Genomic DNA, 72,089 nt, shown 5'->3' with positions numbered 1-72,089 from the left:
AGATCTCTCTTGCTTACCTTAGTGTCGGAGGTGCCCTCGTGGAGTTCGATCAGCTTCTCCCAAAGTTCTTTTGCGCTGGAGAATGGTCCAACTCTGTTGAGTTCCTCCTTGGTCAGTCCGCACTGGAGGGTGCAGGTTGCTCTGGCATCAGCTTCCACCTTCTTGATTAGGGTTGGTTCCCATTTTTCGCAGGGTGTCGGCTTGTCGTCTTCGTCGGATGCCAGTTGTAGTCCGGTCTTGATGATCATCCACGTGTCGAACTATGTCTTGAGGAAGGTCTCCATTCGCCCCTTCCAATATCCAAAGTCTTCTCCAGAGAAAAGTGAGGGGCGAACGGTGCTGAAACCTTCTTGTTGGGTCATTTGTGATATGCAACAACAAAAAATAAAAATATTCCAAGACTAGGTCTTGGATTAGTAGTGCGGGAAATAAAGTTAAGAATTTGTGAACTCGAGTGGTGTTGCACCAGTCTCGAGCAAAATCCGATTTGAAAAATTAATTAGAATATAGCTATTAAGCTAATTCTAATTGACTCCATAAAAACTGAAAATACCACGAAAAAAATTGTGTGATTGGTGGTTGCACCAGATCAACGCGTCCCCGCTCTGATACCAATTGTTGGATCGAAAGCGCTAGAGGGGGTGAATAATGCTCGTGGCTTTCACTCTTTTTGAATTCGTAAAACTATCGAGTTATAAAGCAGCAGAAATAAATAAAGGAAACAATCAACACACAGAAGCACACCAAGATTTACTTGGTTCGGAGCCTAGGGCGACTCCTACTCCAAGGCTCATGCTCGTTGAGCGTTTACGTTGGGCAACAACTATAATCACGAAAGAGTATTACAAACTAGGTACAATTATGAACTGAAATAAACTTTATACCGACAACAACTAGATTGAAACTGAAGCTCCGGGTTGTCAGGATGTCGTTGCAACACTTCGGGATCGTCTCGTAGGCAGCTTGCAGCGTAAGGATTGCTTAGAATTCGTTGTATCAAGCAGCTGGTCGAAGTCCCCTTTTAAACAGTGTTGGAGGCGCCTCCAAGCCTGTCCGAGGCGCCTCTAGGCCGCCGAGTCGCACGCGTGGATCAGCTCTAATCTGGTCGCACCTTATCCCACTGAGGGCACCTTCAAGCTAATCCAAGGAGCCTCCAATGCCTAGTCCAAGGAGCCTCCAGTGACCTCCGAGGCGCCTCCAGCGTCTCGGGACAGTTGGCTTTGGCTAGTACCCGGGGCGCCTCTAAGCCCCATGGAGGCGCCTCGGACACTGTTCATCCGAGGTTAAAGATGCTCCTTTGTTCCTGCAAATTGTGTTAGTCCCAAACACAAACCCTGCAAAAAAAAGTTAGCACATGGATAATATGATAAATATATTTGACAGTCGTCGGACTGTCCGGGTCTGACTTTGGATTTCCAACCGAAAATCCTAGGTCGACCCGACGCTTACTGTTCCCTTTACGGAGAACGGGCCCTCACCTACTCCACTCAGGAGATTACCTGATGCCAGTGCGATCCTCCAGATCGACTGGACTTTTGCTCAGCGTTTGAAGCTTCCGGACTTTCTGCTGGACTTCCGCTTCCCGGCTGGTCCAGTCTTTCACCTGGTTCGTGACACCAGGACTTTCCACCTTGGGTTACCCCCCCTCCTAGGACTTTTGCCTGAAGCTATCGACCCGCCAAGACTTTCTGCATAAGGTTACCACCCCCTATGACCTAGGGTTACCACCCCTTAGGGTTTTCCACCTGCCTAACCGTAGCTAGGACTTTCCTGAAACACTCAATCAAGTTCATTAGATCACAAAACAACTTAACTTTGAATTCCTTTGCCATTATCAAAACAATGGTCGATCGTCGGATGCTTCCCGCGCCAACATTCATATCCTCAAAATGATGGCCTATCTGAATGAAATACAAGTTCTTGGAGGAGAAATCGATGGGGAAACCCAGGTCGATATAATTCTCCAAACGCTACCTAGAAGTTTTGAGCAGTTCCGCCTGAACTATAACATGAACAAAAGAGAGTATACGTTGGCAGAACTTCTGACAGAACTACAGGCAACAGAAGATATATTTCGTCAAAGTTCTCAGATTCACTATACTGAAAATGGTTCTACTTCTAAGCTGAAAGGCAAGAAGAAGAAGAAACAGGTCTTTTCAGCAAAGAGAGTGAATAAACCTCAGGGACAAAAAGCTAGAATGAAGAAGCCGAAGGGCAAGTGCTTCATCTGCAAGCAGTCTGAACATTGGAAGGCGGACTATCCTCGTAGGAATCAGAACAATAAAGGTATATCTCATGCTCTAGTAGTTGAAACATGTTTAGCGGTGTTATCTACCAGCACCTGGTGTATAGATACGGGAGCCACTGATCATCTCTGTAATTCTTTGTAGGGGTTTTAGGAAACCCGACAACTATTTGATGGAGAGATAACTGTCTACATGGGCAATGCTACTAAGGTGGCGGCTATTGCAGTGGGAGACGTCTACTTATCTTTTGATAGGAATATGCACCCAGTTTTAGAAAGAATTTAATTTCAGTTTCTAAACTGTATTTGGATGGATATTCTATTTCCTTTAATAACAATGTCGTTATAAAGAGAAATAAGGTGATTATCTGTTCTGGTGCATTAGTTGGCAATTTATATACTTTAAATCCAATTTCTCCCACAAAGTAAAATATGGAAATTAATAACACATCTTCTAACTCTAATAAGAGAAAAGAACCTTTAGAGATGAACCAAACGTATCTTTGGCATCTAAGGCTTGGTCATATTAACTTAAGTAGGATTCAAAGACTCATAGCTGATGGACTCTTGGGTCCATTGGAGTTGGAAAATTTTCCAACCTGTGAATCTTGCATGAAAGGTAAGATGACCAAGAGACCTTTTAAGGCCAAGGGGTATAGAGCCAAAGAAGCGTTAGAACTGGTTCATTCTGATCTGTGTGGTCCTATGTCTATCCAAGCAAGAGGTGATTTTGAAAATTTTGTCTCTTTTATAGACGATTATTCAAGATACGGATACATTTACCTGATGCGCCGCAAGTCTGAGTGCTTTGATAAATTCAAAGAGTACAAGGTTGATGTGGATAAACGTCTTGGTAAAAGTATCAAGACTCTACGGTCTGATCGTGGTGGCGAATACCTATTAGGAGAGTTTAGGAATTACTTATCAGAGGCCGGGATTCAATCCCAGTTATCCGCACCTGGTACACCCCAACAAAATGGTGTGGCAGAACGAAGGAATATGACTCTTATGGAGATGGTTAGATCGATGATGAGTTATTCAGAATTACCAAATTCGTTTTGAGGATATACTCTGGAAACGGCAGCGCACATTCTGAACTTAGTACCTTCTAAATCAGTATCCTCTACTCCCACAGAATTGTGGAATGGGCGTAAGCTTAGTCTGAGATATGTGCTAAATCCGAATGCTGATAAGTTAGAATCTCGTACAGAAGTGTGCGTGTTTGTGGGTTATCCCAGAGGAACGAAAGGTGGTTTATTTTATAGTCCTAAAGATCAGAAGGTCATTGTTAGCACCAATGCCCAGTTTTTAGAAAAAGACTATATAATAGACCACAAGCCCAGTAGCAAAATTGTTCTAGAAGAACTTAGAGATGGCACGTCTACTTTAGTACTAACAGCACAAGATGAAGTACCACAAGAGACTGCAACACGTGTCACACATGATACACAACCACCGACAGTGCCTCGTCATAGTGGGAGGGTTGTAAGGCAAGCTGAGAGATTCATGTTTTTGGGAGAGTCTTCAGACTTGATCCCGGGCAAACATGAACCTGATCCCCAGACATATGACGAAGCACTCCAAGATATAGATGCAGTATCTTGGCAAAAGGCAATGAATTCTGAAATAGAATCTATGTATTCTAATAAGGTCTGGGAGCTTGTAGAACCACTTGATGGTGTTAAAGCCGTTGGATGCAAGTGGATCTACAAAAGGAAAAGAGGGACAGACGGGAAGGTAGAAACCTTCAAAGCAAGGCTTGTTGTGAAAGGGTACACTCAGAAAGAAGGAATCGATTATGAGGAGATTTTTTCGCCGGTAGCCATGCTTAAGTCTATCCGGATACTCTTATCCATTGTCACTCATATGGATTATGAGATCTGGCAAATGGATGTCAAGACAGCTTTCCTTAATGGAAGTCTTGAAGAAAACATCCATATGAAGCAACCAGAAGGGTTCATTGAAAAGGGTAAAGAGCATCTAGTGTGCAAGCTCAATCGGTCCATTCATGGACTGAAGCAAGCTTCAAGATCTTGGAACATCCGATTTAACGAAGTAATCCAGTCATATGGATTTATTCAGTGTCTGGATGAGTCTTGCGTATACAAGAAGTGTAACGGAAACGTGGTGGTATTTCTTGTACTATACGTAGATGATATTTTATTAATTGGCAACAATGTCAAGGGATTATCGGACGTAAGGGTATTGTTGTCCAAATAATTTGATATGAAGGACTTAGGAGAATGTGCACACATTCTTGGGATCAAAGTCATAAGGGATGGCAAGAAAAGAATGTTGTGTCTATCTCAAGCTTCATATATAGCTACGATCCTTGCTCGTTTTAGCATGCAGAACTCCAAGAAAGGTTTCTTATCTTTTAGGCATGGAGTAGCCTTATCTAAAGAGATGTCTCCGAAGACATCAAAGGAGAAGGAGGATATGAAGGCAGTTCCTTATGCTTCGGCTGTAGGAAGCCTTATGTATGCACTGTTGTGTACGAGACTTGATATCTGTTTTACCGTGGGCATGGTTAGCAGATATCAGAGTAACCCTGGACAAGGACATTGGACTGCTGTAAATCATATATTAAAGTACCTGAGAAGGACTAGAGATTATATGCTAGTCTACCAAGCAGACGATTTGCTCCCTGTGGGTTACACGGATTCAGACTTCCAATCAGATAGGGACAACAGTAAGTCTACGTCAGGCTATGTGTTTACTATAGGAGGTGGAGTCATTGCATGGAGGAGTGTTAAGCAGAAATGCGTCTTGGACTCAACCATGGAAGCTGAGTATGTGGCAGCCTTTGAGGCAGCCAAAGAAGCTGTATGGCTCAGGAACTTTCTAATGGACTTAGATGTGATTCTTGGTTTTCCCAAAATCATCACAATTTATTGTGATAATAGCAATGCAGTTGCAAACTCGAAGGAACCATGAGCCCATAAGGCAAGTAAACATATAGAGTGCAAGTACCACCTGATACGAGACATCGTCAAGTGAGGAGAAGTTGTCGTCGCCAAGATTGCATCAGCAGATAACCTGGCAGATCCTTTCTCTAAGGCCCTTCCGGCGAAAGCTTTTAATCGACATGTGGAGGAATGGGAATAAGATGTATGACAACAGGTATGACAACAGATATGGCAGCTTAGTCTTTTAGTATAAGTGGGAGATTGTTAGAGTGTATACTAAAAGCCTAGCTTTTGTAAACATTTATTTTTGAAATAAAAGAATCACATTGGTCAATATCTACATTTATTTGTTAAATGTAATTATTCAATTAATTTATATAGTAGACAACATGGTGTGTGGTGTCACACACAGAAGATCATGTTGTCAATTCTTTATAAACTATAAACAGTTGCTCACGACTAAGATGGAAAGGAACAAATCATCGGAATAGTTGTAGTGTAATTAAGTATTAGTTTATCTTGATTAATAAATTACACTGGTACACTCCAAGTGTATTGAGTAGGACCATTTAGGTAAGTTCTTTTTGTACTGACTTAGTAAAAGAACTAGACCTTAGTTATTATGGAAGTGTGTGCTCTTAATCCTAATATAATAACAAGCACATATATTTAATATTTATTTCTTTGACTTATCAAAGGGTGAGGTTTAGCTCGATAAATCAATATGCCCGATAAGTTGGGAAATGATATTACTTATAGTGTGTGTTGTTGATTATAGAAGGAATCTGTGTCCTAGTTATCTAGGTTGAGAATGTCCCCAAGAGGAGCTCATAAGGATTGTCATGTTAAACCCTGCAAGTGGACTTAGTCCGATATGACAATAAAGTTGAGTGGTACTACTTTTGGAGCTAGATATTAATTAAGTGAGTTGTCAATAACTTACTTAATTAGTGGACATTCGTAATCTTAAACACAGGGAGACAAATACACTCATGATAAGAAGGAGCCCATAATGTAATTTGGGATTGGTGCGGTAGTGCGATAATAACTCTTTAGTGGAATGAGTTATTATCGATGAACTTGAGTTGTTTGTTCGGGACGAACACGGGATACTCAAGCTCATCGGAAGGCCAAAACCAATTTCTCCTCTAGGTCCCTGTCGTAGCCTCATTAAAGCCTCAAGTCCATCCAAATATAAGCCCATCTTGGTGTCCAAGAAGGGGGCCGGTCCAATGCTTGGTGACCAAGCAAGGGCCGACCACATCCTCTTCCAATAGGGGCCGACCCTATTGTTTGATGAACAATTTATTAGGGGTCGGCCACATTATTCAAATAAGGAGGGGTGTTTTGAATTTTTAAAATCTTCTCTTTGTAGAAAACTATAAGTTTTAAAAGAGATATTTTAATTTCAAAAACTTTCCTTATTTGAATTAGGCCATATGTTTTCAAAGAAATTTTAAAAGATTTTAAAACTTTCCTTTTTTAACCATCCTCATGGTTTAAGAAAAAAAAGGAAGATAAGTTTTAAAATTTAAATTTTCTATCACCATGTTAAAAAAAGAAATTTTATAAGAGAAGTTTTAAATTTTAAAATATTGTTTTAATTTTTAGAACTTTCCTTTTTTAACTCCTACTTTAGGAAAAAGAGCTTGTAAAATTTTATAAGAGTTTTTCTTCGTGTAAAATTTTATAAAAAAAAATATTTCCTTCCTCTTATAGGGGCCGGCCACCCTTGCTTGGTGCCCAAGCAATGTGGCCAGCCAAAACAATTAAAATAAAATCATCATCCAACTAATTTGGAGATTGATTCAATCAAGAGAAAAGAAAAGGAAAAATAAAAGGGAAAAGGAAAAACTCTTGGAAGATTTTAATTTTTGTAAAAATTCTTCCCTTATTTGCCTTGGGCAAGTATTATAAAAGAAGGGGTGAGAAGGCTTCATGAGACAACTCTTATTCTCTTGCTTGGAGATCTCTTGGTGGCCGACCCTCTCTCTTCACCCTTTCCCTTTGCTCTCTTCTCCTTGGTGGTGGTGGCGGCCGGATTTTAGAGGAAGAGGAAGGAAGCTTTTGGGTGGTGTTCATCTTGGAGGATCGTCTCCCACACGACATCCAAGGCGAGGCGAGGAATACGGCAGAAGATCTCGAGGTTATTAGTTTACAAAGAGAAGGTATAATTAGCAATTATTTTCCGCATCATGCTAGTTATTTCTTTTTGTAAGAATTCCAAACATAAGAGGCATTAGATCTAGTTTTTGAAATTAGTTTTTCGAGTTTGTGTTTTCTTCTTTTTCGAATTTGTGATTCAAAATTTCTTTTTGGTTAACCTAGAGTTATTTAAGGAAATTAAATATTAGCTTTCCTTAAAAGGCTTTGTCTAGGCGGTGGTGGTTGCTCCCATATCCAAGAAGGCCATGTTCCTCGCCATGCAGTCCTAGAATCCAATTTTGGAAATTAATATTTAATGGAATTAATAACATAGGTGGATTTGAATCAATAGTGTTAAGTTCCGCTTGCGATTCAAATCCAAACCATTAAGAACAAATAAGTTAAATTTGGAATCAATGATGTTAAGTTCCATCTGCGATTCCTAATTTAACTTCTAAAGAACACAATAGGTTATTTAAGGAAAGGTTCGACACTTGTATAAAAAATTTTGTACAGTGAAACCGGTACGTTTTCCTAGGACTAACCAATAGGAATGTATACTAAAAGCTTAGCTTTTTGTATAAATATTTATTTAGAATTAAGAATCACATTGGTCAAATGTCTACATTTATGCTAAGTGTAGTTGTCCATTTAATTTATATTGTAGATAACATTGTGTGAGGAGACACACAATGGATCATATTATCAGTTCCTTATAAATTATAAATAGTAGCCCACAACCAAGATGGAATGGGACAAACCATTGGAGTGGTTATAGTGTAATTTGGTATTACTTTATCTTAACTATAAAATTACCACTACAACAAAAACCCTCATAGACATCAGTGGAACAACAACGGTTTTAAGCAAAAACTGATGTCTTTGAGTATTTTACACCGATTTTTCCAAAAATCGGTGTCTATGAGCGCAGATTTTCGCTCATAGACATCGATTTTTTTAGCCGATGTCTATGAGCGCCTTTTTTTCATTAATAGACACCGATTTTAACCGCGGTTTTTAAAACCCGGTGTCTATGAACCAAAATTCTGGCGGACATTCTTAGCGCACTTTCTTTTGGGCTTCTGCTCGCCCACCATAAATCGAAACCCTAATCCTCCGTATCCTCCTTTTAGGAGTTACCATTTGAAAGACGAGCAATGGATCTCTCGACGGCGATGTGGACGGCGGCAGTCATCGGCGTTGTCACGGTCTACTAGTTCGTGTGGGTGATGGGCTCGGTGGAAATGAAAGGCAAGCGGACAGTGAACCTTAAGATGGGATCGATCATGCGGGATAAGGTGCAGGACAAGTACAAGCAGTACTGGTCCTTCTTTCTCCGCTCCAAGGAGGGCATTGCCCCCCGCCACGTCTGATGACGATAACGTCCCTACCTTCATCGATGTAACACCCACGAAATGCTAAGCTATGTCTAGGAGTATTTTTTTTAAAAATAAAAGAGAAGGAAAAATAGAAACCAAAATAGAATAAGAAGAGGTGATGCCAAGGATTGAACCTTGAACCTCCCACAAGTAATAGAGTTAAAGTAGTGGATGGAACCACTAGAGTAATGAATGATAAGTGAATAAAAGAGAATGGAAATGGTAGTTAAAGGAGAGAAGATGATTAAGTAAAAAGAGCAAGAGAAAACCAAGTTGCTTACCTTCTCTTCCTCTTGGTTAAGAGAAGAAGCAAGCAAAAGATAAATTGCCTACTTCCCTCCCTCTCTCTATTTTCGTGGGATTAAAGGAATGAGGGAAAAGAGGAGTTGAGGGAATGAATGAAGACATGCTTCATTTACATAGGAATAAATAGGATTGGGAGAAGAAAAGCAAGGGATTAAATTCTTCTTCTTCCTCCTTCTTTCTCCTTCTTCATTCTCCACCGAAACCAAGAGCCCTCCCTCTCCTCATTCCAAAAGCTAAGCTAAGGTTCCTCTCCAATAAAACTAATTTACAAGAAGAAGCCTTCAAGATCTACCCCTTCCAAGCAAGAGAAACAAAAAGGAAGTGCAAGAAGAAGAAGCTCTCTCCTTCCTTTGCACCTAGGGTACCTTTTTCCTTAAGAAAAACCACAAGCGAAAGGAGGTAAGTTTCCCTCACCTGTGGTACAATAGCTTGTGTATTTTCTATGAGATTTGGTTGCCTAAAAACCTAGGATACCTTCATGGAATTTTCGGCCAAGACAAGAAGGACCTAGGAAATGTAAAGACCCAAATTTGACATGCTCAATATGTTTCTTGTAACATGTATCTTATGGTAGAGGATTTATCTAATATTCACATGCTAGAATGTTTGGTTAGAACTTAGAGTCATGTCCCTAGACTCTCGGCCAAGCATGAATAAAGGAAATAGGTAAGTTAAGACTCAAACCAAGCATGCCATGATTTTTACCTAAGATAAGATAAGGAGTTAACATGATATGCTCATGCTTGTATGTTGATTTGAACTTTATTTCATGCTCATGAACATTCGGCCATGGTAGGTTTTAGGGTCTAGAAGAACTTTAAACCTAAACTAAGCATGCCATGATGTTCCTTAAGACAAGATATGTAGTTAACATGATATGCTCATGCTTGTATATTGATTAGAATTTTATTCCATGCTCATGAACATTCGGCCATGCTAGGTTTTAGGGTCTAGAAGAACTTTAAACCTAAACTAAGCATGCCATGATGTTCCTTAAGACAAGATATGTAGTTAACATGATATGCTCATGTTTGTATGTTGATTAGAATTTTATTCCATGCTCATGAATATTCGGCCATGGTAGGTTTTAGGGCCTAGGAGAACTTTAATCCTAAACTAAGCATGCCATGATGTGACGTTCCTTAAGACAAGATATGTAGTTAACATGATATGCTCATACTTGTATGTTGATTAGAATTTTATTCCATGCTCATGAATATTCGGCCATGGTAGGTTTTAGGGCCTAGGAGAACTTTAAACCTAAACTAAGCATGCCATGATGTTCCTTAAGACAAAAAATATGAAGTTAACATGACATGCTCATGCTTGTAGGTTTGTTTAGAACTTTTCATGCTTTATGAACTTTCGGCCACAACTAGTTTAAAGGCCTAGGAAACTAAGAACCCAACCTAACTATGCTTATGATGTTCCTTGTAATAAATGCTATGAAATTGGTTTAGGGTTTTTCATGCTTTTATGCCACATGAAACCTAGTCCCATGATTAACAAGTTTCGGCCATGGTAGGTTTATAAGCTTAGGAAACCTAGAACCTAAACTAAACATGCTTATGAGGTTCCTTATGACATATGATATGATATTGGGTTAGGGTTCATATGCTTGTATGTTGATTTTTAACCAAATGTGATGCTTGACGGTATTCGGCCATGACAAGTTTATAAGCTTAGGAAACCTAGAACCTAAACTAAACATTCTTATGATGTTCCTCACGATTTATGATATGATATTCGTTTAGGGTTCACATGCTTGTATGTTGATTTTTACCCAATGTAATGCTTGATAAGATTCGGCCATGACAAGATTTCTAAGCTTAGGAAACCTAGAACCTAAACTAAGCATGCTCATGATGTTCCTTGTGATACATGATACGATATTGGTTTAGGGTTCACATGCTTGTATGTTGATTTTTAACCTAAGTCACAACTATATGTTTCGGCCACTATATGATATTAGGGTTAGAGACCTAAATATGATTCCCATGTGTCTCACATGCAATGTTTTCATGATATGATAAGAGCTTGCTATGCTTCTATGTTTAATTATGTATGCTCATGATCTATGCATGTTGATAACCCTTATGATGTGTTGTGTGCCCAAATATGCATGCTATTTATGATGAGCTGTGTGCCAAATTATGTATTCTTTTATGATGAGTTGTGTGCCCAAACTATGCATGTATTTATGATGTGCTGTGTGCCCAAATTATGCATGCTATTATGATGAGCTGTGTGCCCAAATTTTGTATGATATGATACGTTAAGAAATATGATGTGCATGAAATAATAAGAACCATGATATGTATGACATGCTACTTTACTTTATATGGCTTGTACCAAGGGTGGACTCCATAAGCGCCCCGGGGTCGATGGACTAAGAAACAGACCTCGTTAGGGATTGGCTCCTAAGTGCCCCTAGGTCTATGGACTAAGAAACGGGCCTAGTATGTATGCCTTGTAGGGTTCGAGACTTGCTACCTTGGACCTACATAGGACGCGCACATTTATGTATGTGGTACAAGTCGGGACCCTAATCATGTTGAGATTATGTTTAAGTATGTATGTAATAAGTTTTCAAAAGACATGTTGCATATATTTTTCATGATACATGTTTTTGAAAGTCATTTCGCATAATACTTATGACTATGTTATGATATGCCAGGATGCACTTTATGATTATGGTATGATATGCCATGATACTTATGATTATGTTATGTTATGCTAGGATGCACTTTATGATTATGTTATGATATGCCATGATACTTATGATTATGTTATGTTATGCTAGGATGCACCTTATGATTATGTTATGATATGCCATGATACTTATGATTATGTTATGTTATGCTAGGATGCACTTTATGATATGCCATGATACCTTACGATTATGTTACGATATGATGCTTCTATACATGATATATATGATGAGTTGTCTTTATGCATTATGCCTTATGAATATGCTATGATTTACGGTTTTTGTGAGTAGGAAGGATCTTACTGAGCCTTGTGTGCTCATAGCTTACTTTCCTTGTACCACAGATAAAGGCAAGGAATGGATGTACTAAGGGAGGAGCAGGAGAGGCAAGAAGGATGTGTGTAGTAGTGGCTCGGCTAAAAGAGAAAGACCTGCTTTTATCTAATACGAATTATGCTTATGTCGTTCTTTCATGACTCCATGACATTTCATCATGCTTATTAGTATTATGGCTTAAATTTATGTTAAGCATGCTATGTGACTTTATATGATAGGTAGTTAGTGATGATGATTTGAAAAGTAAAAGAAAAGTTTTAAAAAGAAAAAAAAAATATACTATAAACAAGACTTCCGCTGTTTTAAGTAGAAAAGATTATTAACAAGTAAGTAAGTAAGATAAGATAAGAAGAAAAGGATAAGTAACCCCCGTCAGCTTGAGCAGGAAGGGGCGGGGCGTTACAGTCGACACCTTCTACAACCTCGTCACAGACATCTACGAGTGGGGATGGGGGCAGTCCTTTCACTTCTCGCCCTCACTTCCTGGCCGCTCCCACCGGGAAGCCACACGCATTCACGAGGAGCCCACCGCTGATCTGAGAGATGGGGATCTCATCTTTCAGATCGTCCAGAGTCAGCAATGGCAGCACCTGGTCATCCACTTCATGTATCTCAAAAATAGGGGCATACCTACTCAGTCCCAGTTCCTTGAGCCATGACCACACTCCGCCATCCTCTTCAGAACGGCAAAACCCGTTCGGGTCAATCCATTCTACCCCATCCATATCTGAAGGGGCTTCCCCTTCCGCAACAAGACCAGTGCCCCTACTATCCGAAACCCTAACCCTTCCCCTGGTCCTCCTGCGAGACAGGCTATCAGACCCTTCCGTAAACCCATCATTTGCAGCATCCTCTCCGCCACCAGTTTTGAAATCTGTGTCTTCCATGCCTTCATCCGCCTTCAAGACCCAGTTTGATCGAACCCGCCTTGCACCCCGCCACGGCTTCGGATCACGCCGGACCTTAATTACTCCCGGCACGAGCGAGTCGAGGCTATCGTCGACAGAGAGGAGAACTCCGTTGTCGGGCAGAGTCGGAAGCAAAGGAGGGAGGGTGCCCGACCCGTTGTCACCGCGAGAGTCAAGTTTGGCAGCAATCTGACGAGTCTTAGAAGGCAGTCTATGGTGGAAATCACGGGGCTTGGCGTGATATCCGGGAGCTGAAAGCTTCCACTGTTTAGGCCACTGCATTAGGGGATCCGAGGGAATGGCAGTGGGCTGGTCGCCAATCTCCCCAAGGCGCACGCTAGGGCGACGCTGCCGCTTGGTACCGGGTAAAGGCGCGACCAGTACATCAATCAGCTCGACCGCGCCGCCATTGGACGGTGGCTCCGGTAGTTGGAGATCCTCCATCGAATCGAACGCCGGGCACTCCGCCGCTGTCCGTTCGTCCTTCTCCATCCCAAGCTCTTCGCTCAAGTTCTGACCTTTTTCTTTAGCACTCCCATCATCCCTGATTCGCTTCATGCCGTTCTTTGCCACAGATTGTAGATGCCCATCTGGAGTTGGAGTTGTTCGTGGGAATGGATATGGATGCTTCAATCCATGACCAGGCCCGGGCTCGGATAGAGAAGCTCTTGGCCGTGGATTCGCGCGGCAGCAAGTTGAAAGCTTACACTCATGTCAGAAACTTTAAGTACATCAAGTCGGTGCTTAGCGGCGTCGATGAGAACCTGCTTGACATTGGGGTGAACGACATCTTGATGGACCTTGGAATCTCATCCATGCAGGTTATTGTTCAGTTGCACTTCTCATGTTTGATGAATTGCCGAAAAGAACTTACTTTGAATCTAATAAGTTGGTAAGCTATTTAACAGGTGGATGACTCTAAAGGGGATTTAGTGTGCAAGGTGATGGACCTTTGGATATGCGCATGAATCCTCAGTTTAGAGTTCTTAGATGAACTATTTTACTTAGATTATTGAATTAGGATATAAGGCGGTGTGAGTTTTTCACCCCTGTAGTAAAGTAGAATGAATGTGATTTATTCAGTAGGTTGCTTGCCTAATTACTACTTGCCTGTAGGAAACTAAATCAGTGATTAAAGGTGATTAATCATCTCTAGTTTAAGCCATTTTGTTCTCCAAAGAAAGTATCTTTCTTCTAGTGCTCTGTCAAGCAAATGAAACATTTAATAAGAGTGTTGATGCAGGCAAGTTTGACAGCTAAAGAGATATTGAATTCTTGGCCTGCTGCGGAAGTGGGAAAGGTACTACGTGAATATGGAGAAGAAAGCAATTGGCAATTTATTCAGAATCAAATTGTTGAAGCTCGTGCACAAGGGGGATTGCATACTACAGATGAACTTGTGCATCTTGTGAGAAGAGCATCATCCAAGTCAGGAGGTATGGTTTTCCACTGACCGAACACACTTGTTTTCTCGCTCACTCAGCACTGCAACCTCTTTGGTATCAACTAATGAGAAGAACCATCTTTATTAAAGATAGCAGAGTGTTGTTTCTTGGGAGATTTGTTTAGCATGTTTGTTTAGAGTTTGGCTAGGCCATGACTCAATACTAATCTTAATTTGATTGTTTAAATGTTGGCTCCTGTTTCATAGCAAAAGGTTCATTTTGTGACTCGAAACTAAGTTTTTTTTTATTGTTTAAGTGTATTTTCTGAATTTTGAGAACCAATTTTTTTTGTACATCTACCATCAAGTATGACCCTACTTTATTAGATGCTATCATGTTTCTTTTTTTGCTTCAATTGACAATATGGTGGTTCGCAGAATCTGGAGTGTGGACAATCTGTTAAGGTTGTCTTTAATCAAATTTTGATTGTGCTGCTAGAGATTCATAAATGAATATTTGTCAATCTAATCAGCTGGTTTGGCTTAAGAATAAGATCAGTAATAGCCAACCAAATTCTAGTAAACATGCCCTCAAAAGTAACTAGAGTGGCCAAAAAGAGGGAATTAGAATTGGAGAAAGAGATGGAGATTATTAAGGATATCAATGTATATATTAGTCTCTTTCTCTCTTTCCTAACAACTTAGCTTTTAGGATAAATAGTCAGCCAATCAAATTTGAGAGAAAAAGAGAGGAGAACCTTCACTAGTGCAATTGGCGACCATGCACCACTCTTGTTGTCCGCTGTGCTGTAAGGCAGAGTTGACGGATGTAAGTGAGATATGTTAGGATCTTTATGTTCTTGAATTTGGGATCGTTTCCAAGGTTTTTCTGAAGTAAAATTGCTGCTTAGGATCTCAGCGTCCTATCATAATCGATGTTTCTGAGTTTTGTGACCTAGTGCCCTATGATTACAATAATTGGCTAGTTTGCATCAAGAAAATTCCCTGCTCTTGATAAGAAAGAAGACCATTAAATAGCTTCCTGATTATGAATACTTCATTACTTGTAAATTAACCAGATATACACTTTTCAGTTGATCTGTTACAGTAAAAGCCAGTAATAGAACTACTTAACCATCCAAATCTCCTGTACAGAGATTTAGACCCCCATCTTCATGCACATGGCTAACTGTACTGATGATGCAACATAGAAACAGGTAATTTGCTGCAGTTCCACTTAATTAACACTTTCACTGCATATCAACCCACCTTGTGTTTGCCTTCTTCATTGATTGCGTGGTGATGGTGAATTTTATAGCTTTTGCTCCTTATTGTATTATGTCTATTAGCCATGTGTATACAAAAGGCACAGTTGCATTCTTGCTTATGAGATTTGGAAGATGGCATCAGAGGTAGTACAATAAATAGTATATCTCTTCATTTGCTTGTTAACTATGAACATTTTCTTTGTTCTTCTATGCTTCCTTCACTAGATTTCTTGTGTAGTCATATTTCTGTGTTCAACCATTATCATGCCTAGTAATTTGTTGTATGATGCTGTCGGTTCTTATCAATCTCTACACTTTAATTAGAAGGAGCAAATTATCTATGGTATATTCAAAGCAGCATATACTAAGTGTCATATATGAAAGTTTTAGATTTTACATTGATTTTTTTGTGCTAAATTGCATATGTATATGTGTATCGGTGTGTATGCGGATGCGCGCAATTATCCTTCAATGAATTAAGCATTATGAACAATAGTCTTCCATAGTAGCCTTTAAAAACTCAGTATTCTATTTTATTTGATATATGTACACATTTGTTTTAGTTATTTGACATATGGTGGATTATTGGGTCCTGATCATGAATTAACTTTGTATAAAGTATTATAGATTATCTTTGTTGCAAGTATCAATTAGAAAGGGACTTTCTTTGGTTTAGATATTTTGTATTCCAAATTTAGTTTATTGGTAGTTCTCATTGCAAAATCAGACTGAAAACTTTCAAAATGCCTGATTTGAAGTGTTAGAAGGATAGAGATCAGAAAAACTAGACTGGCCTCGTTAGTGCTAGAGCAGATATTCGGAAAAAAATAAATAAATCAAAATTACATCTTTTGTAAAATACCGGAAAATAGGCGAATATTAATAAGGGAATTTTCTGGAATTTTTGGAAATTTTTATGGAATTTTTCGGAGCTCGTACTGACGAGTTGACGGGGATAAAAACGGGAATCCGGAAAAGTCTGTTTAGGCTACCCTATTTAAGTGAGGAAATGTTTATATATCCTTTTCCTTTTATTTTCTTTATTTCTTTTTATTTGCTCGTTGTCGCCGTTTCTTCCTTGCCGAGCCAACCCCATCCCTCTTCTCTTCTTCTCCCCGACGCCACCCGATTCTCCTCCATGCCCTAACCGCCGGTCACGACGGTTTTCCCCCTCTTCATCTCCTCCTCTTCTCGGTGAAGCCGAGCCCTAGTTTTTCGATCGTCTCTGCCCTAGTCGAGCACACTGTCGACCGAAGCCTTCTCTGTCGTTCCTCTCGCACGACGACAAGCCAAGGAGACTCAGCCCTTTGCTTGTCACCCTCGCTGTGGGGATCCCAATCGCCGGTGACCTAGTCTCAGCCCGCGACACCCATCTCCACGACGCCACCCCGTGCCCTAGCTCCGGCCAATCTTTTCTCTGCCCTAGCTGCGATCTTGGAGAGCATTTCGTTGCTATGTGGTGATCTTGAAGGTGAGTGTTGATCTCAGTTATGATTTGGGCTTAGATATTCCTCTATGCTCACTGTGCTACACTTGTGCCCTAGATTTCTACCTTCGACTCTGATCAAATTCCAGCAGCCAAGCAACCTCTCACCCGCAGTCACTGGGATTGCAAATTGAGGTAAGGTTTAGGGTTTTTATTTTTCGTTATAGATGTTGGCTAGAATGGTTACAGGAGTTAGTGATACGAATTGAACCAGGAGATCAGTGAAAGGTAAGGTTTTTGGGTTTAACGTTTGTGGATTTAGGTCTTTATGTGGATAAATTAAGTGATGATCAGTTAAGGTTGATCAATAATTAGGCTTTTCCTAATTGAGTGAGTAGTTTGATTTAGTTATTTGATACATGTTGAGTAACTAGATTATATGTGTTAAATTAGGTAGGTTGATGATTATGACTTAGGGTTTTGCCCTAAATTGTGTTGAGAACTTTATTTAGCAATTCATTTGAATTTTAGCTAAATAAAATATCTGTGTATTGGTATTTCAGGACTTTAACGCGAGACGAGTATCTCGGAGTCATATTGGACCTTTCTATTTTCGGAGGCGGGTACTTTGACTTATGTCTTTTGATATGCATAATAAAGTGTTTAACATATAGCAAGAATTGTGTTTTCCATTTTATTCGGTTGGTCACTACATGATCTGTTACATGATGTTTGTTTATTTATTATACACTGCATGTTGTTATTTATCTGACCATACATGCTTCCGGTAGTGACCCAACCATGTGATACATCATGTTCAGGACCTAGGGTTTTATATGATACCCTATCTGTTTGTGTACCTTCCATTTGATACATTGACTTGTGGTACACCTTGTATTTATGTATGGATCTTGCTATGCTATTCATGAGATTGCCATGCTTAGTGTCATGCATCATGTTTGCATGCTGTGCGATTGTTGGCTCCGCTATGGTTGAGCCCATCGCCAGTTACATGTACTGCACACACCACCACCACCCATGGGTTAGTGGTATATCAGACAGGTGTGTGGCGGTTCTGCTATTTGGCTCCGTTGGTCTGAGGACTCAGCGTGGTAGCCGGCAGTCAGTTCTGCTCTGTTTGGCTCCGCTGGCATTTAGTGTAGCAGCGTAGTAGCCGGCAGATGGTGGACTTTGTTTGGCTCCGTTGGTCAGGTGACTCAGCGTGGTAGCCGGCAGAGATTTCCTCCTCGTCATCGTGTACCGGGAGTTGAGAGCATTGAGCTCCCCCATTTATGATTTGGGGTCAGAGGACAGGAGTACTCCGACAGCATCCCGTCCACTCAGTCACTATCAGGAGCAATGATGTCCGAGTGCACGGTCACCATATGCATTTATTGCATTTTATTGTTTGTGATTGTTGCACTTATATGATGCATTTGTATGGATGCATTTGATTGACATGCATACAGGATTATGATTTTCTTCGGTCTGACGACCTGTTACCTTTGTACCTTGATTCCGGATAGTACAGTTATCTCCTGATTTCATTACAGTTGCATTTATTCCTTCTCGTATTCAGGAGACTGTACGCATGATTAGTGTTATCTGTTATTTGTTTTATTATGCATATCAGTTGTACCTGTTGATATTTTTTTCAGGTTGAGGCTATCCGGAGCAGTTCCAGTCGCTGGCCCCCCATCTGCACGTAGAGCCAGTTCTCTACTAGTTCGTTATTTGTTTTTATTTGGCCTTTTTTCTATATCAGACTTTGTTTTAGTAGTCTTTGGATTTTTCCTATGGATATTGTATGGAGTGATACCTTTTGATGGATTTTTGATATGATATTGGATTTCATTCTACTACGGCAGAAGAGGTGAGTTCGTTGGATTTGAGCTTTACGAGTGTAGTGGAGTAGGGTGGATTTGAGTCGAGTCCTATTGTTATTGATTACTATTATTAACTGCGTGGTTGTGTTTTAATATTCTATTATAAACTGCGTGGTGTTTGTTTTTATTTATTGTTATCATTCCAGCCGCCTGTGGCTGATGTATATGTGATATGTAGAAAGTTTCATATTGTCCGCCGTACAGGGGAGATGTTGCCGAAATTTCTTCGGACAGAGACTCCTCTGGGGCGTGACATCTTTACCATTTCCAGCTTTCAAAATTGCATCTTTACTAATATATTATTTATGTGTTTTTACAGTTTACAAATCTCAAGTACTCCAGAGTTGAAATTGATGAAGTGGGGTTCGAGTGGGCTGAATGCATGCTAGATTACATTTGAAGTGCAGTTCTACCTTGATGTGTTGTTAAAAGAATGTTCTACCTTGATTCTGATATCTATTAGCTTTTGATGTAAAAAGAATGTTTGGGTATTTTATGGATACTGTTGTAAGAAGATTATTTATGTAATTTGTGAATATTTGTGTATTTTATGGATACTGTTGAATGAAGAATATTTGTGTAATTTGTGAATATTTGTGTATTTTTTTTGTTACTGTCGATTTTTCATTGTTTCGGAAATAAAATTTGTGTTGTTAAAAAATACCCATATTACATCGATTTTCCACCGCTGTAAAACCGGTGTTATTAACTAATATTACATCGGTCGTATACCGCTGCCAAAACTGGTGTTATTAACATATAATATTACATCGGTTTTACACCGTTGATGAAACGGTGTCGTTAACTGATACTACACCGGTTAATAACCGATTCGAACACCGGTGTCGTTAAGTGATACTACACCGGTTAATAACTGATTCGAACACCGGTGTTGTTAAGTGATACTACACCGGTTTTAACCCGATGTCTAAAATGGCAGACCTTTTACATCGACTTCATAGACATCGGTCAAAAATGTAATAGACACCGGTGGAAAATCGATGTCTATGAGGGTTTTTGTTGTAGTGTACACTATTATACTATGAGTGTATTGAGTAGGACCATTTGAACTAGTTTCTTTTTATACTGACTATATAAAAGAACAAACCTTTGTTATTATGGAAGTACGTACTCTTAATCATGATATAATAACAAGCACATATATTTAATATTTATTTCTTTAATTTATCAATGAGTGTGATTTAGTTCGTTAAATCAATAGACCCGATATGTTGGGAAATGATATTATTTATATGGTGTGTTGTTGATTATAGAATGAAATCGTGTCCTAGTAATCTAGGTTGATGATGTCCCCTTGAGGAGCTCATAAGGATTGTCATGTAAACCCTGCAGGTGGGCCTAGTCCGACATGACAATGAAGTTGAGTGGTACTACTCTTGGAGCTAGATATTATTTGAGTTGTCAGTAACTCATTTAATATCTTAAACATAGGGAGATTAATGCACTCATAATAAGGAGTCCATAATGTAATTTGGGATTGGTGCGTGTTACGATTCCGCAAGTGCACGGATTCGTCGTCAGTAATAAAAATATTGATCCCACAGGGACTGGTTATAAGCACTAGCAATTGTTCACTAAAGGTTATCTAGACTACCAATGGGCGTGAATAATATAGGGGAGAAAGGTTGGGGAGAAGAGTCAAGAGCAGGTGAGTCGAAGTGTTCTCTTGGTTGTGAGGAGCTCTAGGAAGTCGGTTTCATTGTGGTAGTATTGATGTGTCACGCTTTATCCTACACTCGTTGTACTTTAACATGCAATTGCTGAAAGCTAAACGGCTATTCTTACGTACCAGAGTAAAGAAGGATCCTAAGAAGTCCTTTCACAGTCTACCCCTATCACTAGGGCATCTTGGTAAATCTTGAGAACACGACTCTAACTGGTAAGTTAAAAATAGTAGTTAAGGATTAGGTTTGGTCTCTCACTTCCTTGAAGAGAATTTGCCTCTCCTTTCAAGGAAGTATCCTAGACGTTCGTGAACGGGTTACCCCTGTCACTAGAGCCCCTCGGGTGTACGATCTAGGAATAATCCCTTTACAAGGATAACAAGTTCTACGCAATCAAGCAACATGCAATTGAGACAAGGCATAAAAGAACATCCAACGAGTGTAAGTATAATACGAGTTTTACATCAAACCGAACCACAACTACTCTCTAATCCTAGAGCAGAGGTTCTACTCCATAAGTGTCGGAGAAATACCCAAAGACATAACATATATATGTTGGGTTTTTCGGGCTGCGAAAACCACTTTTTCGCGTCGCGGAAACCCCGAAACCCCGCCACCGGATCCGTACGAAGAATAAAACTTTCGAAAAACCTATGAGTACGAGTTTACAAACTCTAGATCTACATTAGAGTACGAGTTTTACCCTTGATGCGTGCCTTTCTCGAATCCCGCTCGTCCAAGGTGTCGGATCTCAAGATTGTCAAAGTAGACAACCCTCTAGAAGTATCCACACGAACAACTCGATGGAGGGAGAACCTTAGAGTGTGCTAGCACTCCAAGAAGGTCTCAGCAAGATGAGGAGAGGGGAAGCAAGAAGAGAGAGCAAGGAAGAAGATAGAATTGAATTCACTTGAATGAAAAAAATCAATTTCATTCACTATGAAAAGTGGCCGGCCACCATGGGAAGTGTAACCCCCATTCTCATTTAATGTGGCCATTAAAGAGATTTGTAACCTCCATGAGGTGGCACACACATGTGCTAAACATGATGATGTGGCACATCATCATTGGCCACTTAATGCCAAGTCACAAATGATGTGGCATAAAGTCAAGTCAAACTTGACTTAATCTCTCTCATGGTTGATCTAATCCAACTATTTAATTCAAGTCAATTTAATATAATGAATCTAATTCATTTAATTAAATTGATTCAATGAGTCATAATCTAAATTAGACTCATTGAACACATGAATCAACTTGAGTCCAACTCAATTAGCCCAATTAGGATTACTCTTAATCCAATTTGATTCATCACATGAATCTAATCCTCTTGGTTCATCATATGAACCTAATCTCCATCTAATTGTCCTTAGTGTGTTACCCTATAGGTTTTTGTAACGTTGGCAATGCCCCTAAACCCATTTAGGAGCATAAGTAATGACCGGTATCTAGAAACACATCATTACTACCCAAGTTACAAGAATGTTGAGATTCAACATCACCTTGTGACTACTAATTATGACTCCTCACAATATATGACAAGTGTCCTTCTATCCTACACATCTAGATTGATCAATGTGAGGCATAGACCGTGTCATCCTCTGACCAATCTAAATCTTAAACTCCAAGTAGACTCACTAAATCAAATGAGCTCAATATCTCATATTGACTAATTTAGGCATGGCCATGCACTTCGTGGTCTCACTCTATCAAGAATATCGATGTTGCTCCCATCATATAGGAGGGATAGATCCCATCTACATCACTCACATCCCTCTGCATAATTCGTTACATACCCAGTAATCGCCTTTATAGTCCACCCAGTTACGGGTGACGTTTGACGAAACCAAAGTACATAACTCCTTATATAGGGATCCATGGTGACTTCAGGTCTAAGGACTAGTAGTCATACTAATAGCCACATGAGAAAGTATATGACACTCATATAACGATCCATGATACTTTCTCATGGCGGGTCATTCAGTATATATTCTCCAATGCATACCCATGTGTCAACTTGATATCTCTATATCCATGACTTGTGAGATCAAGTCATCGAGTTGACCTACATGCTAGTCTTATTGTATTAACATTGTCCCTGAATGTTAATACTCGACTAGGAATGATTAAGAGTAGTGTTCCCTATATCATCTCACTATCGGTTCAACTAACCGATTGATATAGGTGAGAACCTTCTACTCAAGGACGCTATTATACTTAGTTTATTTGGCACCAATACAAGTAATTATAATAACCAAAAACAAATGCCTTTATTTATATATGAATATGATACAACAAGTCCATAATACAATCATCAAATGATTGGCTCTAGAGCTCTAACTAACAATCTCCCACTAGCACTAGTGCCAATCAATGTAGGCTCTAAGCCCGAATAACCTAGTGTGACCATCATTCTTCCTCTGTGCCAAAGCCTTGGTCAAGGGATCTGCGATGTTAGCCTCTGTAGGTACTCTGCAAATCTTCACATCTCCTGTCTCAATAATCTCTCGAATGAGATGGAAGCGTTGTAGTATGTGTTTGGTCCGCTGGTGTGAGCGAGGTTCCTTCGCCTGTGCTATTGCTCCATTGTTGTCATAATAGAGCTCAATAGGGTCAGTGATATTGGGAACCACCCCAAGTTCAGTGATGAACTTGCGGATCCAAACTGCCTCCTTTCCTGCCTCTGATGCAGCAATGTACTCGGCCTCTGTCGTAGAATCAGCTACTATGTCCTGCTTCGAACTCTTCCAGCTCACAGCACCACCATTAATGCAAAACACGAACCCTGACTGCGATCGATAATCATCCTGGTCGGTCTGGAAGCTAGCATCACTGTAACCCTTTACAGCTAGCTCGTCATTGCCTCCATATATCAAGAAATATTCTTTAGTCCTTCTTAAGTACTTAAGAATATTCTTGACCGCTATCCAGTGACTTTCACCTAGATCTGACTGGTATCTGCTCGTCATGCTCAAAGCATACGAGACATCAGGTCGAGTACATAGCATGGCGTACATGATCGATCCTATGGCTGAGGCATAAGGGATCTGATCCATGCGGTCTCTCTCCTCTCTAGAAGAGGGACCTTGAGTCTTCAAAAGACTCATGCCATGTGACATTGGCAGAAATCCCTTCATAGAGTTCTGCATGGCAAACCGAAGGAGTACCTTGTCAATATATGTACTCTGACTTAAGCAAAGCAATCTCTTAGATCTGTCTCTATAGATCTGTATGCCTAGAATGCGAGATGCTTCACCTAAGTCCTTCATTGAGAAACAAGTCCCTAGCCAAGTCTTGACAGACTGTAGCAAAAGGATGTCTTTCCCAATGAGTAGTATGTCATCCACATACAATATGAGGAAGACAACTATATCCCCTACAACCTTCTTGTAGACACAAGGTTCATCTTCATTCTTGATGAAACTAAACTGTTTGATTGCATCATCGAATCGAAGATTCCAGCTCCGAGAAGCTTGCTTTAGTCCATAAATGGACCTATGCAGCTTGCATACTCTGCTAGTATGCTGTGGATCTACAAAACCCTCAGGTTGTGTCATGTAGACATCCTCAAGCAGGTTTCCATTTAGAAACGCGGTTTTGACATCCATCTGTCATATCTCATAGTCATGGTATGCTGCAATAGCAAGCATGATCCGAATGGACTTAAACATCGCTACTGGAGAAAAGGTTTCATCATAGTCATTACCATAAATTTGCTTGAAACCTTTAGCTACCAAGTGACCCTTATAGATAAGTCCATCCATGTCAATCTTTCTCTTAAAGACCCACTTACACCCAATGGGTTTTACCCCTTCAGGTGGATCAACCAAAGTCCATACTTGGTTGGTGTACATGGATTCTATTTTGGATCTCATGGCCTCTAGCCATTTCTCGGAATCTGGTCTCATCACAGCTTCCTGATAGGTGGTAGGCTCATCCTCTATGAGCACAACGTCATCATGGTCAGACAAGAGAAATGAGTATCTCTCAGGCTAACGACGTACCCTATTAGACCTGCGAAGAGGTATGTCTACTTGAACTGGTTGTTATTCCTCAACTCCTTGTGGAACAACATCATCTACAACACTTTGTGGTTCCAGTTCAACTTCCATCGAGGCTTCAGTGCTATGCTCTGCATCTTGAACTTCTTCAAGATCGAACGTACTCCCACTAGTCTTTCTAGAAACAAAGTCCCTTTCTAGAAAGACCCCAATCTTTGCCACAACTACCTTGTGCTGACTGGGAATGTAGAAGTAATATCCCTTAGTTTCCTTGGAATATCCAATAAAGTAGCACTTGTCGGATTTGGGTCCTAACTTGTCTGAGACTTGACGTCGAACGTAAGCCTCACAACCCCAAATCCTCATGAAAGACACCTGGGCATCTCTCCCAGTCCATATCTTATATGATGTCTTTATCACAGCCTTGGATGGAACTCGGTTGAGAATGAAAGCTGCCGTGTCTAGAGCATATCCCCATAGATATGTCGGAAGATCTGTGTGACTCATCATAGATCGTACCTTGGGTAGTAATGATGTGTTGCTAGATACTGCTCATTACTTATGCTCCTAAATGGGTTTAGGGCATTGCCAATGTTACAAGAACCTATAGGGTCACACACTAAGGACAATTAGATGGAGATTAGGTTCATATGATGAACCAAAAGGATTAGATTCATTTAATGAATCAAATTGGATTAAGAGTAATCCTAATTGGGCTAACTTGAGTTGGACTCAAGTTGATTCATGTATTCAATGAGTCTAATTTAGATTATGACTCATTAAATCAACTTAATTTAATGAATTAGATTCATTATATTAAGTTGGCTTGATCAAATGGTTAGATTAGATCAACCATGGAAGAGATTTGGTCAAGTTTGACTTGACTTGAGAGGAAGATTAAAAGTCAAGTTTGACTTGACTTTATGCCACCTCATTGGTGAGTTGGCATTGATGTGGACCAATGATGATGCACCACATCATCATGGTTGCCACCTCATGGGAATTACTAGTGAGTGCCATCTCATGGAGGTTACATTCCCTCTTTGATGACAACTTAATGCATTAATGAGGGGTTACATTTGGGAAATGTGGCCGGCCACAATTTGAATGAAAATGGATTCATTTTCATTCTAGTGAATTATTATTGCATCTTCTTCCTCTCAATCTCTCCCTCTCCTCCTTCCTTGGCCGAACCACATAGGTGCTAGCACACCTTGGTTTTTGGTCATCTCCACCTAATTAGTTTGTGTGGATACTTCTAGAGGAGTGTCTATTTTGACACTCTCGAGATCCGGCACCGTTTGGACGAGCGGGAACGCGAAGGGCTACGCAACAAGGGTAAAGCTCTCAACACATAGATCTAGGAGTAGATCTAAAGATATTTAAAAACTCGTACTCGTAATTTTCGTTTGGTTTTCCTTGCACGGATCTACGGCTTTGGGTGATTTGTGGTTTCCGCGACGCAAAAAGCGATTTTCGCGGCCCGAAAAACCCAACAAAACCATCTCCTAAAACCTAGCAAAATCAAGTGAAAGATCGGGAAGAAAATATACCTGGACTTACGGTGTGGCGACTGCAGGAGTGGGAGATCTTGAAGATGAACCAAAGCAATTCCCCATTCTCTTGTCGTCGTCATCTTCTCCTCCTCTTCCCCGCTATCTTTCTTCCCGATTGTCGTTTCTTTCTCTCTGATTAGAAAACAAAAAATCGAGGAAGGTGAGGAAGGAGAAGGAAATCCAGAAGGACACGAGAAAACCACGACGAAGAAGAACACGAGGTTCTTGACCGAGAGCCTCATTAAGCATCGAAATGAGAAGGTAGGGAGGAAAATTGTCAGTTGGCAGGGGCGATCAGATCTACTCGGAAAGCAAAATAAACGCAGAAGAAGCAAAATTTTAAGGCAACGAGGTGGATTCGATAAGCAAAAAACAGGCGATTCTTGCTCTCTCGCTCCCTCCCTCCCTCCTCCTCCTTCGTTGCCTCTTGCTGCCGTGTAGAAAAATGGGAAGCGACGAAACGTTTCGGTGCTTATGTTTACATAAATACTCGAGCAAAAGGAAGGGGAAGAAGGAGAGGCTGAGAAAGATGACGGCCAGTGGCGAGGAAGAAAGTGGTGGCGGCGTCGCGATGGTATACGATGGACGACGCGATATAGGTTTAGGTTTAGAGGGAACTTTGTAAAGTGTTGCAAATTTTGGCTGATGAGAGAATTAAATTATTTTATTTTGGTTCATTAACACCGGGTTTTAAAAACCGCTGTTAAAATCGGTGTCTATTAACGAAAAAAAGACGCTCATAGACATCGCCTAAAAAACCGATGTCTGTAAGCGAAAATCTGCACTCATAGACACCGGTTTTTGGAAAAACCGGTGTAAAATACTCAAAGACATCGGTTTTTGCTTAAAACTGTTGTTGTTCCACCGATGTCTATGAGGGTTTTTCTTGTAGTGCCTCTTGATCTTCTGTTGTATTCCTCTTCTCCTCTTGGACGTCGTGTGGGCGACGATCTACCAAGATGGAATCCACTCAAACCACTTCTTCTCCTCCAAAACTCTCAAGCCACCAAGGGATGCCAAAATAGGAAACTCCTTCTCTTCTTCTTCTTTACCTCCAAGCAACCGGTCACAACAAGATAAGCTTCCTCTCTTGCCGTCGGCCCTTAGGAAGAAATCCTCCTCTCTTGCCGCTGGCCCTAGGGTGGAATGCTTCTTCTCTTGTATCACCGGCCATAGCTTGAATAAGGAGTACAATTACCACCGGCCTATAGGGGAGAAACCAAGGGGAGAAGAGAAATGAAAAGTGGTAAGAGAAGAGGAAAATAGAATTGTATGTACCCATGAGGCACCCTCTCCTTCTCTTTTATAATCCTTGGTCAAGGCAAAGAAAGGAAAGTTTTAAATATAATTAAAATTTCCTTATTTATGGCCTCCCTTTAAAAAAGGAAATTTTAACAACAATTAAAATCTCTCTTTTCTAAATTTCCTATTGTACATGGCAATAAAGGAAAGTTTTAAAATTAATCTCTCTCTTTAAAAACATGTAGACAACTACAAAAAAGGAAAAATTAATTAAAACTTCTCCTTTTTAAATCATGATTACAAAAGAGAAAGTTTTATCAAAAATTAAAATCTCTCTTTTAAACATTATAGATAACTACAAATAAGGAAAGATTTTAACAAAATTAAAATCTTTCTTTAATCTTTTGTAGATAGCTATAAAAGGAAAGATTTTAAAATTTTAAAACTTTAAAACTCTCTTTTAAAACCATGAGGATGACTATAAAAGGAAATTAAAATCCTTCTTTTAACTATTGTAGATAATCTACAAAAAAGAAAAGATTTTAACAAAATAAAACCTCTCTTTTAACCATTGTAGATAACTACAAATAAGGAAAGATTTTAACAAAATTTTGTTTTAAACAAAACTTCCTTTTTCCTTTACCTATAGCTGGCCCCATGCTTGGTCAACAAGCATGGCTTCGCCGGCCACTACATGAGCTCCAAATTAATGCTTGGCCAGCCCCCTTGCTCCAAGCAAGGATGTGTCCGGCTCATTACTTGGGTAAGAAGTGGACTTTGTGGATACAAGATTTTATAGAGGCTACAATAGGGACCGAGAGAAGAAATTACTTTTGGTCTCCCGATGAGCTTAAGCTTGAGCTACACACGGCCGTGCAACCCTGCACGACCGTGCCACCCCGAGACCGAGACCAAGAAGTGCTCGGTCGTGCATCCTTCCACGGCCGTGCGGTAGGGACCGAGGCTAGACACCACACAGCCGTGCCAATTGGCACAGCCGTGCAGCGCCATCAAAGAAGGAGATGAACACGGCCATGCCATCTTGGCACGACCGTATCGCCGCAACTAAACCCTAGTCTATATAAGGGTTTTAACCCTTTTTCTTGGGGAGGAGCACCGGGAAGCGAGCCGACAGTTGGAGAAACATCTTGGAGCCATCCCACGCTGTCTTGGACCTCCGTCCAGCGATCTTCCACCACTGCATCGACTCCAGAAGTAGAGGATTGGACCGGAAGGCCACTCGTCGACATAGGATAAGAATATTCCCTCCTTCTTTCTCCGTGTCTGAGGATTGTATGTTTATATACGTTATGTCTTTGGGTATTTCTCCGATACTTATGGAGTAGATCCTTTGCTCTAGGATTAGGGAGTAGTTGTAGTTTGGTTTGATGTAAAACTCTTATTATACTTACACTCGTTGGATGATCTTTTATGCCTTGTCTCAATTGCATGTTGCTTGATTGCGTAGAACTTGTTAATCTCATAGAGGGATTATTCCTAGATCATACACCGAGGGGCCCTAGTGACAGGGGTAGCCCGTTCACAGATGTCTAGGTTACTTCCTTGAAAGGAGAGGCAAATTCTCCTCAAGGAAGCGAGAGACCAAACATAATCCTTAACTACTATTTTTAACTTACCAGTTAGAGTCGCGTTCTCAAGATTTACCGAGGTGCCCTAGTGACAGGGGTAGGCCGTGATAGGACTTCTTAGGGTCCTTCTTTACTCTAGTATATAAGAATAGCCACTTAACTTCCGACAATTGCATATTAAAGGACAGCGAGTGTAGGATAAAGCGTGACACATCAATACCACCACAACGAAACCGACCTCCTAGAGCTCCTCACAACCAAGAGAACACTTTGACTCACCTGCTCTCGACTCTTCTCCCCAACCTTTCTTCCCTAGATTATTCACAACCATTGGTAGTCTAGCTAACCCTTTGTGAACAATTGCTAGTGCTATAATCAGTCTCTATGGGATCGATATTTTTATTACTGACGACGAATTCGTGCACTTGCGAAATCGTAACAAGTTTTTGGCGTCGTTGCTGGGGACTGCGTCTATAACATTAGCAAAAAAATTCATATTGGATTAGACTAGGCTTTCTTACCTTCTTACTGCATTTCACTTTTTGTTTCACTTAACATTTCATATCCTATCCTTGCATGCAAACTAGTCTTGCAGGAGATTTAATCGCCCACATGACTGTTTATTTCACGCTCCTGGTTGGCCCGGATAGGACATGATGCTTAAACCGCTGAACGATTACGGAGCCCCGAAGTCTGTAAAAGAACTGGGACCAATTTTGTTCCCAGAAATTCCAGCAAGAAATTTTATACTCAGACCCTCGTTCATCTCGAAGTTTCAGGAAAATCAGTTTGGGGGATCAGATTCGGAGAATCCATACTTGCATCTATTGGATTTCCACTGTTATTGCAACACACTGAGAGTGGAGGGGGTTCCAGCTGATTCAATATACTTCATAATTTTTCCATTCAGTCTAAAAGGCAATGCAAAAGTTTAGTTCAACACTCTACAACCGAGAAGCATCAAGTCATGGGATGAATTAGAAAAAAAGTTTTTAGACAGATACTTCCCTCCAAAAAGGACTGCTCATTTGAGGAATCAAATTCTGCACTTCAAGCAACGAGAAGGAGAGACATTGCATCAAGCTTGGGATAGATACTTGTCAATCCTATGTCAGTGCCCACATCATGGTATTCAGAGTTGGTTGATTCTTCACATATTTTACATCAGACTATCACTCCAAGACAAAAGCCTTCTGGATACAGTGGCTGGAGGAGCACTCATGAAAAAGGATTTGGATGAAGCACAAGAAATAATTCATACAGTGGCATCAAATCTCAATGAGTGGTCAGGAAAAGATGTACTGAACTTATCTCTACACCCGATCGCTGCAGGAGAAGACATGGGAGTGCGGACAGATGAAAGCAAGTTAAGACATGCAGGAAATGAGGTACAGGAAGGATTAGAGGAACCCATCAGGGTAGAGTGCAAGGATGCGAAAATGATCTTTCCTTAGTGCGAAGAGGCCTTATTAAAATCCTCGGGAGGATCGATATCTACCTCGACATCAATTATGGAAGAGGACCTGGATAGTGACAACAAAGTTGAGAGGATGGCTCAAAAAACTAAGGAAGCACCAGAGGAGGTTGAGGTAAAAGAGGAAATTTGACTGTTGGAACAAGAACCAGCCTTGCCTGAGATTGTGCCACCCCAAGTGGAGTTAAAACCTCTACCACCTAACCTTAAGTATGCATTCCTTGGTCCAGATTCCACATTCCCAGTAATCATTAATGCGAACCTGACCGAGACTCAAAAATTGATCAAGGAGCTAAAAGCACACAGAAAAGCAATCAGATACACCATTGATGACATTAAAGGGATCAACCCCTCAATCTGCATGCACCATATTTTACTCGAAGAAGGATATAAAAACTCAATTGAGCATCATAGAAGACTAAACCCGAACCTGAAGGAAGTAGTGAAGAAAGAGGTGTTGAAACTCCTTGATGCAGGAATCATTTATCCTATATCAGATAGTGAATGGGTGAGCCTAGTCCACGTGGTCCCTAAGAGAGGGGGGATGATGATGGTTAAAAATGAAAACAATGAATTGATCCCAACAAGGACAGTTACAGGATGACGGATGTGTATTGATTACAGGAAGCTTAACAAGGAGACTAGGAAAGACCATTTTCCCTTAACATTGATTGATGAGATGCTGGAAAGATTGGTGAAACATTCCTATTTTTGCTATTTGGATGGATACTCTGGTTTCTTTCAAATCCCAATTCACCCCCTAGATCAAGAAAAGACCACCTTCACATGACCTTTTGGTACCTATGCTTATCGGCGAATGCCGTTTGGACTTTGCAACGCACCAGCTACATTTCAGCGATGCATGATGACAATATTCTCCGATTTCACAGAAAAGATTATGGAGGTATTCATGGATGATTTCTCAGTATACGGTAATGATTTTGACACCTGCCTTCTGAATCTTTCCAGGGTTCTCCAGAGATGCGAAGATGTAAACTTGGTGCTGAACTGGGAAAAATGTCACTTCATGGTCAAGGAGGGGATTATGCTAGTACATAAGATTTCAGAACGTGGGATTGAGGTAGATAAAGCTAAAATTGGGACAATTGAGAAACTACCTCCACCTCTTAACGTCAAAGGGGTTAGGAGTTTTCTAGGGCATGCTGGATTCTACAGGCGCTTCATCAAGAACTTTTCAAAAATTTCCAAGCCACTAACTAATATGTTGATCAAGGATGCTGAATTTTGTTTCGATGATGATTGCAATGAGGCATTTAAGAAGATTAAGAATGCTCTCATCTCAACTCCCATAATTCAAGCTCTTGACTGGGAACTCCCATTCGAGATTATGTGCGATGCCAGCTACTTCTCCGTAGGCGTAGTTTTAGGGCAAAGGAAGGATAAAGTTCTGCACGCAATCCACTATGCAAGCAAGATATTGGATGCAACCCAGATGAACTATTCTACCACTAAAAAGGAATTGTTGGCCATAGTGTTTGCAATCGACAAGTTCAGGTCCTATCTAGTGGGCTCAAAAGTAATAGTGTATTCTGATCATGCTGCCATAAGATATTTGCTTAATAAGAAAAATGTCAAACCTTGCTTGATTTGATGGATCTTGCTTCGTCAGGAGTTCAATCTGGAAATCAGAGACAAGAAAGGGGCTAAAAATATCGTGGCAGATCACCTGTCCCGGGTATGGACGAATGGGCAAAAAGACGTGGCTTTTGATCTGCCCATTAACGATGTTTTCCCTTACGAGCATCTATTGCAGTAGGTTCTGACAGAGTTCCTTGGAATGCAGATTTTGTAAACTATCTTGCAAGTGGAGTGCTTCCCCCAAAACTCACCTGCCAGCAGAAGAAGAAGTTTTTCTCAGACGTCAAACACTACATATGGGACAAACCGCTACTTTTTAGGAAATACGGAGACACGATCCACCGAAGGTGTGTGCCGGAAGGAAGGCGTGCAACCCTACACGGCCCAGCCTAATTCCCCTTTATATTAGGGCAGGGGGTGCGGAGGTTTGCACGCCCATGCCGCCTCCTTCACCTCCTTCCCCATATCTCTTTCTTTCCTCTCCTCCCCTCCAACTTCCCAAAGCACAACCACTCCCCAACTTAAGTCTACCTTTCTTGTCATCCAAAATGTCAAGTTCTCGCCAAAGGAAAGGGAAAGAACCATTGGTTGTCTCAAACGAAGAGGATGCACGCTCCAAAGGTACATTAAACAATTTCGGCATTATTTTCTCTAATGATGAGCAATTGCATGTTATCATGCTTTCTGTAAACATTCCATTTTGAGCACTAGGTTTATGGACCGAGACACCTTAGAAGTATTGGGATTTGGGAATGATATTGATTGGTTGCTTGATAGAATAAGTTGGATTAGTATAATAGCCCTCGATCACCCAACCTATCCTGGAGTCGTCTTAGAAATTTTGAGCTCAATCAGTGTTCATAATATTCAAGGAGGAGGAAAACTAAATTTTCGTTTATTTAATGAAGATTACGAATGGAGTCTTGAGGATTTTAATATATGCTACAATTTGCCTAGGGAGGGAACTTACATAATCTTACCCGCTTTTGAGAATTCAAATTTTTGAGAGCGAATTGGTGGACAATCTTGTTTTAATCCCCATGTTGCAAATAGTAGTAATATCATTAACCTGATCTTTCGATATGTCCATATGTTGATGAGGAATGCAATATTTGGAAGGGGCGGTAGGGATGAAATTGTGAGACTCTCGGACTTGTACTGTCTATGGGCAATGATAGAAAACATATCTATTAATTCTGGGTACTTCTTTTTAAGACACTTGGTAACATTAGGAAGGACTTCTTCCTCCGCCCCTATTGTTTTGGGAGGATTGCTTACTCATATTGCGGTTGTACTGGGATATGATCTGAGCGGTCTTGAAATGATTGAGGATGTGTCTCGAATGGATTTAAATTTTTATTTAACCAATCACTTGATTCACTGAGAGGAATATGAGTATAGTCTTGTGATAAAAGATAGTTTTCCTCTTAGACTGCCCAACCCGGCCCTAACCATGATTCATGTTAACGAGAATTGGTGTTTGAGCAACAACTTATCCCACCTCCACCTTCCTTTCCTAGAAATATGCCTTTGGTTAATAGAGATATTCTGCGATTTGATTTTCAAGAATTTCACCCTATCATCGAATCTATTCATCATGGCTTAGAACAAAATAATGAATTGCTTACGAATGTTGTTCGATTGAAGGATGAGCAATTTAAGTGTTTACAGCAGTGCTTTAAAAGTGAAAGAGAGTTATGTGCACGAATACTTGAATTTATGGAGGCCCATAAAAAGAGAATGCTTTGGAACAAAGATTTTAGGTGGTATGTGAGGAACTTTCAGAGCAGTATTAATGAGTTCTTTTCGTATCATAAACAGGTAAGGGACTCGAGATGGGTGGCTCGGACTTATCCTGAGCTCCCAGACCTCCCCAACCTTCGGCCTCATCGACCGTATTGATTTCATCGGGACGATGAAAAGTCTAAGTCTGGGGGGGGGGGGTGTTGTTGCACAACCTGAGTCGAGTCTTTCATTTTGTCTTTCTTTTGTTTTTGCATACTTTACCTACTTTTGCATATTTTATTTGCTTTATTTCATTTAGTCTTGTTCTATTTGCATTTTATTTGTTTCTGCTTGCAACTCATTTGTATTTTTCTTTCCTATCTTTAATTTTGTGGCATATATGAGAATATCAACCATCTACTTTTTCTGCTACTTGTCCGATAGCAAAATAGCTTGCATTTTCTTAGTTTATGAGTTTCCAGATGGTGTTAGTATGTTTGGTGTATCTTCTTCCTCTATCTTTAGTAGCATGAAATAAGCTAAGTATTGTATGGAGTTTGATATAAGTTTTGGTCTAACCTTAAGGACCTCATTTTCACTATACTTAAGTACTTAAAACTTGAATGGTAGATATACTTTTGAAATAGTTATGATTCATCCAAATTGTTTAGTACTTTTGTTTCCATGGTGATTTCCTACTTACATTTTGGTTATTGGAGAACCTCGGATCATGGAAGCTCATTTGGAAAAATCTAAATCCCAGCATATGCATCGCATGTGTAATAAGTGCTACATCTATAGCACCCAAAAAAAAATGAAATAAGGGATAAAAAATAGTTGTCGTGAGTGGAAACTATCAATTCACCCCTTTGAGACCGAGTTAGGTTACTAGGGAAATGAATGTTATGTTTCTCTTGATTCCGAGAAGTACCCTTTGAGATCTTGTGTAAATTAAGGAAAACAAACCATGTGTGTGGCAGGTAAGTGCCTATCACCGGGAACATTAGGAACTCAAATTGTATGACGACTTAACTAGGACAAAGAATTAAAACTTGAAGAGTTTGAGCTACATATTACACCGAGCACAAAGGACTTATACTTACGTCATACTTAGGTTACTCCACGGTCATGCTTATCATTGAAACTAGTTGATAGAGTTAGACGAATGCACTAGGGATTATGAAACACTGCAGGAACTCAGGACACATAGTTTGTAGCATTTTGCTTGAGGACAAGAAAAGGATCAAGTCTGGGGGTGTGATGTGCGCAAATATTATGATCATTAACGCATATTTTAGTGCACATTCACGTACTTTATGCATATATATTCGTTGCATGATTGCCTCGTTCTTCTTGTATTCATTATATATACTCTTTTGTTCGGATATCTACTCTTTGTTTGGTTTTATGTTGACAGGGACAAATTTCGGAGCGAAAATGATGATTATCAACGCACCAGAACAAGACGAAGAACACGGTCATGCACTCTTGGCACGACCGTGTGACCAGACAGAAGGGGAGCAATGTACGACCATACAATCTCTGCATGGCCGTGCGGCCGAGACCGAGGCAGTTCAACACACGGTCGTGCAACCCTGCACAGTCGTGCCACCCCGAGACCGAGACCGAGACCAGGAAGTGCCCGGTCGTGCATCCTTGCACGACCGTGCAGCAGGGACCGAGGCCAGACACCACATGGTCATGCCAATTGGCACGACCGTGCAGCACCATCAGAGAAGGAGATGAACACGGTCGTGCCATCTTGGCACGACAGTGTCGTCGCAGCCAAACCCTAGTCTATATAAGGGTTTTAACCCTTTTTCTTGGGGAGGAGCACCGGGAAGCGAGCCGACAGTTAGAGAAACATCTTGGAGCCATCCCACGCCGTCTTGGACCTTCGTCCAGTGATCTTCCACCACCGTATAGACTCCAGAAGTAGAGGATTGGACCCGAAGGCCACTCGTCGACATAGGATAAGCATATTCCCTCCTTCTTTCTCCATGTCTGAAGATTGTATGTTTATATTTTTAGTTAGAGCCCTAGAGCCAATCATTTGATGATTGTATTATGGACTTGTTGTATCATATTCTTATATAAATAAAGGCATCTACTTTGGTTATTATACTTACTTGTATTAGTGCCAAATAAACTAAGTATAATAGCGTCCTTGAGTAGAAGGTTCTCACCTTTATCAATCGGTTAGTTGAACCGATAGTGAGATGATATAGGGAACACTATTCTTAATCATTCCTAGTCGACTATTAACATTCAAGGATAATGTTAATGCAATAAGACTAGCATGTAGGTCAACTCGATGACTTGATCTCACAAGTCATGGATATAGAGATATCAAGTTGACACATGGGTATGCATTTGAGAATGTATACTGAATGACCCGCCATGAGAAAGTATCATGGATCGTTATATGAGTGTCATATACTTTCTCATGTGGCTATTAGTATGACTACTAGTCCTTAGACCTGAAGTCACCATGGATCCCTATATAAGAAGTTATGTACTTTGGTTTCGTCAAACGTCACCCGTAACTGGGTGGACTATAAAGGTGATTACTGGGTATGTAACGAATTATGCAAATGGATGTGAGTGATGTAGATGGGATCTATCCCTCCTATATGACGGGAGAAACATCGATATTCTTGATAGAGTGAGACCACGAAGTGCATGGCCATGCCCAAATGAGCTCATTTGATTTAGTGAGTCTACTTGAAGTTCAAGATTTAGATTGGTCAGAGGATGACACGGTCTATGCCTCACATTGATCAATCTAGATGTCTAGGATAGAAGGACACTTATCATATATTGTGAGGAGTCACAATTAGTAGTCACAAGGTGATGTTGGATCTCAACATTCTTGTAACTTGGGTAGTAATGATATGTTGCTAGATATCGCTCATTACTTATGCTCCTAAATGAGTTTAGGGGCATTGCCAACGTTACAAGAACCTATAGGGTCACACACTAAGGACAATTAGATGGAGATTAGGTTCATATGATGAACCAAGAGGATTAGATTCATGTGATGAATCAAATTGAATTAAGAGTAATCCTAATTGGGCTAATTGAGTTGGACTCAAGTTGATTCATGTGTTCAATGAGTCTAATTTAGATTATGACTCATTGAATCAATTTAATTAAATGAATTAGATTCATTATATTAAATTGGCTTGAATTAAATGGTTGGATTAGATTAACCATGAGAGAGATTAAGTCAAGTTTGACTTGACTTGAGAGGAAGAGGAAGAGTCAAGTTTGACTTGACTTTATGCCACATCATTTGTGACATGGCATTAAGTGGCCAATGATGACGTGCCACATCATCATGTTTAGCACATGTGTGTGCCACCTCATGGAGGTTACAAATCTCTTTAATGGCCACATTAAATGAGAATGGGGGTTACACTTCCCATGGTGGCCGGCCACTTTTCATAGTGAATGAAATTGATTTTTTTCATTCAAGTGAATTCAATTCTATCTTCTTCCTTGCTCTCTCTTCTTGCTTCCCCTCTCCTCATCTTGCTGAGACCTTCTTGGAGTGCTAGCACACTCTGAGGTTCTCCCTCCATCGAGTTGTTCGTGTGGATACTTCTAGAGGGTTGTCTACTTTGACAATCTTGAGATCTGGCACCTTGGACGAGCGGGATTCGCGAAAGGCACGCATCAAGGGTAAAACTCATACTCTAATGTAGATCTAGGGTTTGTAAACTCATACTCATAGGTTTTTCGAAAGTTTTATTCTTCGCACGGATCCGGTGGCGGGGGTTTCGGGGTTTCCGTGACGTGAAAAAGAAGTTTTCACGGCCCGAAAAACTCAACAGTGGTATCAGAGCCACGTGCGAAGACTTGTACGAGTTTAGTTTGTATTTTTATGAAAAATATAGATTCTGTAACATTCTGTAATTTTAAGTATTTTATGGGTTTTATGGGTAATTTTCTCGTAGAAGCGAAGCATAAGTGTTTCGACACTTGTAGGCTTTGACTACCGAGAAAATTTTTCCGAAATAGCAAGGTTTCGCCCCAAAACATTTTGGGACAGCGACTAAGGCGCTGTAGGATCGCTTAAGGAACACTCGCGATGGTTAGATCGCCGATAGGGGTGTTGCCCCTGGCCCTGCAAGGGGATTCGTTCTGCGATTGTGCCCGAAAATCGCTAAACGGGACCGCCGGGAATTTTTACTAGTAAAAATTGTAAAAATTGGTATTAAAATCATAGAAAATTATGGAAATTTCATAATTTAGAATTATGTATAATTTGTGATGGTCATGGCCCAAAACAACCCAATCTGATTGGAAATATGTTGTAATTCATATTACGGCCTGTGCGCCGTCATTTGTGTTGTGTGTGCTGTATATTTGATACGCGACCTGTGCGTCGTGCCTTTCCTTCATTTATTCTTGTTGTAAATTAGTTTAGACTCGAATGTAACTCGCGTTTCAAAATTGTAATGTACAAAATTGGAGCGGTGGAAGGTCCACTCGAGACGGAGTTACGAGGAGGGCGCGAGCAACACAAGGTGGTCAAAGGGAGGAGTTTGAGAAGCTGTTGACCTTAGGTTGACCATCTGATCTTCTCATTGACTTGAGAAGATCATAGTAGGGCCATGACTAATCACAAATAATTTTAATTAATTGCTTGTGTGTATGTGATGCATAATTAGTAATTAATTAGTGCCTAACGATTAGATTAGATCTAAATCATGTACAAGATGCACCCTCTCGATTAGATTAGATCTCAATCGCGTCAACTCAAATGCCTACCGTGCCGTGATACCTATCACTACCTCGATCACATGTGTTGTTGAATCTGCCAAAGCAGAGCAACACATATTATCTTGGTAGGGTACGGAGGGACAATCTTGGTCCCGCTTATCAACGCATGGGCGAATACAAACTCAATTAGATTGAGTATTCCTAGTTAACTCGATCGGATCGAGTACAACTATAGGCATTCTTCCAACGGTTGGAAAGATAGGACATAAATCACATTTATATTAATTCTTGGGCGTATTAGCAAAAGCTAACTCAAGTTTTAATATAACTGCGGATAATGATCCTATAAACAAGAGTTGCATAGAGATGTAATTGCTAAATCATTACCTACCGATCATACTAAATCTTGGGCGTATTAGCCAAAGCTAACTCAAGGGTTAGTATGATGTGGATCTTGTCCCACATGAATTATAGAATTCAGTGGGAGCATCATTTAGTTAAAGGCCTAATTAAATGATTTAAAAGAATATGATATTTATTTTCTGTATTTTTTCTGTTGCAGATAACCATGACGTTGAATACGAACTCTTTCTCCCTGCGTTCTGTCCTTGAGAACAAGCTCAACGGATGAGAATAGTTCTCACCCAGGAACGTAAACTGTACGTTCTAGAGCAGCCCATTCCGGAGGCTCCTCCTGCCAATGCCCCGCGAGTTGACAAAGATGCTTATAAGAAGCATCAAGATGACGCATTAGATGTGTCCTGTCTAATGCTCGCGACCATGAACTCTGAGCTTCAGAAGTAACACGAGTTGATGGGCGCTTACGATATGGTTGAACATCTTCGTCAACTGTATCAAGGACAAGCGCGACATGAGAGATTTGAGATCTTAAGGGCACTATTTCAGTGCAAGATGTCAGATGGGGCTCCCGTAGGCCCTTATATACTCAAAATGATTGGGTACATAGAAAACCTACAGAGGTTGGGATTCCCGCTTGGCCAAGAGCTAGCCATTGACCTGATCTTGCAATCCTTTCCGGATAGCTATAGTCAATTCGTTCTAAACTACAATATGAACGAAATTGACAAGCCACTCCCCGAGCTGCTTAACATGTTGAGAACTGCTGAGCTGAACCTTAAGAAGGCAAAGCCCCACTCTGTTCTGATGGTTCAGAAACACAAGGGCAAGGGCAAGCCCAAAGGCAAAGGAAAGTCTCAAGCCAAGGGCAAAGGCAAGACACTAAAGCCTAAAGGAGGGGTCGCCAAGGATGCTATCTGCTTCCACTGCGGTCAGACCAGGCACTGGAAGAGGAATTGCAAGGTGTACTCAGAGGATCTTAAGAAGAAGCGAAGTGAGACTTCCACTTTAGGTATATATGTTATAGAAGTCAATCTACCTGTAACGCCCGCCCTCCCTGCTAACCCTAAGGGACGGGGCTACGATACTCTACGTACGTACTACAGCGGAAGACTTAAAATTTATTTTTCTTAACTTAATTAAAACCGAACTACACTAACATGGTTTCAAAACATGATAACGAAATAAATAAAAACTTAGTATCAAGTCACTCATATTGTATTACATTTCACAAAACCAAAGCATAGTTCTTAAAGGTTTTAAAGCAGGTTCTTAATTAGTTGCCTAGCCACCGCCACACACATCTTTGTTGCCCCTCCTGCTGCTCCTTTAACTCATCCAGCTTTTTCCTTTATCTGTGGCACAAGGAAATTAAGCTATGAGCACTCATGGCTCAGTAAGTTCCTTTCCAACTCACTAAAGCCAACAATCAGCACATAATCAAGAATGTATCAACAAGTCATAATCTCAGCTAATCATGGCATAACATAGCATTCTATTCAAGCTTATCATGCATCATAATATAATCACAACTAGTCATGGCATATCAAACATCATCATGGCCGAAACATATACATAGTGCATTGCATAAAACATAGCTAGACATAGCATAACAAACAAGTATCATGGTATATCAAAGCATGGCCGAAACATGTATATCAAAGCATCATAACTATGGCCGAATATGTACATCAAGGCATCATCAAATCCATGGCCGAAATCTATATATATCAAGCATCAACATATCCATGGCCGAAACATGTCTATAAGGTATAGCATGAACATAACATAAACATACCTTATCATGGCATATCATAATCAAGAGCATAGCATGAAACATAGCATAATCAAAAGGTATATGCAATATGATTTTGGAAAACATGTATCCGAAAAACATGTGTATGTCTCATGATCTTTAAAACCATTCTCTTTTATATGTATATATACTTGAAAATAATCTCAACATAAGGGGGATCCCGGCTATGTACCACTTACATATTGCGCGCAACCTTGTAGGTCCAAGGTAGCAAGTCTTGAACCCTACGAGGCAAACATACTAGGCCCTTAGTCCTAGGGGGACTTAGGAGCCCATCCCTAACGAGGTCCTTAGTCCCCGGGGCGCTTATAGAGCCCACCCTTGGTACAAGCCACTCACACATAAAGTAAAGTACATGTCATACATATCATGTATCATAAAAGCATGCATCACTTAGGCACACATCATAAAAGTATGCATCACTTAGGCATACATCATGTCATAAAAGTATGCATCACTTAGGCATACATCATATCATAAAGGTATGCATCACTTAGGCATACATCATGTCATAAAGGTATGCATCACTTAGGCATACATCATATCATAAAGGTATGCATCACTTAGGCATACATCATGTCATAACAATATGCATCACTTAGGCATAGATCATAAAAACATGCATATCTTAAGCATAAAGTATATCATCAAGCATGCATATTTTATCCACATAGCTTATCATAAAAGCATGCAAATTTTAAGCACAAAGCATATCATATCATAAAAGCATGCATATCATATCATCAGTCATAAATCACAAGCATACATATTAAGCATAAGGGTGTATCTTGTGATTATCCTATCATAGGAAACATGGTATCATATTTATCTTGGTTCTAAGCTTCCTAAACCCTTGTGGCCGAAACCCCTTTAGAGCTCAATTTAGGCTAAACACAACATCCAAGCATGTGGTACCTAAATTATCATCATAACATTTTCATAGGAAGCATTATAAACATGATTAACTTAGTTTCTAAGTTCTTCAAGTCCCTAATTTCATGTGGCCAAAACCTTAAGGTGTGAAACAAGGTTCCATATGACATAAAAACATAGACAACTTGAAATCATATTTATAACATTTTTACCAAGAAATAAGGTAAACACATTTGACATATTTGAATTAGTTCCTAAGTTCTTTAAGCCCTTAACATAGGTCATGGACGAAATTTAACAAGTTCTCATTAGGGCTACAAACAAGCATACAAGCATGTGAACTTGGACTAACATTATGTATAAATTCATACAAAGCATCATACAATAGTTATGGCCGAAACATACCCTAGCATCATTTTAGGTCATAAAACAACATATAGCAATTGAACCTTGGCTTTCTACTTATCACATTTCATGTAGGGTGACATGAGCATATTTAATTTAAGTCCTAGGGTCCCTAGGGTGTCTAACCCTCCATGGCCGAGACTTACAATAGTCCTTTTAGATCATGGAAAAATTATACAAGCATGTGACACAATCAATAGGTTATCATATTTTCATAAGAAGCATTTTAACACCTTTGGTTTAAATTCTAAGGCCTCTAGGTCATTTAAACCCTACTTGGCCGAAACTCATCAGTGCTTAAACTTGCTTCAATAACATAAAAACATGTGAAGTCATACGAGTTTCATAGCATGTGTAAAGACAAGCCTAATGAGTATACATATGAATTGTGTCTTAGGCTTTCTAGGTTTCTTTTTCTCTTTTTCTTTTATTTTTTTCCCATGGCCGAAACCTACCATTCTTTAGCTAGGTTTTTAAGTGGCCTAAAGCATGAAAATCTAAGTAAGTTTCATGGCAAAAGTTACTACGAAACATATATACAAATTGGTTCATGAGTAAACTAGGACCCCTTGTGGTCATACATGATATATGTTATGCTACTAATTTTTCTACACCCTAATTAAGCATGAGGGCATAAAACAACTTTCATATCTAAACAGCACAGAGGTCTTGAGTATTTTAAAATTTTGTTTAAGCTTTCTAAGCTATCCATCTCATCATGGCCGAAAAACCCTAAGAAGGAGTTCATGAAATTCTAGCAATATTCAAGCATACAAATCCTTTAAGATCTTTGTATTCTATAGCATGAGCATGGTTATTTAAATTTAAAGGTCTTCCTAATCCTAAACCCTTCCTTGGCCAAAACATATGAGTGGGTTTTCTTTTAGTTTCAAATATCTTCTAAGGAAGAAAAATCAATACATAATCCTTAATATTTCATAGGGAGAACCTTGTACTAGTTGGGTAAAACAATAAATTTCCCTAGCCTCTTAAGAATATTTTTGGCCAAAATTCTAGGGTTCAGTACTCCTCTGATCAAGCATCATATAGGTATAAAAGCATGAAGAAGAACCCCTATACATAGCATAGAAAAATCTATCATATAGTGAAGACTAGTTAAACATCATTAGATTTTGAAAGCTCTTCTTGGCCGAATTTTCTCAAACTTGTTTCTAGGTTTTAAAATCCTCATAAAATCCGAAAAGTACATAAAACGCCTTGTACCACAGGTGAGGGGAAGCTTACATCCTTTTCGCTTGTGGATCTAAGGTATGGTGAAGAAGAAATAGTCTCTTCTTCTAGTTCCTTTCCCTTGATTCCTTTGCTAAGTCCTCCTTGTATCTTAGGCTTTCTTAGGGACAAACTTGGCTTTGGGGCCGAAGATGGAGGAGAGGAGACTGTGGTGTTCTCGGTGAGGGAGAGGATGAGTGAAAGAAAATGAGAGAAAAATAATTTTCTCTTTTCTTGCTCCCTTTTATGTTAAGGGGGAAGAGGTAGCAAACTTGATTTTTGCTTTCCTTCTCCCTTAGCCTTTTTCTCTATTTTTATTTTATTTATCTTATTTTCCATTTATTCTCACCATTCATGATAAAATAAGGGGGAATGAATCCCCTTAACTCCTCTTTAAAATTTTGGCAAGATCAAAGAGGAAGAGGGAGAGAAAGGGAGGAAGGCAAGTTGCCTTTCTCTTGCTCTTTTCTTGTTTTCTTTTGGCTATCTTTTATTCTCACCTTTATCATGAGTTTCCCTCCTTTGCTATCAATATCTTCTCTCTATCCCAATTGGTTTCTACTAATTAATTCTATGAATTATAATATAAGAGGTTCAAGGTTCAATCCTTGACCATCACTTCTTTTTATTTCATTTTATTTCTTTTTATTTCAACTCACCTCTTATTATTTTTCTAAGGAAAATTCATCATTCTCATATTTATTCTTAAAAGCTTAGTGGGTGTTACATTATCTATTTCTTCATCATGGGTATTAGATATCGGATGTGCTTCTCACATTTGTACTAATGTGCAGACGCTGAGAAATAGCAGGGCATTGGCAAAGGGCAAGGTGGACCTACGCGTAGGCAATGGAGCACGGGTTGCTGCTGTTGCTGTAGGGACTTATCATCTATCTCTGCCCTCTGGGCTTGTATTAGAATTAGATGAATGTTGTTATGTGCCTGCTTTAACTAAGAACATAATTTCAGTTTCTTGTTTGGACAAGAAAGGTTTCTCTTTTATAATAAAGGGCAAATGTTGTTCTATTTATTTAAAAGATATGTTCTATTGTAGTGCACCTCTGATGAATGGACTTTACATTCTAGACCTTGATAGCCCTATCTAAAACATAAATACCAAGAGGTTCAAGTCAAATGACATGAACCAAACCTATCTCTGGCACTGTCGCTTGTTGGGTTTTTTGGGCCGCGAAAACCCCGAATCACCCAAAGCCGTAGATCCGTGCAAGGAAAACCGAACGAAAATTACGAGTACGAGTTTTTAAATATCTTTAGATCTACTCCTAGATCTATGTGTTGAGAGCTTTACCCTTGTTGTGTAGCCCTTCGCGTTCCCGCTCGTCCAAACGGTGCCGGATCTCGAGAGTGTCAAAATAGACACTCCTCTAGAAGTATCCACACGAACTAATTAGGTGGAGATGACCAAAAACCAAGGTGTGCTAGCACCTATGTGGTTCGGCCAAGGAAGGAGGAGAGGGAGAGCTTGAGAGGAAGAAGATACAATAATCATTTGAATGAGCAAATTGAATTCTCATTCAAAACCAAAAGTGGTCGGCCACTTCCCATAGTGTAACCCCCCATTAAATGCAATTAATGTGAAGTTATTAAGAGAATGGCTTTGTAACTTCCATGACGTGGCACCCATGATGATGTGGAGTAACATCATTGGTCCACTTCAATGCCAACTCACCAATGAGGTGGCATAAAGTCAAGTCAAACTTGACTTTTAATCTTCCTCTCAAGTCAAGTCAAACTTGACCAAATCTCTTCCATGGTTGATCTAATCTAACCATTTGATTCAAGCCAACTTAATATAATGAATCTAATTCATTAAATTAAGTTGATTTAATGAGTCATAATCTAAATTAGACTCATTGAATACATGAATCAACTTGAGTCCAACTCAAGTTAGCCCAATTAGGATTACTCTTAATCCAATTTGATTCATCAAATGAATCTAATCCTTTTTGGTTCATCATATGAACCTAATCTCCATCTAATTGTCCTTAGTGTGTGACCCTATAGGTTCTTGTAACATTGGCAATGCCCTAAACCCATTTAGGAGCATAAGTAATGAGTGGTATCTAGCAACACATCATTACTACCCAAGTTACAAGAATGTCGAGATCCGACATCACCTTGTGACTACTAATTGTGACTATTCACAATATATGACAAGTGTCATTCTATCCTAGACATCTAGATTGATCAATGTGAGGCATAGACCGTGTCATCCTCTGACCAATCTAAATCTTGAACTCCAAGTAGACTCACTAAATCAAATGAGCTCAATATCCCATATTGACTCATTTGCGCATGGCCATGCACTTCGTGGTCTCACTCTATCAAGAATACTGATGTCTCTCCCGTCATATAGGAGGGATAGATCCCATCTACATCACTCACATCCCTCTGCATAATTTGTTATATACACAGTAATTGCCTTTATAGTCCACCCAGTTACGGGTGACGTTTGACGAAACCAAAGTACATAACTCCTTATGTAGGGATCTATGGTGACTTCAGGTCTAAGGACTAGTAGTCATACTAATAGCCACATGAGAAAGTATATGACACTCATATAACGAATCATGATACTTTCTCATGGTGGGTCATTCAGTATACATTCTCTAATGTATACCCATGTGTCAACTTGATATCTCTATATCCATGACTTGTGAGATCAAGTCATCGAGTTGACCTACATGCTAGTCTTATTGCATTAACATTGTCCCTGAATGTTAATACTCGACTAGGAATAATTAAGAGTAGTGTTCCCTATATCATCTCACTATCGGTTCAACTAACCGATTGATATAGGTGAGAACCATCTACTCAAGGACATTATTATACTTAGTTTATTTGGCACCAATACAAGTAAGTATAATAACCAAAATCCAAATGCCTTTATTAATATACAAGAATATGATACAATGAGTCCATACAATCATCAAATGATTGGCTCTAGGGCTCTAACTAACAATCTCCCACTAGCACTAGTTCCAATCAGTATAGGCTCTAAGGCCTAATGACCTGGTGTGACCATCATGCTTTCTCTGTGCCAAAGCCTTGGTCAAGGGATCTGCAATGTTAGCCTCTGTAGGTACTCTGCAAATCTTCACATCTCCTCTATCGATAATCTCTCAAATGAGATGGAAGCGTCGTAGTATGTGCTTGGTCCGGTGGTGTGAGCGAGGTTCCTTCGCCTGTGCTATAGCTCCATTGTTGTCACAATAGAGCTCAACTGGGTCAGCGATGCTAGGAACCACCCCAAGTTCAGTGATGAACTTGCAGATCCACACTGCCTCCTTTGCTGCTGCAAATTCTGTTGTAGAATCAGCTACTGTATCCTGCTTCGAACTCTTCCAGTTGACAGCACCACCATTAATGCAAAATACGAACCCCGACTGTGATCTATAGTCATCCTGGTCGGTCTGGAAGCTAGCATCACTGTAACCCTTTACAGCTAGCTCATCATTGCCTCCATATATCAAGAAATATTCTTTAGTCCTTCTTAAGTACTTAAGAATATTCTTGACCGCTATCCGATGACTTTCACCGATCTGATATATGCTCGTCATGCTCAAAGCATACGAGACATCGGTCAGTACATAGCATGGCGTACATGATCGATCCTATGGCTGAGGCATAAGGATCTGATCCATGCGGTCTCTCTCTCTCTAGAAGAGGGACCTTGAGTATTCGAAGACTCACGCCATGTGACATCGGAAATCCCTTCTTGGAGTTCTCCATGGCAAACCGGAGTACCTTGTCAATATATGTACTCGACTTAGGCCAAGCAATCTCTTAGATCTATCTCTATAGATCTGTATCCTAGAATGAGGGATGCCTCACCTAAGTCCTTCATTGAGAAGCAACTCCTAGCCGGTCTTGACTGAAGCATGGGATGTCCTTCCCAATGAGTAGTATGTCATCCACATACAATATGAGGAAGACAACTATATCCCCTACAACCTTCTTGTAGACACAAGGCTCATCTTCGTTCTTGATGAAACCAAACTGTTTGATTGCATCATCGAATCGAAGATTCCAGCTCCGAGAAGCTTGCTTTAGTCCATAAATGGACCTATGCAGCTTGCATACTCTGCTAGTATGCTGTGGATCTACAAAACCCTCAGGTTGTGTCATGTACACATCCTCGAGCAGGTTTCCATTCAGAAATGCGATTTTGACATCTATCTGCCATATCTCATAGTCATGGTAGGCTGCAATAGCAAGCATGATCCGAATGGACTTAAACATCGCTACTGGAGAAAAGGTTTCATCATAGTTAATACCATGAATATGCTTGAAACCTTTAGCTACCAAGCGACCCTTATAGATAAGTCCATCCATGTCAGTCTTTCTCTTAAAGACCCACTTACACCCAATGGGTTTTACCCCTTCAAGTGGATTAACCAAAGTCCATACTTGGTTAGTGTACATGGATTCCATTTCGGATCTCATGGCCTCTAGCCATTTCTCGGAATCTGGTCTCATCACAGCTCCCTGATAGGTGGTAGGCTCATCCTCTATGAGCACAACGTCATCATGGTCAGACAAGAGAAATGAGTATCTCTCAGGCTGACGACGTACCCTATCATACCTGTGAAGAGGATGTCTACTTGAACTGGTTGTTGTTCCTCAACTCCTTGTGGAACATCATCCACAACACTTTGTGGTTCCAGTTCAATTTCCATCGAGGCATCAGTGCTATTGTTTGCATCTTGAAATTCTTCAAGATCGAACGCGCTCCCACTAGTCTTTCTAGAAACAAAGTCCCTTTCTAGAAAGACCCCAGTCTTTGCCACAACTGGGAATGTAGAAGTAATATCCCTTAGTTTCCTTGGGATATCCAATAAAGTAGCACTTGTCAGATTTGGGTCCTAATTTGTCTGAGACTTGACATCTAACGTAAGCCTCACAACCCCAAATCCTCATGAAAGACACCTGGGCATCTCTCCCAGTCCATATCCTATATGGTGTCTTTATCACGGCCTTGGATGGAACTCGGTTGAGAATGAAAGCTGCCGTGTCTAGAGCATATCCCCATAGATATGTCGGAAGATCTGTGTGACTCATCATAGATCGTACCATATCTAATAAGGTACGATTCCTCCGTTCGGATACACCATTCCACTGTGGTGTTCCAGGAGGAGTGAGTTGGGATAGAATCCCACACTCAGCTAGATAGTCACGGAACTCATGGCTAAGGTATTCTCCACCTCGATCGGATCGAAGTATCTTAATACTCTTGCCAAGCTGGTTCTGTACTTCATTCTTGAATTCTTTGAACTTTCCAAAGGATTCAGACTTATGTGTCATCAAATACACATAACCATATCTACTGAAGTCATCAGTAAACGTGATGAAGTACCTATAACCGCCTCTAGCAGCGACATTGAAAGGGCCACATACATCACTATGTATGAGTCCTAACAAATCAGTCTCTCTCTCGCTGTGCCCACTAAAGGGAGTCTTGGTCATCTTGCCTCGTAGGCATGACTCGCATATCTCATATGATTCAAAATCAAATGAGTCCAGCAAACCATCCTTATGGAGCTGGGATAAGCGCTTGTCATTTATATGACCTAAGCGACAGTGCCAGAGATAGGTGTGGTTCATATCGTTCGATTTGAACCTCTTGGTACTAACGTTATAGATAGAGCTCTCAAGGTCTAGAATATAGAGTCCGTTCATCAGAGGTGCACTACAATAGAACATATCGTTTAAATAGATAGAACAATATTTGTTCTTTATTATAAACGAGAATCCTTTCTTGTCCAAACAAGAAACTGATATAATGTTCTTAGTCAATGAAGGCACATAACAACAATCGTCTAACTCTAGTATAAGCCCAGAGGGCAGAGATAGAAAATAAGTCCCTACAGCAACAGCAGCAACCCGTGCTCCATTGCCTACTCGTAGGTCTATCTCGCCCTTTGTCAATGCTCTGCTATTTCTCAGTGCTTGTACATTAGTACAAATGTGCGAAGCACATCCGGTATCTAATATCCACGACGAAGAAATAGAGAGGTTAACTTCTATAACATTTATACCTGAAGTAGAAATCTTATTTCTCTTCTTGTTAAGATCTTCCAGGTATCCTGTGAAGTTCCTCTTCCAGTGCCCTGCTTGTCCTTGATATAGTTGACGAAGATGTTCAACCATATTGTAAGCACACATCAACTCATGTTGCTTCTGAAGCTCAGAGTTCATGGTTGCGAGCATTAGACAGGACACATCTAATGCGTCATCTTGATGCTTCTTGTAAGCATCCCGGTCAGCTCGCGTGGTAGTGGCAGGAGGAGCCTCCAGAATGGGCTGCTCCAGAACATACAGTTTACGTTCCTGAGTGAGAACTATTCTCAGGTTCCTGTACCAGTCCAGGAAATTTGCTCCGTTGAGTTTGTCCTTCTTAAGAACAGAACGCAGGAAGAAAGAGTTCGTATTCGACGTCATGGTTATCTACAACAGAAAATTTGCAGAAATAAATATCATATTCTTTTAAAATTATTTAATTAGGCCTTTAATTAAATGATGCTCCCACTGAATTCTATAATTCTTGTGGGACAAGATCCACATCATACTAACCCTTGAGTTAGCTTTGGCTAATACGCCCAAGGCTTAGTATGATCAGTAGGTAACGATTACCAATTACATCTCTATGCAACTCTTGTTTATAAAATCAATATCCGCATTTATATTAAAACTCGAGTTAGCTTTGGCTAATACACCCGAGAGTTAATATAGATGTGATTTTGACCTATCTTTTCCAACCGTTGGAAGAATGCCTATAGTTGACTCGATCTAACCGAGCAACTAGGAATACTCAATCTAATTGAGTTTGTATTCACCCATGCATTGATAGGCGGGACCAAGATTGTCCCTCCGTACCCTACCAAGATAATATGTATTGCTCTGCTTTGGCAGGTTCAACAATACATGTGATCGAGGTAGTAATAGGTATCACGGCACGGTTAGGCATTTAGAGTTGGTTCGATCGAGATCTAATCTAATCGAAAAGGATGCATCTTGTGTACGACTTAGATCTAATCTAATCGCAAGGGTGCATCATGTGCACGACTTAGATCTAATCTAATCGTAAGGCACTAATTAATTAATTACTTATTAAACATTCATCATATACATAAGCAATTAACTAATTAATCTATTTGTGATTTAGTCATGGCCCTACTACGATCCTCTCAAGCCAATGAGAAGATCGAATGGTCAACCTAGGGTCAACAGCTTCTCCAAGCTCCTCCCTTTGACCACCTTGTGTTGCTCGTGCCCGCCTCGGAACTCCGTCTCGTGTGGACCCTCCATCGCTCCAATTTGTACATTACAATTTGAAACTCGAGTTACATTCGAGTCTAAATCTAATTTACAACCAAAATATATGAGAAAGGCACGACGCGCAGGTCGCGAAAAATAAAAATATACAACACGCGCAAACACATAACGGCACGCAGGCCATATTATGAATTACAACACAATCCAATCATATTGGGTTTTTGGGCCATGACTATCATAAAATTAATATATAATTCAAAATTATATATTTTCAAAATTTTATATAATTTTAAAATTAATTTTTTACAATTTTTACGAGTAAAATTTCCCGGCGGTCCCGTTTAGCGGTTTTTGGCGCAATCGCAGAACGGATCCCCTTGCGGGGCCAGGGGCAGCGCCCCTACCCGCGATCTAACTATCACGAGGGTTCCTTTGCGATCCAACAGCGCCTAAACTCGCTGTCCCAAAATGATTTGGGTCGAGACATTGCCGTTTCGGAAAAATCTTCCCGGCATGTTCGTTTTTAGCGGTTTCGGGTGCAATCGCGGAGCAAATCCCCTTGCGGGGTTAGGGGCAGTACCCCTACCCACAATCTAACCATCGTGAGTTGCTCCTTTGCCATCTAATGGCACCCAAGCCCGCTGTCCCAAACGGATTTGGGGCAAAATGAAGCCGTTTAAGGAAAAACTTCCCGGTAGCCAAAGCCTACAAGTGACGAGATACTTGTGCTTCGCTTCTACCGAAAAATTACCTATAAAAACATAAAAAACTAAATTTTTACAGAAAATCACAGAAGGTTTAGTTTTCATAAAACCAAAAATTAAACTCGTACAAGCCTTGCACGTGGCTCTGATACCACTGTTGGGTTTTTCGGGCCGCGAAAACCGCTTTTCGCTTCGCGGAAACCCCGAATCACCCAAAGCCGTAGATCCGTGCAAGGAAAACCGAACGAAAATTACGAGTACGAGTTTTTAAATATCTTTAGATCTACTCCTAGATCTATGTGTTGAGAGATTTACCCTTGTTGCGTAGCCCTTCGCGTTCCCGCTCGTCCAAACGGTGCCGGATCTCGAGAGTGTCAAAATAGACACTCCTCTAGAAGTATCCACACGAACTAATTAGGTGGAGATGACCAAAAACCAAGGTGTGCTAGCACCTATGTGGTTCGGCCAAGGAAGGAGGAGAGGGAGAGCTTGAGAGGAAGAAGATACAATAATCACTTGAATGAGCAAATTGAATTCCCATTCAAAACCAAAAGTGGCCGGCCACTTCCCATAGTGTAACCCCCCATTAAATGCAATTAATGTGAAGTTATTAAGAGAATGGCTTTGTAACTTCCATGACATGGCACCCATGATGATGTGGAGTAACATCATTGGTCCACTTCAATGCCAACTCACCAATGAGGTGGCATAAAGTCAAGTCAAACTTGACTTTTAATCTTCCTCTCAAGTCAAGTCAAACTTGACCAAATCTCTTCCATGGTTGATCAAATCTAACCATTTGATTCAAGCCAACTTAATATAATGAATCTAATTCATTAAATTAAGTTGATTTAATGAGTCATAATCTAAATTAGACTCATTGAATACATGAATCAACTTGAGTCCAACTCAAGTTAGCCCAATTAGGATTACTCTTAATCCAATTTGATTCATCAAATGAATCTAATCCTTTTTGGTTCATCATATGAACCTAATCTCCATCTAATTGTCCTTAGTGTGTGACCCTATAGGTTCTTGTAACATTGGCAATGCCCTAAACCCATTTAGGAGCATAAGTAATGAGCGGTATCTAGCAACACATCATTACTACCCAAGTTACAAGAATGTCGAGATCCGACATCACCTTGTGACTACTAATTGTGACTATTCACAATATATGACAAGTGTCATTCTATCCTAGACATCTAGATTGATCAATGTGAGGCATAGATCATGTCATCCTCTGACCAATCTAAATCTTGAACTCCAAGTAGACTCACTAAATCAAATGAGCTCAATATCCCATATTGACTCATTTAGGCTGGTCATGCACTTCGTGGTCTCACTCTATCAAGAATACCGATGTCTCTCCCGTCATATAGGAGGGATAGATCCCATCTACATCACTCACATCCCTCTGCATAATTTGTTATATACCCAGTAATCGCCTTTATAGTCCACCCAGTTACGGGTGACGTTTGACGAAACCAAAGTACATAACTCCTTATGTAGGGATCTATGGTGACTTCAGGTCTAAGGACTAGTAGTCATACTAATAGCCACATGAGAAAGTATATGACACTCATATAACGATCCATGATACTTTCTCATGGCGAGTCATTCAGTATACATTCTCTAATGTATACCCATGTGTCAACTTGATATCTCTATATCCATGACTTGTGAGATCAAGTCATCGAGTTGACCTACATGCTAGTCTTATTGCATTAACATTGTCCCTGAATGTTAATACTCGACTAGGAATAATTAAGAGTAGTGTTCCCTATATCATCTCACTATCGGTTCAACTAACCGATTGATATAGGTGAGAACCATCTACTCAAGGACATTATTATACTTAGTTTATTTGGCACCAATACAAGTAAGTATAATAACCAAAATCCAAATGCCTTTATTAATATACAAGAATATGATACAATGAGTCCATACAATCATCAAATGATTGGCTCTAGGGCTCTAACTAACAGGTTTTTGGTCCAGATTTCATCTCCAGTTGATTGAAAAAGTAGCCTTTTTTCCACCTTCAATAATTTTAGTTCCGCGCTTATTTTTCATCTGATCTGGAGAAATCCTGACCCTTTTGGCTAATCGCGTAGGTCGCTCGACGTCAAGGACTAGCGGTAGCGAGACGACCACTGGGAAGCTGTTGAACCTCAGCAGCAGCACGACCCTGGGGGAGTCCTCCGGCAACGACATCAGCGTCGAGAAGGTGTTCCCGGAGGGGAGGATTCTGGAGGCGCCCAACCTTCGCGTCTATACCTTCGTCAAGCTCCGGAGCTCCACTAGGAACTTCAAGCCCGAGTCCTTTCTCGGAGAGGGTGGATTCGGGAAGGTGTATAAGGGCTGGGCGGAGGAGAAGACTCTCAATCCTTCCATGAGCGGCGTGGGCACGTTGGTGGCCGTGAAGAAGCTCAACCCTGAAAGCGTGCAGGGGCTGGAGGAGTGGCAGGTCTGAGATACTATCCCTTCCTCCCCTTGTGCAATATCTGCTATTCCTTCTTCTGCTTCTTTAGATTTGTGACATATAACTCATTGTGGATTATTGAAAATTCAACTTTTATTGCAGTTTGTATTAGAAATCAGTAATGCCCAATTTGTAGATAGTTTCAAACATGTATATTTTGTTATTGGATACTGTGGCTTCCAAAGTAAATTCTGCCATTTGGTTTAATTGACTTGGGAGTTCTTGTTAATGATTACTGTTAAATGTGGCTATAGTCAGAAGGAACTTTCTAGGGAGGCTTTCACATCCAAACCTCGTCAAGCTCTTGGGAACTTGAACTTTTTTTTTTTTTTTTTTTGTTGTGTGGTGTTGTTTCAGTTGAAGAAAAAAAGTGAACTACAAAGTCAAAGAAGCAAGACAAACTTATACCTTCACCGTCTTTCTCGAAAAGGATATGCGGGTTTGTCTGAAGAAATAATATGTATTTAGTAAGCATTAAATTCCTACTTATGGTTGTTGAAGTTGGTGTTGAGTACGTTGACTTCATGTGATTTTTTGCTTATGGTCTAGTATTTTATGTAATGACAATGAGATAGACAAAACCATCATTAGTATCTAATGAGGCTTGTAAAGCACTATATGTTGAAAGACCTAAAAGTCCTGGATGCAATCACTGTCCTAGTCAATACCGAAAAGTTTCTAATACGCATTTATTAATTATAAATATTTTATGGAAGTTAAGCAAACCCCTTCTTCACGGCATAATCATCATGTCATGTCCAAAGTGTCAAAGCCATTCGCCTTATTTTCCAACAAAAAGAAAACCTAATTTAGGCAAGTGAAGGGACCTTGTTGTATATATACAAGCTATAAGTATAGTGTCTCTTCCAACTTATGATTCAATCAAGCTACTCTTCCTTGATCACTACTCTATGGCTATTAGTTGTGGTTGTAAGAGCAACTCTAATTGCTCAATGCATGCTACTTTCTTCCTAATCATATTATTGTTTAACACTAGAGCAAGCTGTGATGATCATCCACATGTATCTAAGGGGAGAAATTGCTTGGAGAGTGAAAGGAGAGCTCTACTTGCCATCAAGTCTGACTTGTACAACTCCGATCATTGGCTTTCTTCTTGGACCGGTTATGACTGTTGCAAGTGGAGAGGAGTTGCCTGTGATAACACCACCAACCATATCATAAGGCTTGATCTTCACTACCCACTTGTTCAATATAATTCATTTCCATAAAAAGTAAGTTAAATCCTTCTTTGCTTAAACTAAAGCATTTAAAATACTTGGATTTAAGCTTCAACAACTTTGCATCCCAAGCTAGTATGATTTCCTCGCTTGTCCATGTGGAACATCTTAACCTCTCCAATGCAATATTTGATGGATTAATTCCTCAACGATTAGGCAATCTTTCTAACCTACGCTTCCTCGACCTTAGTTGTTGTGATTGGCGTTCTTCACAATGGTCAAATGACATGAGTTGGCTTTCCCACTTAACTTCTCTAGAATATCTAGACATGAGTTGTGTCAATCTCTCTTTAGCAAATACTTGGCTTCACCAAATTAATTATAATAGCCTAGAACATCTTTCTTTGTCAAATTGTTTGCTACAAGATGCAGCAGGAGCTGTCACAAGTACGACACAACTCAATTCATCAAGCAATCAAATAGAAGGAAATATTTTTGTGAATGCCACTAGAAAATTGAAGCACTTGGATTTAGCTGGTAATTCTTTAACAAAAATTCTACTCATTATGTGAATGTCACCTTCATGTGGTTTTGACTACGTATTAATAAATTTTCTTTTCTAACATAGGCTCCTCAACAACCGGATGCGGAGCAATGTGATTTTTATATCATGTGATATATGAAAGATATAATTGAAAATTTTGGAGTTGACCATAAGGATTCACTTCCAGCAATGGTAATAATACAATATCTTCCATTTTGCATATAAGCCCTAAAGATAATTTGTTGCATTTTCCACCACTGTTTCAGTATCATAATTGATACAAACTCATTGATTTTGATTGATTATGAACGTCTCTTAGCTTTTCCCTCATTATATCAGATCTTGCTGCTGCTATGCTTTTCCCCTGGTGCTTGATGTGTTTCTATGTAGTCTTTGAACTTCTATATTTCAATTTTGGCAGCTATGTGCTCGTCTATGATTAATAGTTCAATAGAATTTAGGGTCACTGATTTGTTATATGATACTCTTGGTCCTTCCATGATTTTTGAATTCAACCATTATCATGCCTAGTAATTTGTTGTATGATGCTGTCGGTTCTTATCAATCTCTACACTTTAATTAGAAGGAGCAAATTATCTATGTTATATTCTAAGCAGCATATACTAAGTGTCATATATGAAAGTTTTAGATTTTACAATGATTTTTTTGTGCTAAATTCCATATGTATATGTGTATCGGTGTGTATGCGGATGCGCGCAATTATCCTTCAATGAATTAAGCATTATGAACAATAGTCTTCCACAACAGCCTTTAAAAACTTAGTATTCTATTTTATTTAATACATGTACACATTTGTTTTAGTTATTTGACATATGGTGGATTATTGGGTCCTGATCATGATTAAAAAGGGACTTTCTTTGGTTTAGATATTTTGCATTCCAAATTTAGTTTATTGGTAGTTCTCATTGCAAAACCAGACTGAAAAGCTTTCAAAATGCTTGATTTGAAGTGTTAGAAGGATAGAGATCAGAAAAACTAGACTGGCCTCGTTAGAGCTAGAGCAGATATTTGGAAAAAAATAAATAAATCAAAATTGCATCTTTACCATTTCCAGCTTTCAAAATTGCATCTTTACCATTTCCAGCTTTCAAAATTGCATCTTTACTAATATATTATTTATGTGTTTTTATAGTTTACAAATCTCAAGTACTCCAGAGTTGAAATTGATGAAGTGCGGTTCAAGTGGGCTGAATGCATGCTAGATTACATTTGAAGTGCGGTTCTACCTTGATGTGTTGTTAAAAGAATGTTCTACCCTTGATTCTGATATCTATTAGCTTTTGATGTAAAAAAATATTTGTATATTTTATGGATACTGTTGTAAGAAGATTATTTATGTAATTTGTGAATATTTATGTATTTTATGGATACTGTAGAATGAAGAGTATTTGTGTAATTTGTGAATATTTGTGTATTTTTTTTTGTTACTGTATTCATTGTTTCGGAAATCAATGTGCTGTTAAAAAATACTGATTTTACATCGGTTTTCCACCGCTGCAAAATCGGTGTTATTAACTAATATTACATCGGTCATATACCGCTGCCAAAACTGGTGTTATTAACATATAATATTACATCGATTTTACACCGTTGATGAAACGGTGTCGTTAAGTCATACTACACCGGTTAATAACCGATTTGAACACCGGTGTCGTTAAGTGATACTACACCGGTTTTAACCTGATGTCTAAAATGGCAGACCTTTTATATCGGCTTCATAGACATCGGTCGAAAATGAAATAGACACCGGTGGAAAACCGATGTCTATGAGAGTTTTTGTTGCAGTGAGGTCTTTAAGCTACAAAGAAAGGTATAACTAGTTATTTGTTTCCGCATCATAACTAGTTCATGTTCTTTGTATAGATCTTGAAAAAACAAACACAAAAAGCTATCAGTTTTAGTTTATCATTTTTGTTATTGATTTTATATTTCGATTTCATGTTTCAATATTGTTCTTCTATTGAGGTCTCTGTAGTTAAATCGAGTTTACTGTAAGGAGTTAAATATCCGATTTCTTTAAAAGGCTTTGTCTAGGAAGTGGTGGATGATCCACACCCAAGAAGGCCTAGTGCCTCGCCGTGTTTAATCTGGAAGCCGATCTTTGAAATAAATATTTAATTAACTTTTGTAATATGGTTTAACTTAGGAAGATCACATCGGTTAAACTTGGAGTAAAAATGTTAAGTATCATTTCCAATCCAAATTTAACTTCTGAAGAGCAACTTGGATTAATAATGTTAAGCATCATTTACAATCCAAGTTTAACTTTCGTAGAGCACATGGGTAGCTAGGTTAAGTTCTATGCTTGTACAAATTTTTGTACAGGGGAACTAGAACGGTATTCCAGTAGCAACCAACATGACCCACACGACCGTGTAGCCCATCTAGATTGAATGCAAAACATGGCCATGTGAATCCACACGGCAGTGTCACCTTAGCCGAGAGCAAGAAGAAGGAGGCCGAGTGGAGGTCACACGGTCATGCCATGGGTTGTACGGTGCCCGTGCCATGCCCTATAAAAGGGGGTTTCTTCCTCTTTCTAAGGGAGGAAGGCTCTCCTTTGGGGAGATCCATCTTCGTGCCGACCCTCGCCTTCTCCGACCTTCATCCAATGATCCGAGACCATCTCCATCTCTGCATCGACTCCGGAAGCTCAGGATTGGATCCCAAGGTCACTCAACACCATTGGATAAACATTTCTCTTCTCTTCTCTTCAATTAGGGATTTGAATGCTTGTGATCCTTATGTCTTTGGATCTCTATCTTAGTACCACAGAGTGGATCCGTTGTTCTAAGATTAAGGGAGTAGTTGTAGTGTGATTTAATGTAAAAACTCATGGATATGCCAATTTCCTATCTAAATGATGTTAGCATGTTTTGTATCTATTTGATCTTATGTGAATTCATGTGTTTGGACTCAATTATTGTAAGATACGACATCTAAATAATAATTCAATAATAAGTGCTATTGAAGAAATAACCATATTGGATTATTCAAGAATTTTTAGAAATTTCCTAGGATTTAATTGGAGTTCGTATGATATATTTTGAGGAGATAGAATTATTGGGCTCAAAGGAGGCCTATTTGGAATATAATAAAATGGGAGTTGATTGAGAAATGAACCTAGAGTTTAATTAAAATGCCTAAGTTTATAAATCCTCACTCGTGCCCTAAATCGCCGAACACTTCTTTTTCCCCTCTCCCTCACAATTTCTCCCCTATCACACGACGTCGACCCATGCTGCTCTAATTTGCCTACCGTCGGCTACTGGACGATGATGTCGATGACCACGAGGGCCGAACATTTCAGGCGCACGACCACCGGCGTGGGAGGCAGCCACGAAAGGGGCGACGACCAGCCCCTCCTACGATTTGCTCCCGCCACCACTTCTCTGACGCTTCACTAAGTGTCGACATCGATCAATCGCCGATCACGCCACCATCCGCATCCGACCATCAGCACAGCCCTGGCTGATTCTCTCTTCCATCTTCCTTGCGTCACTGGCTACTCCGACCATCGACCGAGAGGTGGGGGGAATCGGAGCCCTAGCTTTCGTTCCTCGTCGCAGCACCTGTGCACCGCACATCCAGCCATCCAATCTTTTTCCCTCCAATATGCTTCACCCCTGCTGAGCCCTCTTCCTATCGACAGATCACCCAATGTTGTACCCTAGCTATAGCAACCAGATCCGCCACTCCAATTGGTCACCTACCTTTAGAGATAGCGTTGGATCTCCTTGCTTGGTTTGACATGAAGTTTTCTATCAAGTTGTACTGATCCAACAATGTGATTGAAAGGTGAGGGTTGAGTATTTGATCTTGTGCTCAATGGAGGAAGTGTTGATTTTAATTTAGGGTGTGTTGGGTTGTAGATCTTTGGCTGTGGTGATCCCTGAGGTGTGGAGGATTGCTTCACGAGTTTAAAGCAGGATAGAGCCACCAATTCCGGTAGAGGTCAACAGCTTTTGTCCCTCACAGATGCATTTGGATTTTCTTCAGAGAGGTAGCTATTGCAGATATGGATTGGGGTAAGATATTTATAGAATTGGATTAATATTGAATTAAATCCATTATTTTGTTTGGGATTTCATTCTGAAGTTGAGGGTGTTAATTGTGAAAAAGGATTGACTCATTTGTGTGTTTGGAGATTAGTTTGCATTTTGTTGATGAATTGATTGTTAACTAATGATGGTGCTAGGTTAGGTTGTAAATGAATTACTAAATATGAAAATTGGAGGAGGAAATGATTGTGTTGATTGAGGATTATTAGAGTTGTTAGATGATGTGATTGGATTTGACTAGTGATTAATTTGTGAGAATTAAGGAATTGATCGGTGGATTAAGGATGGATTAATTATCTTATTGGATTTGGATCATTAGGATTGAGTTTTGAGTTTAGCTAATTGTTGTATATGATTATAATATATATATATATACATATGATTTGCCAGGTGTTGATTCGGGACGAGCATCTCGATATGGGATTATTTAGCGCGATCGACAATTAAAGGCAGGTATTTCTTCCTTGGACTCTTTAGTTCTTTGAACTTAGTGCATGGTTGCTTTTATTTGATAGATTAGGTTGCTTTACCTTAAATCTATCCGTGTTGTTATCCTGCTTGATACTTATGCTTGACCTTTGAGGATGATCTATTTATTTCATATGCAGTCTTAAGCTTTGAATATCTATACTATATTATATATTCACATGTAGAGTATGCATGGTAGGATACGTATTGGTGACTTAGTTAACATGCTGATTATGCATTTGACGTTGAGTGTACACATGATTAGTATGCGTTGTAGGGGTCACCTGGTTGATTGTCTATTTACATGTTGCGTGCATACACATGCTCGGTCTTTGTTATTGGAGGAACAATGTTGATTGTATCTATATTATGTGTACATATATCTGATGTGTACTATTAGAGGAATCATGTCGATAATGCTTATTTTGATGATCTTATGTGACTGTATGATTATTGGAGGTTTCTTGCTAATTATACCTATGTGGTCATGTACATACGTATTTGGTATGACTATTGGAGGTTTCATGTTGATTATACCTACGTTGTAGGGTGTGTACATGTTTAGTGTTGCTATTTACGGTATTTGATATTTAGCAGACACCCATTGGATTTACTTATACCTATGGATATAGGTGTTAGATGGATCATTGTACTGGAGGTATTTATGATGGATTGGGGTGTTGCATTGATGATGATGGGGTATCATGATTATTACATTATGCCCATCATTTGCACTGCATACTGACAATCAAATGTCTCCCTTGTGATTGAGCGGGTTGTTAGTCATTTATAACTGTCCATTCGGCCATTGTGGGAGAGTGGTAGCTAGGAGTGGAGCTAGTCCTGTCGTGCTCACTTGGCCGCTCAGTGTTATACTCTATCAGTCTCTGCCACTCATGAGTAGTGATATCTAGAGGGTACAGTAGTCAAGGGGCTAGAGATGTGAGTAGTCAGGGACCTTGATGCTATGTAGCTAGATAGCTACTTAGCAAACTATCGCTTCAGCCACTTTATAGTGGTATCTGAAGGATAGTATAGTTGTCATGGACCTAAGCATCTCGGCCATACAGGGGTCGTGGTGTCTAGAGGGGTGGCGGGGTGACCATGGAGCATGCATGCACATTTGCATATGATGCGCGGTGAATCTGTGGAGATATATTTGCATACATATCTAGTAGATATTAACTACATGTGATTGTGATATGTTGCACTTGTTTTAGCTATGATTATTGCATATGGTTGTCATGCTGCATACATGTCATTTATTATACATGTATATGCTGTCAGTTTTATAGCTCAAGTGTTGCGAGCAGATCTGTTACTGATCCTCGGTGAGTTTACTGATTATTATATCATATGTGTCGATTTCAGATTGGATATGTGTTTTCACTTTGCCAGTTATGTTTAGATACATTGACTATGTTGGTATGACCATGTTCTTATTCCTTTACTAGACTGTATACTTGAATCTTCATATTTTATATAGACCATGCACTATCTTATCTATTACCCGCTGAACTATGTTGGTATGACCATGTTCTTATTTCTCTACTAGAATGTATACTTTAATCTTCATATTTTATATAGACCATGCACTATCTTATCTATTACCCGCTGAATGACCCACACTCACCACCGCATATGTGTATTTTCTTTTTCCTCAGGTAGTAGATAGATGTTGTGGAGTCACTTGGAGTATGCCTATCTGCCAACCCCACGTCACATTAGAAGATGGTTTTTACTTCGCTCTTACATTGTTTTATGCTTATATAGTTTTTCTTTAGATTTATATACTTGGCATTGTAATAATGTTGTCGTGGACTTGGTGTTTGGCCTTGTGACTACTTTTGATGTTTCTGATGGTTGTTGTGTTAAGCCTAGCCGGCTAGCAGTGTGTCGTTTTGGTTTATGGGTTTATCGTTTCGTTTTCCGCTGTGTTTTTAGTACAACCATGTGGGATGTTTATTATATAACTGCGTGGTTGCGATTATTTTGTTCCAGCTAAGTACGCTGTGTATATAACTATGTGGTTGTGTATATTCTAGTCGTATGGGCTGATGAATATAGCTTGTGAGTAGCTTGTGGATGATGAATATAACGGTTGTGTGGTCCAACCAAAGGAGGAGAAAGACATGGCCGTGTGATTCCACATGGTTGTGCCATTCATCCAGCAAGGAAGAAGAACACGATCGTGTGATCCCACACAACCATGCCACTCATCCAGAGAGCAAACAAGACATGACCTTGTGAATCCACATGGTCGTGTGACCTTAGCTGAGTCCAAGAAGGAAGTAACTGTGTGGATGCCACATGGTCGTGGCACGCGCGGTGTCAGGCTAGTGCCCTGCCCTATAAAAGGGAAGCTCTTCCCCTTTTCAAGGGGAGGAAAGTTCTCCCTTTGGGAGTTCCATCTTGGCGCTGATCTCCATCTTCTCTTATCTCTGCTCGACGATCCGAAGCTATCTCCATCGCCTCATCAACTCTGAAAGCTTGGGATTGGATCCGAAGATCACTTTACAACATTGGATAAGATTTTCTTCCCTTCTCTCTCTTGTTGGGTTTTGAATGCTTATAATTCTTATGTCTTTGCATCTCTTTCTTCTCGTTATGGAGCAGATCCCTTGTTATAGGATTAAGGGAGTAGTTATAGTATGGATTAATGTAAGAACTCATGGATATGTCAATTTTCTATCTAGATGACGTTAGCATGCCTTATATCTATTTGATATTATGTGAATGCATGTGTTTGAGCTTAATTCTCATGTTTGATTGAATGATTGTGTAGAATTGTTGATCCCGTAAGGGGATGCTCTATATCGTATGAGCGAGGGAGCTAGTTATAGCGGTAACTTGTTAACAGACGTCTAGGATATTATCTTGAAAGAAGAAGTAATTCTTCACAAAGAAGTAGATAGTTGTGTGTATACTTGTCATCTTCATCTTTATGATTATTGAGTATGAGTGTGTTCTTATGATGTATGAACGAGGGGCCCTAGTGACAGAAGTAACCAGTTAACGAATTTCATAGGAATCATTCCTATTTAATGGTAAGAAATATTGATCTAAATATCAAACTAGATTGCCCCTTGTAGGGAAGAGTGGGTAACTTCCTACAAGTACATGTGAATTGAAGATAGGCAATTGGTAAACCATGTTACATTGATAAATATCACAATGAAACTGAACCCCTAGAACATTCCTCAAACCAAGTCTCTCTCTCTCTCTTATTCTCAATCTCACTTCTCTTACTTAGCACACAACTTGTTTTTGTCTATCATTTAGCTAATTCTACGTGAGAGGTCACTAGTGATTATACCAATCTCTGTGAGTTCGATATCTTTTATATTACTGACGAAATAACCGTACACTTGTAGGAACGTGACATTAACCAAGCTTTCCTAGTTAGTATCATCTCAACCCACTCTAATACTAAATTATAAGATCGAACTCGACGTTAGAGATGGGTGAATAGAGTTATGAATTTACAAGCTAATAATTCCATAAATAAATAAACAGAGTAATATAAATATAGTGGAAATGAAAATAACTAAAAAGCTTACCAGTTAAATCAGAAGTATTAATTTAGTATAGATTAACCAAAGTAGAAATAAGTATGTGTAACAATAATAAAAATATAGTTCTTATTTCTTAATTTCTTTTATTCAGAAAACCTCTAGAAAGATAGAGAAATTGTAGAGAAAAAAAAGTTATGCACAATAGCAAATATAAGGAAACACACTAAAAATAAAAATTACTATAGGTGTTGCCAATTAGAAATGAAGCATGAATTGCAACGTGTCATCGTCGCAGTACAAAAAGCACAAGAGCACTAACGCACAAGTATAGAGAAGGATGGAAGTGAATTGAGTAATTTGAAAGCTCTACCTCAAGCCCTTTATATAGCCTTCTTCTATTACTAATGTGACACTCTTTGATCGAATAGAGCCTCCCCGGTCACCTAGAATGTGTTGATGTGACTACAACGTCTATCCTCTGGGTAGCATTGTCTACATTTCTCGATCGTCTGGGTATGGTCAAACTTTCTGATCGTTCTGCTCAAGTCGTTGAACTTCATACCCTACCAGTTGCTTGGAAGCTTCTACGGTCGCTAGTATGCTCCGATCGCCCTGACTATAGTTGCCTGAACCATCTAACTTCACTCCCTGAGAGTTATCACTAGCCAGTCGCCCCAGACTCATTCCGATCGTCTGAAACCGTCAAACTTCGCTTCCTTACAGTAGTTCCCAACCAAGACTTAGCTCCTGTCTGATTCCCAATCAAGACTTCAGTTATATAATTTCACTTATTAGGACGTTTCCAATGTCTAGTGTTATTCACTAGGACTCTTCATACTTTATACAAAATTATTAGATCTCAACAAATCTAACTTTAAACTTAGTTATACATTAGAACTTTGGGTTAAATGTTGTACTCGGAGCACTAACCCCATAGGCGTATGTATCTTCACTTTTCTAGTATTTAAATTCCATACAAAAACTATATCATTTAGATTTTTCTCAATCAAATCATAACGATATAAACTAATGCTTTTATATCTCAATCATCAAATCGACAAATCATAATTTTGTAATCTAACATCCACCAATAACTATTTCCAAAACCTTCTATCTAATAACTTTACTGGATCTAAAGTTCGTTCAACAATGATATGATGCAAGTTTTTTTTTAAGTCTCCCACGTACCTTTACATGAACATAGTTTCTAATAACTTCTTCTAAATTCATTTAAGAATTTTCAGTAACTTGAACTCCAACTTGCCTACTTGATTCTAGTAACAACACACAGAGAGCCTTCATAATATGATACAATATTTATCAACTAAGTCAACCTTTCTAGTAAAAAAAATAGTTAGTGCCAAAGTTCAACTAATTCCGCACCGACATATTTCAAATCTTACAGATCCACAATACATATTTGGACACAACTAATTCCACACCACCATAATATAATCCCCTAGAAGTCATCCTCCTACATAACCTCCCCATATAAAATTTTGACATTTGGTAACTCATAGACTAATATTCATATAGATAGATTAATCATAGCTCAATATGAGATCGTCATAGTCGACCCAAATTTAAAATGTCATATTCCCCAACATCACAAGCTTTTGATAGAACATCTCATAAAGCATTTCATAATTTAGACATCTTATTTAGTTATTTAGTTTGTCTCCAAACTATAGGTGTAACTCAAATCACATATCATAATAGTTCAAATCCCAACTCCCATGTATATGAATGAATAAAAACAGTAGTCACTCTTAAGAGTATCCTCTTTAATTTCTAGCCACTCTATAGTGCATGAAAAAGAAGCAAGAGCAACTTTAAGGGGGGAGACTGGCAATATACACAGTAAAACTCAGCTTTAGCTCAAGAGTCCAGTTTGAAAAGTCCAACTTCAGGTCCAAATCTTATAGAACACAATCTCAAATTGAAGTAGAAAAAAATCAACATAATCACTCACAAATCTAATTTGTGATATATGTATTCTTAGGCTTGTATAGGTAACCTATCATAAAAGATGAAAGTGAAGCGGGTCTAAGAATGTCGATTGTCTGAATGAGCCTTCATTAGTATTTCTTGATTTACCTTAGTAGTTGGTGAGAAACTTCTATGGAAATGGGCCTGTTACCTTCAAGATTAATTGGTTCGAAGAGTTGGATATCTGGATTTAAAAAAAAAAAAGATGAAAGTGTGAACTTGCTATTGGATCGTGAAGAATCGATAATGTGGGGGGTGTGAATATCGAAAAACATTCGAAGGCGAGTAGGCACAGCGGAAAAGAAAGAATAAGTCAAAGAGAACACAATGATTTACTTGGTTCGGAGCCTTTGGAAACTCCTACTCCAAGGCCCGCACACGAGGGTGCTTTCGATGGGCAATCACTATCAATTCAAAAATAGAATTACAAAATTAAAGTACAGGAATTGATAGAAAGAAAATACCGACAAATATAAAACAATAGAAAGGAACAAAGCTTTGTCGGAATAGCGTCGCAACGTCGCAGGAGCACAGGAGAGCAGATCGTCAATTCTGAGTTGTGTTTTGAGCTCCGCCTTTGACCCTCCTTTTATAGGATGCTCGGGGCGCCTGGATCCCTTCCGAGCGCCCTGGTGTGACGTAGTAGTCCCAACTAGCGAGCTCCACGTGTCGACGCCGCATCTTGGATAAAACTTGCCTCCGAGCTCCCGGACCCCCTTTCTCGAGAAGCTCCTTTTCCTACAAGACAAGGTTAGTTCGAGGTAATGTATATCCTGCAAAACAAAGTGTTAGTACAGTTTAAAGTATGACTTAGATTCCATCTTTCCGAGACCAGAATCTAGTCAAGATCTCGAATTAGAGTTCCGAAATGGTTCTATATCAGATCGGCGCCTAAGTTCCCTTCCCGAGAATGCATCCTCACAGTCACTCCCTTCAAGTGACTTACCTTTACTCACTTGCTAGATGTCTGGTCAGCCCTTCGACCCGTCTGGACTTCTCGACAACTATCCGGTCAGCCCGTCGACCTAGCTAAACTTCGTGCCAAGTGTCCGGTCAGCCCGTCGACCCACTTGGACTTCTCGCCAGCTATCCGGTCGGCCCATTGACCTAGTTGGGCTTCGTGTCAGACATCCGATCAGCCCGTCGACCTGTCTGGACTTCGCCTGCACACTCGATCAGAGTGTTAGACAACGACAAACCTAACTTAACTTAATTTATCATTCATCAAAACCTGAGTTAGACCGTTAGTGCTAACCGCACCAACATTTGCTACTAGTCTTTATCCAACAACAACTAAGTACTCTCACTACAAAAAATCAAGAAAATAGCCACAAATTATTAGCGACGAAATTAAATTTCATAACTAAATAACGTTATTTGCGACTAAATATAGTATTGACATAATTTTTTTTTAAAATATATATATATATATATATATATATATATATATATATATTGGCGACGAATGTAGCAGCGAATTAATTCTCCGCTAAGATATTATGACGAAAATTATAAAATTGTCGCTAAGAATTTGTTTAGAGACGATTAATTCTAGAATTCTACTAGAATTTGCTTATACCGCCTTTCTAATAACCTCTATTAACCCTAAGCCGCCGCACCTCCGTGACTCTTCCCTTCCGACGACTCTTCCCTCATTCCGGCGGTCAGTCTCCTCCGGACGCCCCGAGTCTTCCCTCCTTCCGGTGAGGCGACTCTTCCCTCCTCCCAGCTCCGGCAATTGTCACCTTGTTTGTTATTGCTGTGGATTTGTGTTCTTCCCCTTGAACGAGCTTCGCATAAATTCTCTCCACGAAACAGGTTCGTAATGTAGTATTTATTATACTCGTACCTCTCTGCATCAAAGCTTTCTCCTTTTCATTCAAACCACATGCACTGTTCTGCTTCTGGTTCCCTTAGTTTTTGATTTGCTTTGAAAGTACATAGTAGACAGAAGAAGATAATGTTAATTTCTTAGAAATAAGAATGCATGGATTGAAACTCAAAACCTTCTAAACCTCACTTGATTTTTATGGGAAGATCACCGAGAGTAGTCAATGTCAAGTACAGAAAAAGAGAAGGAAGTGGGCATGTAGTGGTTTTACATTTTGTTGTTCGGGGAAGGCAAACTCACATGGTTTAACACTTTATCTTCCTCAATTTCAGACTATCATATTTCATTGTCAAATATAGTTAACTAGTACCTCTTCCAATTTTATTACATGTCTCCATGTTCACTTTTTAGATGGTGATACCTTTTTAATCTTTTTGCCTTCGGACTTCAAATCTTTGACCAATTATTTTTTTCCTTTGTTGACCTCAACCTTAGATGATAATTTTAGGGTTTTTTTTGATGTTATTAATTAATTTTAGAATTATTTCATTGAATAATATGAAATAGTTTATATGTTTAATCAAGTTATAAATATGGATAAAAGTTGGATAATGATTGAGAATCAGATTGAGACTGAATATATAAATGGGTTAAATCAATTTTTAAAGGTGGTAGAGGATTATATGATGAGTTTGAATTTATCAAAAATTTGTTGCCCATGTCGAAGGTGTAGGTGATCGGTGGTCGGCTTGAAGGAGGGTTGGATAGCTAGGTCACCCCCAAATTGATTTTTTCTCTACAATGTTAGTGCACAAGCGGAATATACTAAAACTAAAACAATAAAAGCAAAGCAAGAATACAAACGCTAACACAGTTCCTTTACGCGATTCAGAGATTGCTTGCTCCTACTCCACAGTGTGTCCTTGAGGTGGAAGAACCCTTGATCCTTTGGTTGATCAATCCCCGGCAATCTCCAGCTAGCTCTTACTCCTTCTCGGTGGAGCAAACCTCTCACAAAGAATCTCTTCCTCTTTACAAAGATGAAGTTTAGGTTTGGGAGGAAGAGAGTAGACTTGAAAGCTTTGGGCAAAGACTAGGAGTTATTCAACAAGCATGAGTAACCTCTTTCATATCCCAAAGCTTCCCTTAAATAAGTGGAGAGAGTTGATCATCAAATCAACCCAACTCATCACCAGTCGACTGGTCCATGCACCAGTTGACTGATGTAGCTGTTAGATATAGCTAATAGCTCTCTACAGAAACCATCTTTTGCCAACGGCTATGTACCAGTCGACTGGTCATGGGACCAGTCGACTGGTCTCCTTAGCCGAAGAGCACAGAAGCATTCTGTGCTTTCTGTGAATTTAGACCAGTCGAATGGTCCAAGTACCAATCGATTGTTACCTTACATTCACTCCCACTCATCCTCTCCGGAGTCGCCTTTCAAGCCCTCTTCCTCGGCTTTCGTCTCTTAGATGCACTCGAGCCCACGACTCCTCTCCGTGCCATCCTTCACGTTGCCTTGAAGTCCGCTTCCCACGGCTCCACTTCATTGCTCCTCGTCCGGCGATCCCTCGGATGTCTTCCACACCATCCTTCACCGACTCAAGGATCTGAGCCCTTGGATGAGCTTTCCAATCTTGGCTGCACCAAATCCTCATGTGTTTCACCAAGTCCTGCAAGACTCAAACACATATGAAAGTCTAACTTAAAATCTTTGACACACACATCAAAACCATGATCATACCAATCAAACTTGATTCGATTGCACCAACAATCTCCCCCTTTTTGATGTGTGACAATATGTTTAAGTTAGGCACAAATAATAACTTTGAAAATTAAAAGAAATATGTAAACATGAAGCATAAAACCAAACTCCCCCTAAACATATGCTTTCCTCCTTAATTTTCAAGTTTTGCACACAAATATGGGAATAAAGGTTTCTAACTTAAACCTACCCATTTCTCCCCCTTTGACACCATCAAAAAGATTGTATCAAACAATCATACACTATATAGCATCAAGTATGACCAAATTTTGACCAAAAATTTGATCTCAGAAAATAACAGTATGCTAGAAAGATGGTACTAGTCGACTAGTACCTGACACAGTCGACTGGTACAGTTTGAAATTGAATTTTAACCTTTTGCAGCCAACTTAAAAAATTCATAAAAAATTTCAGAAAATTTGAAAAATCATAAAATTTTTGAACACATATTTCTTATAATGTTATTTAACTATGAAAAATATGTTTTCATGAAAAGTCAAAGTATTTTTGAAATTTTGACCAAATCTCAAAAATCACAAAACATGCAAGTTATGTATCATTTTTAAATCTAGTTTTGCAATCACATGTTTTAACATAGCTTTACCATAGTAAGTAAAACATAGAATTGTTTTCAAAACATTTAAAATATCCAACTATGATCTATGGGCAAGATGTCCATTAATTAAACATTTGCTTTCCCCATAGTTGGCCTATAATCACTAAAATTGATATATTTTATAACTCATCAAAATGTCATAAGCATAAGTGAATTATTTGTATCATCATAATATCTCACATTTATGGTTATAAAATAATGCAAATCATTGTGAGATAAAGGTAACCTCTACTTAGCCCTTTTGATCATTAATTTCTTATCAAGGCTAAGTGCTCCCCCTTAAGGTCTCAAGTCAACCATTTTTCAAGGATTTGAATTATGATTTCCATGGTTGACTTGATCTAAAATCCTCTAACCCTTGAGGATTTATTTTGGTACCCAATAGAAATTCTTTCTAATTGGGTTAACTAAATATTCCTTGAGGATCTATTTTCTATCTATAGTTTTGGTTTTTGATTGTCACCTAACAAGTAGACAATGATAGGTCTTTTCATTGTTGGGTTCATTGTATCCTAACCCATTTTTCTTAAAACTTGCCCTTTGGCTCCCAATAATCATATTTAGTGTTTTAGAGCCAATTTCAAATTTTCTAAGGGCTTCGCTAAGCTATTCTACCTTTTCCCTTAGTTTCCTATTTTCCTCTTCTAGACATGAAACATTTGAACTTGAAGACAAAGAAACATGCATATCATTTTCCTTAAGAATTATGGATTCTAATTTTTCTTCAAGGCAAACAATATCATTTTTCAAAGACTTATTTTCCCTTTTTACCTTGAGAAAATCCTCATTAGTACTTTTAATAATCTTAATTAAAACATGGGGAGGAAGATTATATACCTCACCGAGAAGTTCAAATCCGAAGTTTGAACTCCCCCTTCACTTGAGCTCCCTTCTTCATCTTCACTTGAGCACCTTCCTTCTTCTCTTTCGGATGAGGTGGAGGCAATGTCATCAACTCCCATTAATGCAAAGTGGGAGACATGATGTTCTTCTTCCTCCGATGATGGTGGATCATCCCATGTAGCCTTTAGGTTTTTAGCCTTTTTCCCTTTTTCTTTTGACTTCTTTTTCTCTTCCTTCTTTCTTCTTCAAGAGAGGACAATCATCCCTCATGTGTCATTCTCCTTGGCAATTATAGCAAATGACCTTCCTATTTCTACTTTTCCCCCTTGAACTTCTCCTAGCATGTGATTTGTTAGTAGAAAAAGATTTAAATGCTTTTCTCATCTTCCTTACCATATATGCCTCTTGATTGCTATCCATTGAGGCACTTGACTCCTCGGAATCGGAAGATGATGGAGATGGAGCTTTCTTCTTCTTCCCCTTTCCCTTGTTTGCCACAAGGGCTACTCCTCTTGATCTTTCTCCATCTAACCCTTCAATTCTAGTTTTGTGAATCTCCATTGTTGAGAAGAATTCATCTAGAGAAGATTTCTCTAAATCCCTCGAGATGTAGAATGAATCTACAATTGAGCTCCAAGTTGTGGTTCTTGGGAAAGCATTGAAGGCTTTCATCATCATGTCACGATTTGACAGTGTCTCACCTACACTTGTTAGTCCATTAATAATTTCCTTAATTCTAGAGTGTAACATTGATACCTTTTCTCCTTTCTCAAGATTGATGTTATTGAGTTGAGATCGAAGAAGGTCTCTCTTCGCCAATTTTGCTTCCGAAGTCCCTTCATGAAGCTCCACTAGTTTCTCCCACAAGTCCTTGGCACTTGTGTAGTTTCCAATCCTAGTCACTTCTTGTTGGGGAAGAACATTTAGTAGGTGATGCATTGCTTTGGAGTTTACTAAATGCTCTTCCTTTTGCTTGTTGGTCCATCTTGTTATGTCGATTGTCTCATTGCGGTCATCCTTGGGCACTTCAAAACTACTTCTCATGATTAGCATAATGTCGAAGTCGGTATCGAACAATACCTCCATTCTCTTTTTCCACCAAAAGAAATCTCCTTCGAATTTGGGTGGATGAATGCTTGAGCTGGCCATTTGATGATGTTGCTCTTCTTGGCGGTTAGTCCGATCAAGAGCGTCCTTGCTCTGATACCACTTGTAGGTGATCGGTGGCTGGCTTAAAGGGGGGTTGGATAGCTAGGTCGCCCCCAAATTGATTTCTTCTCTACAATGTTAGTGCACAAGCGAAATATACTAAAACTAAAACAATGAAAGCAAAGCAAGAATACAAACGCTAACACAATTCCTTTACGTGGTTCGGAGATTGCTTTCTCCTACTCGACGGTGTGTCCTTGAGGTGGACGAACCCTTGATCCTTCGGTGGATCAATCCCCGGCAATCTCCAGCTAGCTCTTACTCCTTGGTGGAGCAAACCTCTCACAAAGAATCTCATCGTCTTTACAAAGATGAAGTTTAGGTTTGGGAGGAAGAGAGTAGACTTGAAAGCTTTGGGCAAAGACTAGGAGTTATTCAA

General features: G+C 39.6%; 3 protein-coding genes across 3 annotated transcripts; 2 read left to right on the top strand and 1 right to left on the bottom strand.

Moving 5' to 3' along the window:
• Nucleotides 1–12,506: 12,506 nt before the first annotated feature.
• On the bottom strand, nucleotides 12,507–13,496 carry LOC121994841. The gene has a single exon (XM_042548749.1). The coding sequence runs from the start codon at nucleotides 13,494–13,496 to the stop codon at nucleotides 12,507–12,509; it is 990 nt and encodes a 329-aa protein (XP_042404683.1).
• A 56-nt stretch (nucleotides 13,497–13,552) lies between these two features.
• On the top strand, nucleotides 13,553–14,835 carry LOC121994839 (ribosomal RNA small subunit methyltransferase H-like). Its single transcript, XM_042548748.1, has 4 exons — nucleotides 13,553–13,759; nucleotides 13,847–13,879; nucleotides 14,182–14,346; nucleotides 14,761–14,835. Exons 1-4 carry the CDS (start codon nucleotides 13,553–13,555, stop codon nucleotides 14,833–14,835), a joined length of 480 nt encoding a protein of 159 aa, XP_042404682.1.
• A 17,650-nt stretch (nucleotides 14,836–32,485) lies between these two features.
• On the top strand, nucleotides 32,486–53,983 carry LOC121994838 (probable serine/threonine-protein kinase PIX13). The gene is made up of 4 exons (XM_042548747.1): nucleotides 32,486–32,669; nucleotides 53,300–53,652; nucleotides 53,770–53,851; nucleotides 53,922–53,983. Exons 1-4 carry the CDS (start codon nucleotides 32,486–32,488, stop codon nucleotides 53,981–53,983), a joined length of 681 nt encoding a protein of 226 aa, XP_042404681.1.
• Nucleotides 53,984–72,089: the final 18,106 nt, after the last annotated feature.

The sequence above is a fragment of the Zingiber officinale genome, chromosome 6A (assembly GCF_018446385.1).
Source record: "Zingiber officinale cultivar Zhangliang chromosome 6A, Zo_v1.1, whole genome shotgun sequence".
Classification (NCBI taxonomy): domain Eukaryota; kingdom Viridiplantae; phylum Streptophyta; class Magnoliopsida; order Zingiberales; family Zingiberaceae; genus Zingiber; species Zingiber officinale.
This window is presented reverse-complemented; position numbering and strand designations above follow the sequence as displayed.

Coding starts and splice junctions, on each gene's coding strand:
- LOC121994841 (XM_042548749.1), bottom strand. CDS start 13,496: ATGAAGCGAATCAGGGATGATGGGAGTGCTAAAGAAAAAGGTCAGAAC.
- LOC121994839 (XM_042548748.1), top strand. CDS start 13,553: ATGGATATGGATGCTTCAATCCATGACCAGGCCCGGGCTCGGATAGAG. Junction 13,760..13,846: donor TTGGAATCTCATCCATGCAG/GTTATTGTTCAG, acceptor GCTATTTAACAG/GTGGATGACTCTAAAGGGGA. Junction 14,347..14,760: donor CAGATGAACTTGTGCATCTT/GTGAGAAGAGCA, acceptor GGTGGTTCGCAG/AATCTGGAGTGTGGACAATC.
- LOC121994838 (XM_042548747.1), top strand. CDS start 32,486: ATGCCGCCTCCTTCACCTCCTTCCCCATATCTCTTTCTTTCCTCTCCT. Junction 32,670..53,299: donor AGAGGATGCACGCTCCAAAG/GTACATTAAACA, acceptor CTAATCGCGTAG/GTCGCTCGACGTCAAGGACT. Junction 53,653..53,769: donor AGGGGCTGGAGGAGTGGCAG/GTCTGAGATACT, acceptor CTTTTATTGCAG/TTTGTATTAGAAATCAGTAA.